General features: G+C 43.1%; 1 protein-coding gene across 2 annotated transcripts; it reads left to right on the forward strand.

Annotated features, from left to right (window-relative positions):
• Positions 1-3,923: 3,923 nt before the first annotated feature.
• On the forward strand, positions 3,924-56,447 carry dag1 (dystroglycan 1). 2 transcript variants are annotated; one of them, XM_070842436.1, is made up of 4 exons: positions 3,924-4,536; positions 30,706-31,465; positions 51,827-52,288; positions 52,445-56,447. In XM_070842436.1, the coding sequence occupies exons 2-4, from the start codon at positions 31,040-31,042 to the stop codon at positions 54,269-54,271; spliced, it is 2,715 nt and encodes a 904-aa protein (XP_070698537.1). In that variant the 5' UTR covers positions 3,924-4,536; positions 30,706-31,039; the 3' UTR covers positions 54,272-56,447. The 2 variants fall into 2 exon arrangements, with proteins under 2 accessions (XP_070698537.1, XP_070698529.1); XM_070842428.1 differs by having other exon boundaries at positions 3,924-4,532.
• Positions 56,448-72,089: the final 15,642 nt, after the last annotated feature.

A 72,089-nucleotide genomic window follows, 5' to 3' on the forward strand; every position in this document is an offset into this window, starting at 1 on the left:
GAATGAATACTGAAACTATGGCACAATGAAAAGATTTTTATTTTGCAACATAATTCATAATTTCAGCTGAGGGCCATTACTATCGTAATATTCATAGTCATTGCCATATTAAACTGATGAAAAAAAAAACCCAAAAAGAACATTAGTTCTCAGAACAGAAAGTGAAATTATTTTAAATGATTGCCATGACATAAACCTAGAGTAGGACTGATTCTGTTTTTGGGGAAGGCTATTAACAAAAGTATAGTGTGACTTTGTAGTTGGAAATTACTTCTGGAATCAGCAGCAGCTCTCTCCCTCTCTCTCTCTCTCTCTCTCTCTCTATATATATATATATATATATATATATATATATACTTTTGGCAAAATGTTCTAGTGTTACACCTTCTTTTTCAGTCTCTCCCTCTCAAACTCACACTGTCTTTGTCAGACTCAATATTACTTCTACCTCTTCTCTCCCGCCCTCCCTCTCTTGCTCTCCTCTCCCCCTCTCTCCTGGCTCTTCTGTCTCTCTCTGTGGCGTCAGTTTACTCTAACTTCTCTTCTCATCGATGCCTCTGTCATGTACTGTCATGAATATTGAAACACCACCCCTCTCGGTAAAGCCCGGCCTGTCTGAAGATGTTAAGAGCAATGAATACCTCCTCCAGCAGCTAGTCCACACTAAGTTGTTTGAGTGGTGCCTGGATGCTGCACTGAGCAGGAATAGCCTGTAGTCCATTATGTTAGCTACAGTTGGAGTTCACAGACCTCAGTGTTGCATCTTACAATGTCTGTGAGTCAGCAGATATGAACAGCTTTCTGTTTTTAGCCATTTTTGGTGCTAAAATGCTGATGATGCCAACGTTTGAATTTCTATCAGAATCTTAATGAATTCTTATTGGTTTTCAGTTTAATTTGAGTTTCAGTCTGGGGTGGATTGGCATGAAAATGAGTACAGACATTCACTACTGACCTTGAGCATCACCATTTTCAGAGAGATCAGCGAAACTGGCATTAATTTCTGAACGTTTTCAAAGCCATAACTGCATCATTCACTCTCGTTTTGCATTCTCTTTCTCTCCTCCTACCTCCCACATCATCTCATCAAACCAGTCACTGCCCAAGTTGCCGGCATAAAGCTCTCTTTCTTACGTCTGTGTTGCTCATCCCATGGGCACCCACCATTGCCTCAACTCCACTTTCCATCGGATGACTCAAGACTCCCCCGGCTGCCAGCTCAGAAGCCCTCCTGCAGAGCGCTCTCCCAGGATCTGCTTCAGCCTTTGACCACGAGAGCTAAGAGCAGCTCAGTGCTAAAATGCTCAGTATAACAATTTTACATCTTATTCATGGGTGTGAGGAGATTAGATAGTTGTATAGAAAATAATATACTCAACACACTATCATGGAGTATCACAGTTCTCAGTTCTTACAACTTGCAAAAGTTGTTTAACAGTGCAATTTCAATTTTCATTCATCAAAATGCACTAATTTTACATATAAGTATGTTACATGTGTGCACCGAAGGCAGTTCATGCTACCAATCCCCTATCTTATCTGTCGTATGACCATAGTGTTTTACAGAAACCTTGTGTCACTGCAAAATCTGGGTTGTTTTTCAAAAAGTGAAGGTGAAGTGGTTAATTGTCTTATATAGGCGTTTTCATTTGTGACATTTAACAATAGTTTTTTCAATTATCTGACTCAGCCCCGAAGCCACGGAACATTTCTACACAATAGGGACAATGACTGCTGTCAGTTATAATAACACCCTCAAAGATGGCCTAGTTCTGGGACAAAATACCAACAATTTTCAAGATATCTCTCACCCCACTTTCCTCTCAATCATATCTCTCCCCTATCACTTTACTTCAGTTCAGTGGTTGCTTTAATGACACGACAGATATTCTGTACATTGTCAAATTTAACTACATATCTTCCTCCCCAGCTTGCTTCACAAAAACACATCCACTCTGCAAGTACATCTCTACTTGGCTCTGTTGCTATTTTACCTCCTCACTGTCATATATGATCATTGAGTAGTCACAGAAACGCAGTCGGTTTGCTGTGGTTTTCATCCTTACACTCCCATTTGTTTGATCTAAGAAGGATTTACTCCCAATTAAATGTAAGTGTAAATGTATGTATTAAATCCTATCTGTCTCTGATCCACTGACCTACTTGTTGACACATAAATCGTAAAACAGCCGACAAACGTAAGGGTTTTTCAGGTTTCAGCCAGAAAGAGACAAATCCTTTCTATGTGCAGTGCTTTCGGTTCGATTCCCAGCTCCTGTTAGCTGCATGTTGAGGTGTCCTTGAGCCAAACGTGGAGCTCCAAACTGTAAGTGATGAGCAGGTCGGCACCTTGCATGGCTGCTCTGCTGTTAGGGGTGTATTAAACTGTGTTTGTGTGCATGAGTGAGTGTGTGGCATTGTAAAAGTGCTTTGCAGTGCTCTTGGGATAAAGGTGCAATATAAATGCGGTACTTTTACAGTTTACCATCACCCTACTTCACACCCAATTACATATTGTATGGTCACACGTCTCCATCTACCCCAGAACAATTGCATGCTAAATGACTTGCTTGTAGGGAAGCTGCAAAGTAAATGTTGATGGAGGGAAAGAGTGTCTTTTAGTTACTGTTCATGACCATGTCAAACTCTACTTCTTTAATACTGCCCTCAGCAGGACGGGGGCTTGGCAAATGGAGCAAAATCAATGTGGATAACACCATTTGCTGTGAGGACAAACCACTTGTTAAAAAAAAATATGCTTGGTCATAATCCTTGGCAAACTTACCACATCAAAATACTGTGTTTCAAGTGCTTGCGGCCACCAGCATGAGGTTACAGTTCAGCCTTGAGAGGTGAACACGAACCTCTCTCCAACAGAAAGACCAAAATTCATTACAAAAGCTTTTACCACAGAAAAAGAATGATTTTATGTATTCATTGAACACTTAGTTGAGCTTTTATATCCAATCAAGTCGTATTTCATGCAGTGCTAAAAATGCACATGTGCATATAAAACCACTCCCGGTGCTGCCACTGTGTCCATAAAGACAATATGAGCAAAGACATGCTAATTCAGGCAAATGAATGAGACTTTTACCTTACACACATACTTTTTTTTTTCTTTTGGTAAAACAAAATGGTGAAACTGCAACTCAGTTACATTTTCATCTGTTGAAAAACACCATGTGTACATACTTAAAAATTTTGGTGAGAAATATATTCTTCATGATGAGTGCAGCCTCTCTTCAGAGCCGTATCAGTCTAACAAATCAAATCTAACTTGACCTTGCTTAGTCACTGCGCCAATGGCATTTTTGATTTAGGGTATTTCACTGTTTTCGTGAATGAGAGAACTCATGCCACCTCGCTGCAATTTATAGATGCTGACAAAAATCATGTGATGAACATTCACGCTGTGGATCAACCATGCCATCGCCATCAGGAGTGCATCAGGGAAGGTGTTGAGGACATTTATTTTTCTCATGGTTGGTGCACTTGTGCCTCTTTGGACACAAATATGTTGGGTATGGAACTGAACAAGCTGGGGTGCATAAGGAGAGGGGTGTAACGGGTGTGGTGGTGGTGGTGGTGTGTGTGTGTGTGTGTGGGGGGGGGTGAAGAGCCATGAAAGAAGGAAAAAGACAAAGAGGGAAAGAAAAGAAGGGTGAACATGGGAGACAAGACAGCAGCTGTATTGAATGGATGTACAGAGGTGGCGGGATTGGGGGAAAAAAATAAACGGCAGAGAGAGGTGGGGTGGGGGGCAGTTTGGGGGTGGAGTAATTCAGAGAATGCAAGGCACTGCCCTCTCTCTCTTTCACTCTCTCTCCCTCTCTCCTCTCTTTCCACTCCCCCTCCGGATGGAAATTCATCCTTCAGGCTCGGTAGCGGACATTTGTGTTGAGGACCTGGGGAGAGCGGGACGTGTTCAGCCGTGGAGGTTTGAGGTCCGACCAGCAGCAGCAGCCGCCTCTCCAGCCGGGTTGATGGGTGTAGTGGCCGCACTGGTGGCTCTATACCTCCGCTGGAGCTACCAGCTACTCATGCGGTGATTTATCACAACAGAGAATGATGTGATTTTATTTTTTCCTATCACTCAACCGAACATTTCGTCATTTTATATAACATATTTTCTGCTCCACTTTAGATTTTGTTTTTTTTTCAGATGGTTTAATTTCAAGTCTGGGTACTATTTTTGTACGCTATTTTTTTTTAAAGAAATTGTGAACCAGGCTTCCACCTTCCGCAGCGACTACTAACTTTGGACCACCGAAGACAGCCTGTCGCCAGTCAGGGGTTGGGGGGGGGGACAGAAGAGCGAGAAAAGGAGATTTGACACCGAGCAGCGAGCCTATATTTGTCCGCTTCTCTCTGTGTGAGAAGGAAGGAGGAAAACCAATCTGCCCTTTCGCCACCTCCGCCACCAGTCTCCCTTTTTTCGTCGCACGGAAGAAGAAGAAGGAGAAGAAGAAGAAGGAGAAAGGGGGATTTAGCCGGAAAACCGAGGAGGGATAAAAACCTGGAAATTGACGGTCAGTTTCTTTTTAAATTATGGCTCAATATATCATATTTTATCCTGGTTGTCTCAGTTTGCCGAATGTGTGGCATTCGTTGCAGCGGTTATTTTCCGTGTCTGTTGCCGGAGAGAGAAAGTGCTTGTCGGACTAGGGGCAGACGTTCAAGAAGACACACGTCGGAGAGTATAAACCCAGAATTAAATGACTGAAGAACAACGAAGTGCTCAACTATTCCCTACATATGGCTACTGCTGAAATATGTACACACTCAGACTGATAACACATCCGGGTTCGCTCCGCGGGGTTCGTGTGTTACCCTATGTGATTCGCAGCAGCGGCAGCGGCAGCGGCAGCAGCTCTGTGGTCATGGATATTTTTAGGCAATGTTAGGCTGTGTTATTAGCTGGCTCGCTGGGGCTACTTATCCCAGCTACTTCTTTCACCGACCGCTCTCCACCCTCATCCCTCCCTCCCTCTCTCTCTCTCTCGCCTCCTCCCTCCCTCTCTCCTCTCCTCGTTTACTTGTCTTCCCTGCCCGCCTTCGCCGCCTGGTTTTTTTTTTTTGGGGGGGGGGGGAGACAGCTGAAGCTGCCTGAAGCCCACCAGGCTCATTCCTCTGGCTTCTAAACCGAACAGGTGCATTTTAAAGCCAGGCGAGGACAGGCTGAAGTCCGAGGGAGGGAGGGAGGGAGGAGGCCCCCTCTTTATGATTTGGACTGACTGTATTTCATAGGCTGTTAAACTCGGGTATCTGGGTTTATTTTTGGCGTCCTGTGGAAGGACAGCGTCCCACGGGACTTGAGATCCAGGAGAGGCCCCTGTTATGCGCACCGAAAGTGAGTCTGAGATGCCCAATAGTGAGTTAGTGACCTCATTGTTCTTGACACTGTTTTTCTAGCTCCTCCGGAGTTGCCCGTGCTGTTGCATGCGGGCCTGCTGTGGCGCTCCAATGGGAGTCCCAAGTTGGTTACGCGTGGGCTATCGGATGGGGAAACGTGTGTGTCGGGGTGACGTGGGGCGCAAATGTCATCGTGAGCGTCGCAGAGCCGGACACATATGCTATATTGGGGGGGGGGGGGGAATAAACCAGTTTAAAATAACTAAATAAGTCAGTTCTCTGCTGGGGAGTTACCCCCCAGTAACGCGCGCCCGGTTAGAGATGAAGTTCTGAGCGCGCACCGGAGGATGTTTTAGCCCACCATGTCGTGATTCCTCTCACGTATGCTTTGCCATGGAGACGTTTGACAGCCTGCCGCGGTCTGCGTATGTCTTCTTTGACCGAGGGACAAGACTGAAACAAAAAAAAAAAAAATCAGAGCTAGTGCTGTGTGAAAATGAAAGGATGGAGTCTCCTGAAGAAAACCATAGTTAGAGAGCTGGGTAGGACTGTGTATTGAGTTAGAGTGTAGGTCAGAGGGAATAGATGAATAACCCCTGGTGCCTGGCTGGATTGCAGTGACTAGGAAGCACGTTTGTTGCTATATATCGTGGTTAAGGTCCTTGGCACCATCTACAATGATGTGAATATCCTACAAATCTATTTTGTGAATGTGTCTGCATACCTATGTATTTTATTTGTAACCACAATGTGCTAAATGGGACTTTAAATGCCCATAATATTAGATAGATACATACTGGTCATGCTGCATGGGGATTTTGAAAACTATCATCAACCATAATGGTTTTGCAGAGATCAGTATAGCTTGTGTGTGTGTGTGTGTGTGTTTTCCTACATTGAGGCAGGGGGCAGAGACTAGTGGTCTGGCCAGACTACAAAGGTTTTTTTGGCTGTTGCAACCTGACCTTTGAGGTCCTGGTAGCGATTCAATTCATGTGTGGCTGCTATCCTGAGCGTGATTAGCAGAGCACATGAAGCAAGCAAGCTTTCAAGTGAACAAATCTTTTTTTTTTTTTTATGTCATTTGACTGTTAAAAACACTTGGCTGCTTAGTCCCACGGGGCCTAAATGAATTAAAGGACTCGCCTGTTCAGTGATGGGCAATTTGGAGGGGTTTTGAGTGGTCCCACGGGTGCCATTATTCTCCGCCTGAAGCCTAGAGAGGAGGCCTACAGGTCGAACTATTTCCCACTACCCCCAATGGACGTAAATCAATACCTTCTCAGGACACCACTCTGGACTCTATTCTATTCTAGTCCGTTTAGTCCTTAGTGACGTAAATCGAGCAGACCTGCAGCTGAGCACACTTGCTTGTATGTGTGTTTAAACTGGCGTCGTGTTGATTGGACTGGTGTGTTTTGCAGACAAGCCGTCTTAAATCCTCTACATAGAGAACAGTGTTTGTTTCCCTTGCAGTGGCAGTAACCACCTCCACTGATGATGATGATGATATGCCCGCTCGTGTTTGTTTTTACGCTGTGCTGTTAATTTGTTCACTTAGAAGTGGGTCTCATGTGTGCACCACATGGTGTGTGTCTGTGTGTACGGGGCTGGGTTCTAGTGTTGGTTTGACTCTGTGGTAAGCACAGTGATCACTGCTAAAGTTTCCATAAGCAAGGCACACAACCCTCAGCCCCCTTGCTGTAGATGCTCATAGGCCACCAGTGTTAACCTCTGCAGCATTCGAATGCAAGTGTGTGAATATGAAGCTGGGGCTTGCTGGAAGAGGGCAAATATGCTCATTTGACTTTCCCCGGATGAAAAAAGGATTAAAAAACAGATTAGTGTCCCAGGCAGTTGCAATAAATAACCCCATCTTGTCTTTTTTGATGAGGAGCAGAGAACACACAGCCTGCGGTACACACACACACACACACACACACACACAGATGCCGGTTGGGATCACCTTTATATTTGACTGGATTTATTTGTGTAGCACAGGAGACCTGTAATGATACAAAGAGGTGAGAAATACTCTGCCTGAGCTCTCTGTAGGAGCTCTCTCTCCCATTGCAATGAAAAGTGGTCCAGTTGCTCTTACACTGAGTGTAAGTGAACATTTTTTAAGTAATCAGTGTGCATTTGCGAATGTGTGTGCTGTGCATGTGTAGTTTCCTTGTGCTTCTGTGTGTGTGATCAGCTTAATAGGTATTGAACACAGCTGCATGAGCTGCAGCACACACATTGTAGAAAACAACCTCTGTGGGTCTATTATGTGGCTTTGCAAGGAAACCCTGGAATGCTGTCTTAGATTTTTGTCTTTGCTTTTTTTTTTTTCTCTCATCTGAAGTTTACATAATCTTTAATGTGCTGAGTAACTTCTGACCCGAAATGGCCCAAAGAGGCCCAGTACAGACTTGTTGCAGAATTCCAAAGAACTGCATGTTATTTATAGAGACGATACAGATTTATTCTTGTAACATGTGAAACATCAACTCCAGGAAGTACACGATGCCCAAGTAAATTGAAAATCCACATAATCTTGTAAGTGCTCAAAAAGCCGCATGTGGCCTGAGTATAAATTGTCTTTTAACACCCCATCTAACAAGGCTGTCGTTTTTTTCCACCAAAGAGTCAACTTCTTGGCAATACATGTTTTTTTCAGAGTTTTTTTTATCTGACAAAGAGCTTTGGTTTTATCCCATTTCCGTCTTGGCAAACAAGATTTTTGTCAAAAGGCAGTAACAGATTGGCGACTCCCCCCCCCCCCCACCTCCCTGAGGGCGTTTCTTTCGTCTACGTCTGAGCTACTCCCTATTTCAAAAATCAATATCATACAAAACAGGATTGAGTTCCTCTGTTATGAAATGCTTTGTGTATGCTCTAGATGATAAGTCTAATCTTTGGCTCCCTGTTTTTCAAACTTTAGGTACAAGTGGAAAGAAGGATTCTGTTCTCAGCCTCGAGATCAGGATAGTTTTCTCTCCTATTTTGAGAGCTTTGGGAGGAAGATAAAACAGGTGTGCATGTTGTGGAATAAGCCTACTTTATTACGTTGGGAGATGAGATTTAGATCCTTTAGGCACTTTTTCTCTCTGCTGCTCTCTTCCTCCCTCAGCCCTTCTGGGCTAAAAAAGAGGATGAGGCATCTACAGCAGTTCTCTGCCTACAGTTGGCTACAATTCTGTCACTGTGAGTCATGCTCTTGCCATGGCTGAAACACCACTTGTCGATGTACATACGGAACATTCGTCAGAACTCGAAAATAAAACAGTCATACGGTGTTTAAAGAGCCTCATAGGCTTTGAGAGATGTGGGGCTGGGCTATTCCTGGTCCTGTTCTTAGTCTGAGATAACAACAGAAATAAAATGCCGGGGCTTTTGCTTGATGACGATGGCCGGTAGATTCAGAGGGTCTGCAAGTGCAAATTGGGAGTACATTTGGGACGGAGACGTGAGGTTGTTCTTTCTGCTGTTGTCATGGTTTCAACATGGTTTTAAATATGATTAATAAAATTGTGCACCCAAACGGACAGCTAGCTGCTAGTTTGCTTTTGCTTTGCTTTTTAGAGGCTGAATCCATAATGTAGTTTAGGTGAGTCAATGGCTCTAAAACAGCTCAATGCTTCAGTACCTTCTCTTTGACTGCTTGCCTAACATTTAGGCTGTGCTGCTTTCTTTTGATTGTAATCTACAATAGCTCCTGTCATGAGCTGTAATTCTCTATAATACATTTCCTCTGGGTTACAGTGTTCAGTGCAGATCCTGTCAGTCTGTCACAGCTTCTGTTGTTTTCACCACTCGACAGAGGAGTCTCCAGCTGCTGTTTTCACTTACCTTTTGGGTGCCAAGGCAACATTACAGACAAGACAGGTGTGAAGTGTGCTTGAACTGGGGTGCATTCTTATGGTGACTCATAATGCCACCCACCAACAGCAATAATCTTTCCTATGTGGAGTTTGAAATCCACCTACCAGTACACTTCGATGTACAAAAGTTTAAATTTTTGAATATTTGGTTTGAATTGAAAGACGTGATGTAGATAGTGATTGAATTGACCTAACCTTGACAACAAATATCTATCTGATGTGCTGGTTAGCACAGCAAAGCATAACAAAATTCTTGGCATGTGTATACAGCTTTGAAGCTATTAGGGTGTTGCTGCTAGTGGCAGTTCCCCATATAATTGCAGCTGACATAGCTGTGTACTGCTGCAGAGGGAGACGATGCAGCAAGCTGGCCAGGCCATTATGAGCGATCAGTGTAGCTAACTGCTCAGGCCTGTATGTCACTGATATAGAAGCTGTTTCAGTGCCATTGCTCAGAGGGCGAGGGAATTGTTCTTGCCGTGATACACACACATTGAACACATTTGTTTTTGGAATGGCTATTGTCAGTGACACTTCCGCTTGTAGGTTATAGGATCACTCCAGTGTTTGTAAGGGATTGTTTTAAACCTCCTGTCGACTTTCAGATATTTCGATGATATCTTGATACAACTCCCTCTACATAAGCTTTTCAGTTTCTCCTTTGATGAATGTTCAGAATTCCCTTTCATTTTGAAACTTTCCTTTGTATTTCTAGCCACGTAGCCTCCACTCACTGACCTTCCAGAACTCATGTTTCTGCTTGTTTTTTCTCCTTATTACTTTAAGCTTTCCTCTTATGCCCAGTCACAACACTATGTAAGAAGCAGATATCACAGCTGCTTGTGTATACATATATGTGTGTGTGTGTGTGTGTGTGTGTGGCATACTACTGTTTTGGGAGAGAGAAAACAGGGTGGCAGTGCCATCATTAGTTCTGGGGCATTAACTGCTTAGCAGCGGACAGTTTTATTAGCCCCCTTGTTTTGGCTGGTTAGCCTTCTGGACATGGAGCCAAATGGTGCTCTGAGTTGCCCGGTCAACCATGGAGGGATTCCTCTGCCATGCCAGACCCCTTAATGCTGTCAGAAGACCTAATTGTGAATAGACATCATTACCAATGCAGCCACATGCTGTGGAATGTTTAGAACTCAGTATGACTTTATTATTATTACATTGTACTAGTTTGCAAGACACAATGTCTGCAAATGGCAAACCATTTGAAGGAATTGCCTGAAGGAAGTGCCACACATTATGAAAAGATCTGATACTGTACATTTTGTAAATGCATTTTCTAGTTGCATAATCTTCATATTATTTCTCCACTAATATTTATTCCTGACTGCTATGAAACAATGGTAATCCTTGTGTTTCACATGTCTGGCAGCAGCAGCAGTACATGAAAGGACTTGACACATGCTCAGTGCAGATTTTCCATTAGTTATTTTTAAGCACCAGAGACAGACCCACATGTAGAGGTGTGTCGCTTGGTCATCCATGAAAGAACTCTGCTTCACCACAACAGCCAAAACAGCCAGAGAATGTCACAGCCTACTAGTGCAGTAACCATGGAGACTCTTCTGGCTTCCTGAATTGGGGTGGTGAGGTCTTTTACAATTTTTTTTTTTTTTTTTTTTGAGTACTTGTATTCATTCAGGCAAAGATAAAAGACATTCACACGTTATGTTTGCTTTTACTTTCTTGGCTTGAAGATGCCTTCGTGATAGTGAGACACATGGACATAAAATGCTGAGTGTCTGTTTTGGCTTATGTCGCACGAGGTGCTAACACCAAGAACATAAAAGAAAAATGAAAAATCTTATCCGACACGTGTTATTGCAGCTGTTGAGACTATTTGAATGCCTTTGTATTAAAAATTGATAGCTATAGAGTAACTGAAAGAACTGGAAGAGACTCTTAGACTAGAGTGCACACAAACTAAAAGCAAACCATACATTTTTCACATGTATGTCACTATTTTGAAAGGACACCATTTTGACTGTTCTTTCTATGTGTGTGTGTGTTGTGTTGACTCAAACAACAGCTTGGCCCTTCCACCTTTTGAAGCGTTGGTGGAAGGCAAATACAGTAGACCAAGGAAATGAGACCTGATGTGTTAAATCTAACAGTCAAACATCACCAGACTGACTTCACACCAGCCCACTGTGTGTGTGTGTGTGTGTGTGTGTGCGTGCACGCGTGTGCGCGCACATGCATGCATGCAAAAGGTCGGATTCTCAATAGATGACATTGTTCCTGGGGTAGAGTCAAACAAAGAGTCACACACACGCAAGCAGGATTATAAATATTTACATTGGGTACATGCACGTCACCGCATACATCACATGCACTACATCACAGTTAAACAACAACTGAGTGACAGGATGAAAACATAGTTGCATAGAACTTAAAAGATATTAGTCACAGTGTTGTTTGTTTAACCAGTTTGCTCTCACAGAAGACTAAGAAAACCAATAAATGTTCGGCCGTAGTTGAATGTGTCAAACATTGTTTCTGTATTGTGTTATATGTCAAGTTGAAATTCTGTCCCATAATGGACTTTAATGGACTTAATGGAATTGTTAGGTTGGTAAAATATCAGATTTGTGAAACATCCCAGAGTTAGTTAGTCAGTCCAAAACTAAAGATAAAGATAGAGATAAAAACTTTTATTGATCCCTCAGTGGGGAAAGTTTGCCGTTACTGCAGCTCAAGGGGACAGACAAAGCACACAGTTAAAGAAATAGAAAATTAAATTAAAGCTCCAAGCAGCGTTGGAGGGCCTTCGCACCTCTGTGCACGTCGGGGCGTGCGGCGGCACAGTCCCGTTGCCGGACTCCGACCCTTCCACGCAGCTCAGAATTTTTATGTAGTTTGGACATAGCGTGAAGGAGTCACATGTCACTTCCTGTGTCCCCTATGTTGCGCCAGAGAACAGCCACTAATGATGTCCTATATTCCAGTATATGAAGTGTTGACTACACTGAAATGTCGTGAAAATGTCGTGCAAATCAAATGATCATTGCCATAGGCGTGTTACTTCCTGTTGCCACCAGGTGGTGTAATGACTATGGTAAGTAATTGGTATGTGGATGTCTTCAGGCCGGGACTCTTATTAAGCGTGACATGTTTGAAAGAGATTGGATAATGTACACTGAAGTTATAGCAATTTCCTGTTTCATGGCGAACAGCGTTGCCATGGTGACAGCGTCTGATGAAACTTCAGCTTCATAACTTTGCATCATCCACGTCTTGTGTCTGTGGTTAAACTGCTGAGAGAGAGACGTCCGAGAAAAAAAACATGCACTTGCTCCCGCCACTGGGTGGCGCTATGACTATGGTTCAAAATTGGCATGTACATGTCCTCAGAGCCGGACAGTCATCAAATGCTATAAATTTGGTGAAGATAGGACCTTGTACAGTGGAGTTACAGCACTTTTAATGGTCATGGCAAAGGGAAATTTATTATCGAAATTTGCCGCGTCGTCACGGCAACAGCTTTTCACAGAGACACACAGTTTTCACTACAGACCAACAACAATGTCTTGAGGCTTCCCTGACAAAATTTGAAGTGGATCTGATCAACTGGCTGGTCTTGAGCCATCGTAATGTAAAACATAGCATTTCCTGTTGCCACCAGGTGGCGCTATGACTGTGAATGAATATTGACATGTAGACGTCTTCAGGGCGGGACTCTCATCAGACATGTCAAGTTTGGTGCTAATTGGATCATGTACAGTCAAATTATTAATTTCCTGTTTCATGGCGAGTCATGGCGAAACACTGAACTTTGACAGCTCGCCACGTCCAAGCCGTTCAAATTCTGTAGACACCTTTAATAACTTTTCATCGTTGATGCCTTCTCTACCAGCTGACCAAGTTTGAAGTCGATCGCTTGAACCCCTTCAGACTAGTTCATTCATTTACGTCATTTTTTGCGTGAAAAATCCAATATGGCCGACTTCCTGTTGGGTTCAGGTCATCGCTCCAGGAGACTTTTTTGTTCATCTTGAGGAGATACATGAACCCACCAAATTTCGTAAATGTACATAAAACGCAGTTCCGGGGCTATGAAATATGTAATTTTTCACCACGACTGAGTTTTCGTGCATGTTCAGGCCCCAAAAAATGCAATTCATTGGAGAAAAGGAGGAGGAGGAGAAGAAGAAGGAGAATAATTCCTTGCATTTCAACTATGTTTTCAGCCCCTTGGTGCTCGACCCCCATGGGGTCCTCACACCTCTTGGTGCTTGTGCCCCTGATATTTTCTTACCCCCCTGACATTTTCTTGCATCCTCGCATTTCAATAGGGTCCTCGCACCGCTTGGTGCTCGGGCCCTAATAAACATAATATATACAGAAAAACCTTATATACACAAAGAAACATTATATACACAGAATACAATAATTACAAAGAAACAACGACAGGGTGGGAAGGGATGGAAACATTATATGGATTATTGCACAGTTGTTCATGATTGAGTAATAATAAAGTGCATTTGGTAGTGGTTGTGCTTGTGATTGGTGCAGCAGGCTATAATGCAGCATTATACAGTCTGACTGCAGTCGGAATGAAGGACCTACTGAAACATTAAAAACATAAAACATATGCAGTTTACGATTATATAAAACAGAGAAACCAAAGAAGTGTAATATGTCTGCCTTATGTGACAGGCAGGCTAAAATAAGTACTAAAACTTTGATGCACTCTCATAAAGTGCGATTTCAGCTCACACAGTTGATGCATCAGGAAGTAAACACTCAGTGTATATAAATGTATCATCGGGCATGAATGCTCATCTCCAAGCCTATTTTCAGATTTGTGTTACGGATCAGGATGTCATGAGTCACCCATTCATCTAGTAATTCACTCACCCATTTATCCCTCTATTCATCCACCCACCCATCCATCCACACACTCATCCACCCATCAAACCATTTCTTCACCCCACCCATTCATCCGTCAATCTCTCCTTTATGATGGGCAGTCGTTCAAAGGGACGAGAGCTGTCGTCTGCCAATGTGCTCTGATGATTCACGTCCTGGAGACGCCATAGCTGTGAGATTATGGGTGTGTGTGTTTGTACGAGTATGTCTGAAGTGACGGAGGAGGGGTGGTGTTTGCTTGTGTGCGCTTGTGTGGCTGTGGGTGTGTGTTCGTGTGTGCAAGCTGGGGGGGACAGAGGAGGAACTAGGGAGTGAAGGGATATTGTCTTGGGGTGTCTTGATTGATAGGATTAGAGGCTGCAGAATTACACATAGATGTGGAGGTGGAGGAGATGGGTGAGGGAGAGAAACGGGCTTAATGGAAAATGTGGAGCACAACAGGGAATGACCATAAAGCTGTGGGGGAGGGGGGCAAAGACGATAGAAGGCCGGGCAGAGAAAGCAAGGTGAGTATAGGAGGAATGGAGCAACAGAGGAGTATACTGTTCCTGAATGTCCTTCAAGAGTTCGCTCTGCCCTCTATTACAGCTCTGGACCTCTGAGAGGGGTTGGGGAGTATTGTTTACATAAGTTGCTGCTTCAAAGAGCATTACAATTTAATAAAGTGATAATCTTCAAGGGCAAATGGACTGTGTTGCAGACTAGCATGCACTCGTGTCCCTGCCGTTCACAATGAAGCAGCTCCAGAACTCCAGAGCTCTGTGGAAGCCACTCGTCTCACCGACTGGAATTGAACAGTTTGTTTTCAAAGTTTTAAGCTGTCAAAATGAGAATTATCTAAAGACGGTCATCAGAGTAGCTCTCTTAGAACTTTTCATTATCACCACAGGCGGCAGCCTTTTCTGTTGTTTTAATGCGTTGAAATCAAAAGTGGAATCCAAATTGTCATCTTGACGGCAGCTGGACTCACTAATGACAAGATGTTTCCCTCGTCCTTCTGATATCCTCTGGTTCCAAAAAAGAGACAGAATGTGTTAGGATTTACTGATTTTACATTTTTCAAACTGTTGCTTCCATTGTTAGATGGAAACATATTGGAGTGCTTTCGGTTACTCCTGCTTCTCATGTGACATGTAGCCTTTAAGTATCTTTAAAAAAAAATATATGGTGGCATAATTTATTTCAGAAAACAAAATTAATGACACATGTGTTGACAAAAGTGTCAGCCAGATAATATCACATTTGTATTTTTGGTTTTTATGTGTGAATTAACTTTATGTGTATTCCCTCAAACTGCCTCGACGAAGACAAATAAAGCGCTTTGAATTGAACTGAATGTAACTGATAACAGCAGGTGTTCCTTTATTGAAAGGTGAGCACCTTCACAGCTTTTCAGAAAGAATTCATTTACTGTAGGTTGTTGAAAAATGAGTTTTAAAACTGAAGTGTTTTGTAAATGACGGTTTTTATTGGCTCTATTTGCAAAATCCTCCATTTCTGTCCTCTACAAAATGCACTTAAGCCGCGTTTCCACCAGCACGACTTGGCCCTACTCGACTCGGCACGGCACGGTACGGTACGGTTGTGTTTCCATTACACCAGGTACCACCTCAAACGTGGGCGGGGTCGTCATAGCAAGGCGGGCCGAAACTCCGGTAGCGTAATTTGTATACGGCACAAACAAACACAACTAAGGACGTGGAGTGTTTCTTTTGCGTTCACAGAAATAATAAAAACGCTCCGTCTCTGTTTCCGGGGTTTTAAAAACGGCGGGTTTGATAGTCGCTCTCATGACTCATCAAGTGACGCCGCTCCCTGGCCAATCAGTGGTCTGCAGTCTGGTGACGTCACATTGTCAACTCAATGTGACTCAGCTCGCTTGGAACCCCGGCCGAGGAGGTACTAAAATAGTACCTGGTACTAGGGCCGGTGGAAACGCTACCTAAAGCGTGTCGAGTCGAGTAGGGCCAAGTCGAGCCGGTGGAAACGCAGCATTATTGACTTAATGACTTAAAGTATGAGAGGTATGGAATATAAGATATGGCCTCTACAGCGGCTGAAGGGCCCACAGAGGACTGATGTGGGTAGCATGTGTAGCGGATATTGTCTTAACTACTTTCAAATTTTCATCAAACATGAGGATGCAGTTCAAGATCAAGAGCCTTTATTGTCATTGCGTGTCTACAGTGAAATGAGCAGTGCTACTTCAATTGGTGCAAAAATAGTAACAACAAGAATGAAAGGAATATAACAATATACACAGTATATGTACAAATTCTACATGTCACTAGACAACATTGCACATTAATATTGCACAGGATGAGACAGAAATGATTGCACATGGGAAAACATTATTATTTCCTTTTTGCAGTTTAGTGTGGTGACAGCTCTTGGGAAGAAACTGTCCCTGAATCTGTTTATCCTTGTTCTGAGGGACCTGTAGCGCCTGCCAGAGGGCAAGTAAACTCTGGTTTACCCTCTATTTCTGTTTGTGGAATGAGTTATTGCTTTCAGGATTGAACATTTAGTGGATTTATCCCATTAGTTATTTTTCTACGACCAATTACATCATGTTTTAAGTGAATATACAACTTCAAGTACCAGAAATAGCTGAATAGCAGTCATTAAAACCGCAAAAATACCAGAAATAACTTCAGAGGAAAAAACATAACTTCCAGAAGTGAGTGATGCTTTTACATGACAGAAAAATTAAAGAGCGAGCAGAAACGGCCTCGCTTGAGCAGCCGAAGGCGCTCTGCCATCACCTGCTCTGTGTTTAAGTCCTGAGACATCAGGTGGATTTGCTGTAGAGCCACGGCTCCTCTTGAAGTTCACCTCAAACCAGGTGTTAAGCCTCCGCAGAGCTTGGCCTGTAATCAGCCAAGCTCGCCTGGAATGATATGAATTCTGTTTGAACATTCAGGATGAGGCTCAAACTCTGAGCCACATGGTCACATAGAGTAAATATACCATTTTGTTTTTGAGCTTTCTGTTCTTTGAATAAGAACTGGGTGAGGATGTCAGTTTTAAATATGTTTTTACTCTATTGTCTTTCTTTGTTGCATGGCCAAATATAATTTTTTAGGGAAGTACAGGCATTGATAGAGTACTGCCAATGAACAGCAGATCTAATATTATTTTTTTTATTCATAGCCCCCCCGTACAATGTTCTTATTTCAGACCTACCGTTCTGCTCTGTTGTGTTTAGTGTATTTGTTTACAGAGAGAGAGAGAGAGAGAGAGGATAGTAAACTCTCCTTTTGAAGTACGGTAATTCATCCATAGCATCCTCCCTCTGTTTCATTGTAATTCTGAGAGGCTAGCAGATTCATGAGCATAGCCAATACATCCATTGTTTGTTCTGTGCAATCTCAACGTACAGGAGTTCACTTTATGAGAGAGAGGGAGAGACAGAGGGACAGGGAGAGAGAGGTCAGTGAGAAAGTCATTTGGGTCGGGAGAGCAGTAAATACAGAGCAGGAAAGCTGTGCTGTGCTGTCTTTGAAACAGCATGCAGCCTGCAGTCTATCAAGATACAAGACGAGGTGTGTGTGTGTGTGTGTGTGTGTGTGTGTGTGTGTGTGTGTGTGTGTGTGTGTGTGTGTGTGTGTGTGTGTGTGTGTGTGTGTGTGTGTGTGTGTGTGTGTGTGTGTGTGTGTGTGTGTGTGTGTGTGTGTGTGTGTGTGTGACACACATGTGCATCTGCACTTTGCAGTACATTATCATTCCCCCATCCATGTCTTTATCTGACTTGATTGAACGATTGAATCTAGACGTTCTTTCAGCTGCTTCCACACACAATACAAACTCCTTTTTTTTTTTTTTTCCTTTTCGCTCACTTACACTCCCACTTTTTCCATTTGTTTTAATGTTATCAGTTTCTTCTGTTTGCGTGTGCGTTCGTATAGATAACACAAGTACAATGTGGCCTTGAAATAACCTTCTGATAACCTTGTAAGTCTGCAAAGAATTTTGCATTTTCATTGACCGATTACCATCGAAGAGGGTGAGAGTGCATGACGGCTGAAGCTGTTGAACCAAAGACCAAAGTCTAGTCTTGTTTGTAGAAATATGAACTAAATTACCTACCTGGAAGATGCTTTGTGTATCAAATACAAGGGTTAATCCTTTCCTCCCAATGGTTTCTCTGCTTCTGCACTCTAGGACTCCTTTTGTGGAGTGATTTTGTCTTTTTTTAATGGCAGACCTTTTTTGTTTACTGAAAGACAAATAAGACGTGATATTGCAATCAACATGGATTTGTCCCTCCTCTCACCCTCATTGTTTCACCCACTGTTAACACATGGTTTTGTTTCCATATTATGGTGTTTCAGTCACCAGCAAAGAACTAAGCCAGATGCGCTAACAGTCAAGAACCCCACTGTTCTACAATTTAGAGGGGTTTCAAGTTTGATATCTTGTGGCATTTACCTAAATCCCTTTACAAGCGGTGCATTAAGGAACATACACCGCAGAGGTGAAAAAATAAAATCTAGTGATGAATATTATCTCAGTGAGGAAGCTGAACATAACAACAATGCCCATTGTCTTTGTCTATTTGACTGTGATACATTTAGCAGACGGGGAACATCTTTAGCCTGGCAAAAAAATCCAAGCTATGGTACCTTTAAAACCCTGCCAGCAAGTTAGGGGTCACATTGCTCAGGCCATTAGGGTTTCAGTTGGGCCTGCTATTATCATAGAGATAAAGAATGGAGCCTCGGAGCGAAGACATCTGCAATGACCGTGGAGGGACTAAAAGGTGGAGGGAAAGGGGCGGGGCAGGAGGGGGGAGGGGGGGGGAGGAGATCCAAGATACTGACAGGCTGGCTGAAATGAATTTTCTGCTTCCTGGGTAAAAATGTACAGACTAGCTGATCAAGTTGCAGAGAATGTGAAATACCGATGGAGTGAACGACTTGCCTCCTAGCTGTATTACTGACTGTTCAACTGCTGAGTTTGTGAATGACTCAGTTATACTAAACATGTAACTGCCTGACAGACTGATTGATTGAACAAGTTGCTTACAAGCTGACAGGCTGACCGACTTACTGTGTAAATGATAAGGCTCCCTAGCTGAGTGAATAAAGAAATAAATGCTGTTGTCGATCACTGATCTGTAGTCTGTTGGTATTTGGGTGTCATTGCAGAATAACTGAGTACCTTCTGAGGATATCATTATGGGCAGAATTTGCCTGAGAAACATCATGTTTTTTTTAAGTTCCTAAGTGTCAAAGTAATCAAATGAAAGCTGATTGTACATCCATGGGTTCACTGCAAACAGGAATGGCTAATAGCTCATTTGGCATACTTGAAATGGTGCCAATTTATCAAAATGGAAACAATATAGGCTAAAAAAAAAACTGGGCAAAAACATGTATAGTGCTCCTCATATGCAAACTGGTTGCACATTAGTTGGTCCAAAATTCTGCAAATAGCTAAATGTGGCATGTATGGCTAATGCATGCCGTGACTCTGCTAAAAGCCTGTAAATAGAGGAGAGGAAAAATAACGGTTCCTTTATAACTGACTTATCAGTTGACCTTGCTGACTGGTTGGTTTGCTGCCTGCTTGTGGTTGTGTATTTATAACTCATAGGAAAGACATCGATATGAGAATTGATGACCTGCATCACCGGGGGATAGGAGGAGATGGCTATCACTGTAAACTCAACACACAAAAGCGCACACACAGAGACACAAATTCATAAACCGACACAAAAACACACACAACACACAGATGCATGTAAGCAGAGAAATACATAATGTGAAGGGACGTACAATAAACAATAAATAAAGGATTCACTGAAGAAAACCAACAAGACACATACGTGCACTATAGCTTTTGCTTGTTGCAGTATCTAGGTCACTGCAGGATGTGTGGACTGGAACTATATTATCAGAACTTTACCTGCACATGGCTGACCCAGATCAGTCCTGTTTATCTTAGAGGAGACAAGAGATGTGTTTGCATTATGGATCTAAATGGAGTTTGCCAGGGCCGGCAGGGAGCTAAATCAAACTCTGAACACCTTAAGGCCCCTGGAATACAGCTTAGTTCTGCTGCCTGTCTGGGTCTGTAACCCCTGAATATATTTGCAATCCCATTTTGTTTGTACCTGAAAAAGAGAGCTGAGTCTCACATATCATATGTTCAACTGTCATGGCTTCTTATGTCTGTAATCATTACATCACAATATATATATATTTTTAACTTTTGAGCTGTTTTGAGCCATCTGTTTGCCAAAGACTTGATTGATAGTTCAAGTGAACTATGCATTAATCATCACAGCTTTTAATAAGGGAAAACTAATGTACCAATACAAAGAATCTGAGGTGAAAAAGCAGTTTCACTTTTGAGCAAGTAAAGTGAAAGTTAAAGTGAGAGTTATATCTACTATGAAATCTTAAATTTCACAATTGTAACATGGCTTAAACTGAATATGGCATTTTAGAATCTTGATACTTTTATTAGGGCTTTCACACTGGCAGGGCTCCGTGCCAGTTCCAGTTCCCGAATCCAAATTTTGAACCAGCCAGCGCGTTCAAACCAAAAAAAAATTGGTTCGGAACCTGAAAAGTTGGTTCTTAGCTGGAACCAAAAAATAGTTGGTTCTTCCTTGTGAACCGTGACATCACCAGTGGGCTTGTCAACGAAAGCTTGCAGATAATCCATGCGATCCACCATTTTGCCGGTGTTGTGTTTACTTCCGCCTGAGTAACGCGGAGTAACGTCCTCCCACTTTGGTTCCGCTTAAACTGGTGTGAACGCGGGCTGGTTTGCCAGAAAGCACCAAGGTTCTGAGACTCCAGAACGGAGCTAGAACCGTGTCTGTCTGAAAGCACTGTATGTGCTGTTTCGTCTTAAATGAGACACCTATCCCCATTTGTAAATACCCACTCTGACACCTAATGTTGTAAAATGATTTAAAAAAAACAGCCCACTCATCTCATAAGAATAACTATGTATATGAGGGGAGATTCTGTCTCTAGTGAAGATCAGACAATTTGTTTTAAAACAATGCAGCGTTTTAAAATGAACCCCTTAATGAATTTTTTGGAGCAGAACAAGTTTTACTTGACCATAATTTACTTACTTCACCTCTGTTTATATTTAAGTCTAAAAATAACCACTTACCCCTATCAGAGCTGTCAAACGGATGGAGAGTGGGGCACATTTGTGTGGAATTGGATGGCACCTGGGAGGTAAAGTTCACGGACTGAAGCACACCCTCGGATTAAAGGGCACAGATTAGCAAGTCTGCAGTGCTGTTTTAAGGGGTTAGAAGTTGAAGACGGTTGAAGGCATTTGTATGTGTGTGTGTGTGTTTGGTGGAGCATGTAGAAGGTCTTGTGTTGCCCAGCTGTCATTTTCTGTCACACTAGCAACTGTTCCCAGCTGTCTGTCACACACACACACACACACACACACACACACACACACACACATACATACACATTCAAACACACATGTGACCAGCTGCCCCAGCTGTCATTGTATCTCAAGTCTTAGCTGGTGGTCCCAGTAGGACCAGCCCCCACCCCAACCCCACCACCCCACCCCACCCCACACACACACACATAGACCTTGAACTATGGTGCATGGATATGTGAATGACACATATTTGTGTAAGCACTTGCTAGACTATTGCATAAAACACAGATTGAGGAGTTAGCAAGATAGTCACACATAAAGAGAGAGGTGGATGTGAGAGAGAGTGACAGAAAACACAACCTCAGCAGTCTAATTGGAGTTAAATGTAATTACTCCTGCTACCCACACATTCTTTAACAATAATCATATTTCCTCCACCTCCCTCTGTCTCTCTCCCTCTCTCTCTCTGTTGTCTTTCTTTCCCACCATCTCTCTGCCTTTCTTTCTATGATTGTTAATTCTTTCATGTTTCATTTTTGCAGTGGTTGCAGTGTTATAATAAGCCTACTGAGATGCATAAAGCATCACAGCACTTTCCCCTTATAAGCTGTTGGTCTTCTCTCTCTCTCACTCTCTCTCTCACACACACACACTCTCACTCACTCACTCACTCGCTCTCTCAAAAGCCTATGAGCCTTATAAGCGGGGAGTGAATGAAAGCGCTGATGCGTCGACGTTGCAAAACACAAGTCTAATCAAAGTGGACGTGTGTTTGGCTGCGTTTGCAAAAGAACTGCAATTCCCATGATTCTGTCCTACTGGTTTTTTATTAATTATTTTTTTTTGCTTCACCTCAAATTAAATTCTCATTTCGAGGAACTTAAAGTACACTGAGCCCTGTGGGGGACAAAAAGGCTTTGTATACTCGTTACAGTGCCAGGAGGAACACACTGTTTGACAGTGAAGGAAACTAAAACCTACTCACTAATATGAACAATATTTTCAAACAGCAGGATGTTGTTCCGTTTCTTTCATCTTGGTGAAGTTCCCATTTTGGTTTGATTTATTTTCTAATCTCACAGTTGAAAAAACAAAGAAGAGGATAATTTGAATGTGTAGGTGACATGCTGACTAGCTGGCGGGTGATCTTTGCGGTAAAACAATCATGTTTTCAATGAAATGATTATTTGGTCGATAAGAATCTTGTTTTTGGAGATAATAAATGGCGTCCCAATCGCTGCAGGTTTCCTGTCTAACTTTAGAAAACAAACCTTCGTGGCGTGTTGTTGGAACACCAGGAGGTCCGGAAAAACCACCCCACCTACAGTATGTCAGGTCACAGCTTCCATGTTATGGAACATCTAGAGTTCAAAATGGCATCCACGGCTAAATGATGTTCCTTTTGTCGCTTCTCCCAGACAATTAATGAAGTTTTTACTCCCTATTTACTCCCCATTACAACAAAAGCAATGGTTTTGACCCAGTCATGTAATATGTTTCTCCGTTTTAACTCATTCATATGTAAATACTAGCTGGCCTTTCCACTAAAACCCATGAATGGCACATTCATTTCATGTCAGCCCCTGAATCGCCCCACCATCCCTTTCATGGGCTCAGATTTCCTCTCCATATGCATTTACATCTGTGCCTCAAATCACCCGGCACGAGTGGACATCTGTATGTCCCAAAATGGATGTTACACCCTGATGTGCTGTATTAGTTTCAAGATAGATCATATTTACATCTGTGCCCCCAAATGGCTGGCGCACCCAAGAGTCTGGCGTGAGGTGATGTTTGGTGTTTTTCTTGTCCTTCTGTCGTGTTTTTCCGCTCCACTGGCTTTCCCAAAACCATGTGTGTTCTATGAGGCTGGTTCACATCTGCTTCCAACTGTCTCACACACACATTCGAGCAACTCCTATATCAAAGCTGATGCCATTGAGGAGTGGCTGGAACTTTCCACCAGGAATTGTTATTTCTGTCAGCTGGATTTGTAGTTGTTCTTGTGATTCTCAGAATTGTATGTTTTCATAGTGGGATTTTATTCGCCACCAAAACATGCAGATTTGTTGCTTCCCCTTGGACTCCCACTGATGGAGGTCTGACTCCCACTGCTCTGCTTTTTTGTTAAGCTCTTATCTCTTCTGTGTATCTGAAGCAAAAGATTTTTTTATTTTCTTATTCTATTTATTTATTCATTTATTTATTTATTTGTGGAATTGGAAATTGATAGTGTTAATTTCAAAGCTCCTTGGATCAGTGAGTGGATCTTTTTATCAGCTTACAAAGTTGAAGAGAACTTAACATGTACTGTTTTCATCAGTATTTCTGTCTTTTCCTCTCCTTGTTCCCTTTTCTCTCCCAAGTTTCCTCGCCTCTCTTCTCTGAACATAATTCATAATTCACTGGGTCATTGGGAGTGTTTCAGGCTGAGCTGGTTCAGTATTGGCATGACGCGCAGACCCTCTCCTCACTGCCTTATGTTCACACATATGGCCTATCCACTTTCCTAAGTAGCAACTAACAGTGAACCAGCCACAGAGTGGATGGTGGCCTTTGCATTGTAATTGATTGCATTTTCGGGAGTGTACGGTATTATCTTATAGTGGGATCCTCTTGTTCCAACTGCAGCCAAGCTAAAAAACAAATGTAACCAGGCCTATGCATGGAAATGCACATTATTTTGAATATATTTAAACCAACAATATTTTACCAACAATAGGCTTCACCATTCTTTTAATTACTCTAGCCTAGTGTAGCATACTCCTTCGCTGTGCCTATTCCCATGAATAAAACCATTCTCACAACTGTAACAAGTTAAGTTAATACACACACACACACACACAAGAATATAAAGAAAAGATAAAGAACTTGCTGGTTGACAAAAAATGCACCACTACCAGTGCTCCAGTGGGGGAATGTCACACAGATGCCAGATTTGAAAAGGCTGAGAGATACAGAGAGACATACTTGGCAGTGATAGGCTTAATCAGTATTGTGTGAACTCGCAGTGGCTTGAATGTAGCAGACATTCATTTATGTGCAAAACTACTGCACTCCAGCTGGAGCCTGTTCTAGAGGTAGCATGGGTTTGCAGAGATTGCTCAGTTGCTGCACTCACAGATGTACGGGTTTTCTCCCAATGTTGCTATTTTGAGTATAAGTAGCCAATAATGAGGTCTAAAGTAACACTCATTCTCTTTCTCTGTCTTCCCCACACACGCTATGATCGAACAATGCCAACTCCTTGCATCCTCACACCGGAAGCATAATCTTCAATCTCTTATTTCCTCATTGCAGATCACTCACGATGAGAGAGTCAGCTAAATACCTAAAATATGCCTAATCTCCATGCTAAATATCTAAATCTTATTGTAAAGGTAAACCAGCTTTGTAATCCGACTGTAAAGGTAAACCAGCTTTCTAATCCGGCTGCAATGCAAATACAATCTGCAGTGTGTCATTATGAGGGAGATCTATCCACTGTTCCTGATGTAAAAGGCGCTGCGATTCTCCCATGATTAAGTGACGTTAGAGCTAGTGTTTGGTGAGTCTGCATTATGAGCATGCAGATCTGTAGGAGAGGGAGTACTTTTTTTTTATTATGGTCTGAATGTATGTGTAATGGTTGTGATATTTGCATCCTGCATTGTGTCAGCGTCACCTGTCAGTCTGGGAGCTTCCCCAGGAATGTCATCATTTTAGAAACGCTTTCTCCCCCTCTCCCCTCCTCCCGTCCCCTTCTGTAAGGCCATTCTCATCCTGTCTGTGCCAATAATAGAGGCATCAGCTGTGACTTTGGGGGATTGAAAGGTGACAGGAGGAGAGTGGAAAGGAGAAAGCAAAAGAAGGTGGGGCGAAAGTGAGATTAAAGGAGGGAATAACATAAAAGTGGACTTTAAAGTGCCACTGAAGTGCCAATGTTTCATTCTTGACAGGATCTGTCTGATTAGCTACCATGAGGGAATTTCCCTACTTTAAATGGCTGCTGAGTGGTGTTTCTGTGTCTTCATTGGTTGCTGAAGGGAATTCCAGTGAAGGAGTTTCCCCACAGTTTTAGACAAACTATCACGCTTGTGTATTTGTGTGAGGAAAAAGCAATAAAGCCAGCAGTTGTAGTGCTTCATCATTTTAAGACTTAGATTATTTTCTTTTGTCGTGTCATGTGCACAAATATGCATGAGACATAAATATACATAGATACTTTTTTTTTATAGAAAAGCTTTTCTAGCTTTTGGTAGCTTACATAAAGACATAGACAACTGTTCCAATGTTTTATCATCTGCATATGTTTAGGTCTGCAATTAACTCTTTTTGTTACTGATTAAACTTATTTTGTTGATTAGTTGATTTTTGTTTGCTCTATAAAATGTCTATTGTACATCACAGTTTCAAGGTGATTGTCTTGTGCCTCACAGACATACATGCATACATACATGCAGATTTAAAAAAGACTGAAACAATACATTGATTTTCAAGAAAGGTGCCAATTATTATTTGATTTTGCTCTAATTAACAGTATTTTGATGGGTTTTGTCAAGTTTATACATTAGATAAACATATGTCGTAAACTAATATATTTACGTTTAGGATGACCGTGTTCTTGGTGTATGGTAGCTGCTCAGGGTGTTCAGGTACACTGCACAGCCCTCACTGTGCTTTGTTAAGATTTAAGCAGCTATCCAGGGTGTTGGACTTCTTACTGCTTACCTTCTGTTGAGCAAATGCAAAATCCTTACAGCATGTGTGTTTGATAACTGAATTCTCTCCCACCTTTGGTACAGTTTTTTTTTTCCTCCCATGGGAAGGAATCAAAGCCTTTCTAGAAATGTTACCGTTGGTGCTTCCAAAGTTCCCTCCTCCTGTCACTGTCCTGCACTCCATACCCTCTTTTTCATCATAGCCTTAAAATTTCTCTCAAATCTCATGATGACACCCGGGATGTCTTCTTATACTCATTAACACATTGTAGGGAAGGGTGACATGTGTATGGAAGTTTTTGTAGAGAGGCATCCTGTAGGTGAGAGATCACAGCCTCTGTAGTTAATTTGGACTTCTCTTTGGTCTTCTGTATCTCAACAGATTAGTCAGAAAATATGGAAAATGTTCTCACAGATGATGCTCTTAAATCATTTGGCCAACAGACCAAACCCCCCAAATATTCAATTAAGACAGAGAAAAAGCTCAAATCATTACATTTGAAAGGATCAAAGCAGACATGTTAAACAGTTTGTTTGATAATGACTTGAAATGATTGTTGAAATTATTAATGGACTAATTGTTTAAGCACTATAGCAGATATTCCTCATTAGCCACAGGCTGAATGATTATCACTTTATGTCATTCTGAAAGAGAGGAGCACACCAGACATCTATTTGCAAAGGTACCACAGATTATTTCTCTAATATGAAAAGGCTATAGTATCACTCTTTCCGGATGTCAAGATATTTTGTAAGCTGTTAATGTCAGAGTGTAACGAGCGCACTTAAGCTATCTTTGGATATGAGGCATTCTTAGGATGAGAGGCGCGACATCCACCCTGTGATCAACACAAAATAGGAAATGCATTTGCACTTTGCTAACTATAGATCTTCACAGAACAGTTGTCACATTGTGTTCTGTAACTGATAACAAATGGCCATATCTCCAATCTCCCATTCCCTCTCTCATTCTAGCGTCTCATCCCCAAATCCCCCAGCCCCTCTCTCTTTTACTGTCCCACATCCATTATCTCTCCTCTGCCCTCTCCCCCATTTCCCCGTCCAAGTCCATTCAATACCCCACAGAGGAAGAGAAGCTAAAAGCATGCAAGTGTCTGGCTAACTGTTTATTTATAAAGATGTCCTTGCAACCTGATAGAGGAGATGGGGTGCAGGGTAGTTGGTGTCCTGTCTGGATGTTTATTTTTATCGCTGGACAGCGGCTGGTGGCAGCAAAATGTTTAAGCCATCAGTGAGTCTAGCTGAGGAAAAAAAACAGCATATACTGTATTTCTTATTGTGTGTAATCACTATTGTACGCCAGCAGATCAGTGGTTTGATCCCCTGCTCCTCCAAGTAGTCCAATAAGAGTAATGTGTTGCAGACATTTTCTCTGCTTTGATATTCCAATGATTACCTGTTCGATTTATTTTGATACCCCTCATGTTGGCAAACTGTTTGGATAATGAAACCAACGGTCTGAGATCATCTCCATTAAAAGTGGATTTGATGTGTCATCTCACCAGCAAATACCCCGCTCTCTTTATAGCCTGCTGCCACTACAACTTTGGGTTCCTTTGCATAACATTGCCTCATTTCCTTTAGTGGCACAGCTGCTGTGGTTTTAGAGAGAATAAATTAACCTCCAGGATCTTCCCCCCCCCCGTGTTTATTCTTTTCAAGAGAATCATTAGCTTTCATAAAAAGACAGAAAAACAAGTATTTAGTGTAGCGTTGACTTTTGAAATTATAAATTCAAAAATGTTGCAAACGTGTTTATGCTTAACTTCCCTGTGTTCCCATGTGTTCAGCTGTTTTTGAGATCTCTATTGACACCTACTCATTTGGCTTACAAGTAAACCCATTTAATTATCCCTGGTTTTGTGAAGCAAATACAACATGCCGCCAAAAAAGGTTCATTGTTGAACATGATGCTCAGCTAACCTAGATTTCTTTATAAGTTACTCCTGTTTCAGTTTGAGTAAGGCCAAATACAGTGTGACTCACACTATTGGACCAACATCAATAATCCTTCATCACCATTTGGGTCAATTCAGCTCTTGGGGGAAAAAAACATAAAAAAAAGTCTCATTGGCAAAAAGAAAAAATCCTATTATTCCAAATAAATTCTTTTCTTTGGGTAATAGTTTAGTGCATCTCACCCCAAATATATACACAGCTAAGATTTGAGCAGCTTTTAATTTCCCTAACCATCCTCCCATCCACACAGCCTAACTATGAACATGTGGGAAACTCTTCCAGACAATCATTCCTGAAGCACTATAAATCTCAGCACTCACTGGTTAAGTAATTGCAGGGCAGTGAGTGACTCTGAAAGAAGCCGGCCAACAGGAAGAAAGTCACACAGACATCGTTTAGTGCCTGTTCAGAACGAACGTGGCACCAAGGCGCTCGGTGAAGTAGTTTCAGCAAACACACACAAGTGTCCCCCCCTCCAACTGGCTAAATGACAATTGTTTAGCTGTGGTCAGCTCTGTTAGTGAACTGCACCAGAGCTGGACACACACACACACACACAACTAAGCTGTTTGCTGAAACACTCCATGTTCAGCATGTGTGACAGCATCTCTTAGTGGTAGTTCTGTTTTTGGCCGATCAGGAGACGGCTGGTGATGGTTGTGTTTGTCTGACATCATATATCTTTAATTGTCTCCTCTCTATGTTTTCTTGCATTCATTATAAGCTAATATGTTTTATTTGTCGCAAAAGGTGGATTGGGCATGTAGGTGTCAGCCTAATGACAGCATTCTGACCCACTGTGACTGTAAGATTTCTCTCTCAGCCTCTTTTTACCACTTTGTCTGTGTTGACAGTGCTTCTTTATCCAGCAGCACGGGCTGCTCTGCAGGCTTTCGCATAGCGACACTCCCCCGCCATCTTCAGCCCTGTTGTCACGCAATGAATAGACGGGCAAGAAAAAAATGGCCTTGAAGGTTTTTGGAGGTATTGGAGAGAAGGTGTGGCCTGCCTTAACCCTCTGTGTGTTAGGAAGGAGAGGAAAGGAAGACATGAGGGAGGACAGGAAGAAACAGGGGAAAAAGCTGTGAAAGGTAGACAAAGGCAGACAAAAAGGAGGAGGACAAGCATTGAAAGAATAAACAAATGCATTAAAAAGAGACAAACCAATGACAGAGTGAACAACAATGAAAACGCAATAAGGGGAAAGGGGAAATAGGAGGGATATTCCCCCTCCAATGCAGTTGAAAGTAGCCAACATGAAAGGGATGGGCTTTATCCTTGGCAGCCATCTTGGACTACTTTCCAGAGGGCTAGGTAAAACTGAAACACTCCAAATAGTGTGCGTCATAAATGAAAAATATATTTCAAAGAATAAAATTGTCGACATTCAGCTAAGAAGGTAAAATGTTCTAAACTTGTAGAGTGAGGAAAGAAGAACTTAACGCTATTACACTCTGCTGCTTCTTGAAGTTAACTCCTTAGATAGAAGCTTTAACAGCAGGGAAACTACACGCTCATGATTAAAAACAAAGTTTTGTCCATAGGTGATGCATGGCAGGGACGAGGTAGCAATAACAAAGAGTCTTTTTGGTCGGTCAAAAGCTACCTTGGAGGCCTTTTGTCATTGTTGCCAGGGAATTCCTATGGTGATTTCACTTTTTCCAGGGGGCATCTGCTACGGGACAAAATGGAGTCACAGTGAGGGAGAAATAATTTGTTTTGTGACACATATACACACACGTACTTGCGCAGGAGGGGATCCTCTCCTCCATGAAAGAGCTGTATGAATAACAAACCCCTGAGTTCAGCCCTTCTGACAATGATCACACACACTAGCTCACACACCAGCACATGCTCCCCCCCCCCCCCCCCCCCCCCACACACACACACACACACACACACACACACACACACACACACACACACACAAACACACACCTACAGACACACACTCAGTTTGACCGTTCACAATAGAGGAGGCATGCATTCATTAGCGCTCCCAAGAAAACTCTGACTGGTTCGGCTTTGTTGGCTAATCCAAGGTCCCACCGTATATCACCTTCACTCTGCCCCTCCATCTATCCATCTTATTCTCTTTCTCCATCACATCTCTTTCACTTCATGTGTCTCTCGCTCTTTTCCCTCTGGCACTTTCATTCTCGAGTCGTTAGTCACTAAGCAATTTAAAAAACAAAAAAAGATGTGTGATTCTTTGAAAGGAGAGAGAGGGTGAAAGAGAGCCCGAATTATAGTAAGAACTGATCAGATTACTCCACAGCATTGATAATATTATCCCCGTCCCACCCCCCTTTCATGATGGATTTCTATCGACAATGAGATTTGTGTGGCACGAATCAGTATAAGGGGCTGAACTTATCAAGGGGATTGACTCTTGATTCAGTGTGAGGTGCTTTAAGTTGTGGCGTTTAGGTGGTGACGAGACTAGCTATCAAATATTTAGAAGCTGGGTGTTTCCCCTACTCTGAAAGCAACTCCCCTAACCATGCCTTCTGTCTTTCTCTCTCTTGTCTGTCTCCTTACAGATCTCAAAGGTGCAAGGCACAATGGGATTCCTATACCTCTGAGGGGTGCACAAAAGACAGAGGTGAAAAGGAAGAAACTAAGAGAGGGGGGAAAAAAGAGGACAAAAGAGGAGGAGGAGGTAGAACAGAGGGAGGGAAGATTCTTGCCCAGCGCTAGGCAAGCAGCAGAGCTTTTTTGGCAAAGGAGTGGGCGGAGAGGGAGAGGGCGATTTGAAAGGAGGGATTTGCTCTATCTGTCGGGGGTGCATGCTCTCCCGAAATCCCCCCTCCCACTTGGACATCCTCCTTTTTATATTTTTTTCTGCATCAGTGACAGGCCAACAAAAAGCAAAGAATGCACAATAAACTAAGTTTAGGATGCCTCGGAGCAAGAAGGGGCCTCGATGTGAGACCCAGGACTAGAGCCTTGCTACTGGGCTTGCTGCTCGCTGTAGTGGGCTGGCTCCCTGCGCAGGTCCGTGCTGAGGTGGAGATCGAAGTGCTGGATGACATGGTGTTGATAGAAGCAGGTCAAGAAAGTGAGAGGGTAGCCAAAAGAAGTGAGCTGGAGGCCTCCATGCATTCCTTGCTCCTTCGGGACTTCCAGGAAGCGACGGAAGGTATTCAGGCGATGGAGCCTGTTGCCGTAGAGACCGGCGAGACTCAGCAGAACATGGCTGCACCCGCTGCCTTCCCAGACTCCTCAGCGGTAGTGGGCCGGATCTTCCAGATGAAAGTGCCAAACAGGATGGAGGATGTTGACCTGGGTAACATTTTCAAGGTGAGTCCCAGCATCACCAGTTTGTTCATGCTTTCTTTTTTTAATTCATCTGACTGTCCAAATATTCCACATAAACCCATGTGTTCTACTGAAATTTGCTTCCTGGTTGTTTGGGGTCCCACAGATCATTTTAATTTGGCTTAACTTATTAAGACAGAAGAAGTGGAGGCGTACTGAAAGATAAACATTCCCTTCAGCACAAACTGCGCGTGTTGTACAGTTGTTTCAGCCTCAATGAGTGTGTTGACTCCAGGTGAACTTCAAGAACAATCCTAAAGGAGTCATTTCCAACACAAATATATGTCACTGAAATTATGCCACCACATGCTATTGCTCAGAACTTGCCTGGAGGTAACACACATTTGAAGCCTTACAGAGCAATATGCCCTTTTTTAATTGTACTGCATTTTCCACAGTGGCCAATTTTCTGTAATATATGTAGTCTCATCTCTGAATTTGGGGCTTTAGTGGCATTGCCCTCCCTCTATTCTTACTCGTTCACTCTGTTTGTTTCTATTCCCTTCTCTTTCTGGCATTTCCTCAACTTAAACCTACCCATTCATCCCCGTTTTATCCCTTTTAATGTCAGTTTCCTTCCTCTCATGTCCAACAAATGTAACTCGTCCTTCTCCATCTTTTTCCCCTCTGTCTCTACCTAACTGTTCCAGACACACATTGTCCGCATATACTTGCTGTACTTTCACACATTCCGTTTTATATCTTTCAGGGCTGTCCTTCATCTTCCTTGCATTACCTCCATCTCTCACCTTCTATCCAACCTGCTGCTCATTCATGCCTTCCATAATTTCTTCTTCTCTTTTTAGTACACCGTTAGTTCTGTGTCCCTCAGTCCATATGATAAAAACCTATCGTCCCCCCCACCCCTCCCCTTGTCTTTCCTCCCTCATCCCCCCCATCACATTTCAGCCTTTCATGTCCTATCACTTTCTTCCTCTTCTATCCCCCGGCCTCATACCTCCTTTGCTTTTAAGTTGTGTCCCTCCCTTCATATCCTTTCCTCCCTTGCTCTTTCCTTCCACCCCTGTCAAATCACATCAGATCATATCAATCAAGCACCCCAGTGATGAGCAGCAAGAAAATATTTCCGTACTTTAAACTGCCCTACTAAAATCCAAGTCATTGACAGACAATGAAACTATATGGAAAGATGTTATTACACCACCACACGACAGACAGGCATACATTTTTGAAAAGGAATGAATAGAAAGGATTCAAATACTTAATATTTTGTCCTTTTTTTTGCATCAGCAGTTATTTGGAGTATTCCAAATGGTGGATTTAATTTTCAGCTGGAGCTGCTCTTTTCATTAGTTTCATTAAGTTTTCTTAATCTTAGTGTTTTCATACAATTTACAGATGACTAAACAACAACATAATAGGGTTAGTAGGCATTGATTATGATAACATTATATATATGCATGCTTCTCCATTCACCTTTAAGTCTCTTGACTCTGTGTATTGAAATACTCTGCACCTCATCACAAGTGGTACATTTCTTACTCCCCACTGCATCTTAAATGTAAAAGGTCAGATGGTCCTCTTTAACAAGCAGAAGGGAGCAGCGTTGTATGTAGTTTATTTATAAGGCACTACTGCAAGAAATGCCCAGTTATCTCCGCTGTCTGGATGCATTAAAACACATACTTACAGTCAGGCCACAGGGCAGTTTAACAATAGTCATACGTCATGTTTACACTGATATTGGAAACAGTGGTTTCAAGTACTATGCTGGATATACATGGAATGAACTACGAAAGCATATGAAATTGCATTCTCTCATTTCCTACAATCCAAAGACATGCAGGTTAGGTTAATTGGTGACTCTAAATTGCCTGTGAATGTGAATGGTTGTCTGTCTGTGTGTGTTGGCCCTGTGATTGACTGGCAACCATTCAGGGTGTACCCCACCCCTCGCCCAAAGTCAGCTGGGATTGGCTCCAGCCCCCTGTGACCCTGACGGATAAGCGGTATAGCCGTGATTTTGAGAGTCTATTCTTTTGATCTTGGCGCTCCTCTGTATTCTCTTTACCGAATTAGTCCTTTTTTCTTACTCCCCGTGTTCTCTCTTTACACCTCACGACCACTCCTTTTCTCCCTTGTCATAGCATCTCATCACTTCTCCTTTTTTCTTTTCCCTTGCCTTTTTTCTCAACTTTCTTTTACACTCCTCATCTCCTCCTCTTGTCACTCCTCTTTTCCTTCTGATCTTACCCTAATCTGTCGTCCTCTCACCCTCCTCTCCATCACCATTTTCACCTCTTCCTCTGTCTGCCACCCACATCCCCACCCCCCCACCCCGCATTTGTCCCACAGGCTAAAGCTGTTTCTTCAAACCTAATTATATATGTCACACTGTAAGCTGGGTGTCTCCTATTACAGGCAATAGGAGCTGACAGCATGGGCAAAGAAGCCAACAAAAGTGAGGAAGGAATAAGGAAAAGAGTGCAGGAGAGATAAAGGACAGGCTAGAGGTGGTTTTGAGAGAGATGTAGAAAAAGAAGCAGAGAGATGAAGGGCGATATGAACAGAGGACAAGATTTTAGAAAAAGCTTCTTTCCTGTAAATAAAAGGTCATAGATCAGATCTATACTATATGATCCATACATAGTCCTCTTGAACTGTTCTTGTGAAAGACTCAACACCTCCCTACATTGTTCTTGGACTGTCAGCCCACTACCTGCAACTTCACAGAGTTTGTCTTCCTTTGTTTGCTTCCCCTAAACCCTCCACTTCCACCACCAAATCTGTCCTCCATTACACATTTCAACACTTTCCCACTGCATCCATCTTCCTTCCCCTTTCTTTTTAGATGTGAGTCCCCCCCTCAGGTATTTCGAAGGTCAGCACTCAAGGTTGTGGAGCGAAAGGCCAAATCAATTTTTGTGCTTGGTGTTGCACTCATACTAATGGCCTTTTCTTATGAAAATCTGCCAGAGTTTGAGAGGTCTTTAGTCTGTGACAGCCTGCCTGCCCATTCACCTTTTGCTGAGCAGCCTTGCCCCCATCAGTGAATACACCACCAATTATTCATTCAAACAGCGTAGAGCTTAGGATTCTCAGCCAGGTGAAGCAGGATGTAAACCTCAGAAGAGAAGGAGGTTTTAAAGAGGTTGCAGGGTGATTTCACAGGACAGGAAATAGCATATAACCTTACAAACATATATTATTTGATTATACATATTAATGTTTAAGGTTAATTTGTTAGAAAGGTTAGTATTTGTTATGTGTGAATTACTGATGCACTGATCTGATACAATGTATAGGCACAGATCATATTAAACTGAACTGTGCTAAGCCTCTTGTATTCTCAGTATTAGCATAACACCCACATTTGAGTGGCCTGTGAACGGTCAAACTGTGTTTTAAAAAAAAAATCATTAAGGTGTTGCTTTTGTATACTGAAACAGTTTAGCCAAATAATTTCATATTCTCTTTGATCAAGAGTTTTCTTTTTCAATTTGTAGTATATTTTCCTCTCTGAGAAGATAAGTGGCCAATAACCTTGTTCGAGTGTTTTTTTTTTTTTTTTTTTAAATGATTGATTTCACATTTTTTAGCCTTGGAATAAATGAAAAGGTTTGGAAGCTGTGTTCCAACTACAAGATACCCTGGAAAGTACTTTGATTTTTTATAAAACAAGTTCTCTCCAGGGGCAGAGCGGCAACACTGCAGTGATAATTCACGGCAACGAGCACAGTTGAAAAGATAGGATCTTTGTGACAGCAACATCTGTATGCAGGTGCTTCTGGGATTGAAAGACCCTGCAGTGGTTGTATCGTCTACTGATATTAATGGCAGTGGCTGCAAGAACGTGGTTTCTGGCCAACAAATGAGCACTCTCCATAGCCTCATTACCACAATTACCAGCATAATTAGCTGACTGGCTGATGGGATGGCTGGCAGGCAACCTTACCCCCTTCACTTCTTCTTTTGCCCTTTCATTCCAGGAAACAACCGACGCTAGCTAAAATTTCCTTTATTCTTTAGCTCAGGGAAAAAGAAAATTTAGTCCAGCAACGTGAGGTTCAGTGTGTGTGTGTGTGTGTGTGTGTGTGTGTGTGTGTGTGTGTGTGTGTGTGTTAATTTGAGAGCAAATAATGTGGATATTTCTCTCTGTGTTTAAAAGCACACGTTGCTGTGTGTCTAAAAGCTATTCCTTTGTGAAATGTGATTTTTGATCATCTATTTGCTTGCATATTAAAAATAGAGATCCTCACAGCTAACTGTTTTGTAATTACAAGCCCCCCCCCCACCCCCACCCCAAACTCTGTGCCTTTGTCTTTCCCTGTGTAAAATCGCCCCAAAGCAAAACCCTGTTTATTTGGCAAAACACTGCTCTCCATCTGCTCCACACAGAGGAGGTGGCATCTATGTATGTGTGTGAGAGAGACGGTGAGAAAGAATCAGTCATTACAACAGAATAAACTTGTGTGACATGCATATGCATATGATTATTTGCGTGTGTGTGTGAGAGAGAGAGAAAGAGTGTTTGAGTGTAAGGCTGTCAGAACACATTGACTAGCTGCTCGAATTCGTCTCCTCCTGATGAATGGAGACAGTAGCTTGCTGTTGTAAAGGGCCATTCCCCTGGGAGGCATTTTGGTGGGAAAACTTTCTCTTCTCTTCCCCACTCCATCCTTTTACTCATTCATTATCGTCTCCTCCTCCTTCCTCTGTATTTTCCTGTCGTTCACTGTCTTCTTGGCATCTTGTTAGATTCACAGTGTTCTCTGTCCCTCCCCTGTTCTCTCTGCCTATGATTGAAGGAACCCCACCCCCCCAGTCCTTTTTATCAGTCATTCTTCCTTTCTCTTCCACATCAGCAAGCTTTCTGTCTCTCTTTTCAGCCACTGCAGATTAGCTTGCAACACAACATTTTCTTTTCTTGATTTCTGCTACACAAGCAACAATTATTTTTTCTTCTTTCTCTTTTCATTTTCTTTTTGATGGGCTTGAAAACCACAGTCTGATATTTTTCTATTTACTTATATAGTTCAAATCTGATGCTCAAGGCTCTGCATTTATATAAAAGTACTGTTGTCACTCTTTGTCATATGCTTCTCTGCTGTTCTGTTTTTTGTTTTTTTTTTTAAAAAAAGAGCATTTTTCAGTGAGGCTCACCCTATAAGCTGTCGTAGCTCCATAGCTATTAGCTGGCAGGGTAGCAGTGGAAAATGAGTATTAAGAGAGCAGGAGGAAGGAGGCAGCCCAAAGATAAAAACACACACACACCAGAACATATGAGTCACCCTAGCTGTAACCTAGAATGCCAAGATTGGTTTACTGGCACCAGAGTGGTGGTGGCCATGTTGCTATGCAATTAAACATGCAGCAGGCGAAGCTTTTTGATTCATATGTTCCAAATTATATGCTCCCATAAATTCATTCATAATTTGGTGTTTTAGCTTAGGGTTGTTTGTTTGACATACTTCTATTGGAAGACATTCTCCTCCTTTTAAGGGTAGAAGGTTATTTCGCTGTTAGTCACATTGATGCCTTCACGTGAGTGAGTGTTGGATATCAGGGGTAATTTCCATTTGACCTTTAGCACACATAATTACTGCAACTGTTTTACTTTCTAACCTCTAAAACATAAGCAGTAATGACAAAAAATAGCTTATTTTATGGTTTCAGTTTTCAAAAAGAAAACTGAAACCTGGTCTGTTGACCAAATTCTCCTGATGTTGTTAAGGTGTATTCTTCTGTTGCCTAGCAACCATAGGTTTTGGACGGGTCAGTATCCTCCAGCATGCTTGGTTGTCACTCAAAAGTGGAGTTACTGCATGGCAAGCTGCTTTCATTGGTTTTCCAGGCATAGTGAGCCAAGCCATATTTGGTGTGTAAAGGTTACAGTGGTAGATTATATTTAAATGCTGGGCATTGTGATTATAGATCAGCCTGTGAAGGCAGCTCTACAGAGAACAATTTGTTAATCATCAGTGGTGTAATAGCACACAGGCAATAATGCTGCCAGAATGGGCAAACTGAATGAATGACTGTAGGTTTAAATGCAGCATCAGACTATTTTTGAACAAACTCATTGTTCTCACAAGAGTATAAGCCTATAAATCTCAATTTAGAGTGAAACACGTTATTCCTCCCATCTCAAACTGCATTGGTTTTGTTTTCAAGTGACCAGCCTCCATCACCTTTTCAGGCAGTAGTACCCCGCATCTCCTCCACTTCATAAAAGCTTCTTCTATATCATGTCTCTTATTATCTATCCTAAGCAATGTGTTTAAGATTTAATGGTTTGTGTCTGCACTGTAGCTTGTTAGCCAGATAAAGATAGCTAATGTTTTATTCACATGGCATCAAAGAAGAAGGGGATAATTGCTGACCTAGGGACAAGTGAGGGCTTGGCAGAGTTGTTCGTCAGGAGGAGAAATGATTCTTTAAGGATGCATTTAGCCTGTCAGGTTACAATGACGACAGATAGACGTATTGTGAGGAGGACTAAATCGTAGTGGAGTTATTTTTATTCTCATTTCAGAAGAAATGATGGAACCTTAACTTTGGATGAAGTGTGCCCAATTGTCTAATTTTTTCTTTCATTGTAGCTGTGTCACAATGGATATAATAGTGTTCTGATTAAGCCTGCACCTCCTTGATCTATTGACAGGATTTTTCTACACTTTTCCTACGCTTCTTGCTTCTGCACAATTTCTTGTATATCTAACTTTATTCCATTGCACATACAGAATGTGTACAATTTCCTTGTGGTTTCCCCTTTCATGATGTTCTGTCAGTTTTGGACTTCAGGAAAATGGGAATTTTTCATCATTCTGCAAAACATTTAATGAAGGAAATGATCATCAGAATAATAATAATAATAATATAATTATTTCCAGCCCTATCCCAGAAAAAGTTCTGCGGAGAAAGAAATAAACCAAAAAGCAAAAATAAAATCACAGGGAAAAAAAACACATTGATGGCATTGATGTGCTGCAGCATCTGCCACCACAGAGGATACGCTGAGAACAGACACATGGCATTTAAGAAATTTGGACCAGTGTTTATTCTTAGAAAATTATATTTTATTTGTGTGGGCAAAGCAGGACCCTGTGGGTCTGTGTATACACGCTGTTAGTAAGGTTCAGAGAGCCCTCCAGAGTTAAAAAGTAAAAGTGTATAGTATAGTATAGTATAGTATAGTATAGTATAGTGTGTATGTGCTGATGATAGTAATTCATTAGTCAGAGCTGAAGCTGAGAGTCACATGCAGAGGCAGAGATAACACACACACACACGCACACACGCTCAGATTGATCATCCCAAGCAGGGGTTACTCGTCTCCTCACTTACCTTCCAGTTGCCCTTGTCGTAACGTAAACACACACACACACACACACACACACACACACACACACACACACACACAGTCATTGTCCTCTTCTTACACATGCGCATCCTCCTTGTCTTTTGCCTTTACACATTTACATGCCGTATTTCTCTTTTGTTCATGCGTCGTCAGCAAGAGCAGCTGATTTAGTGTCTCTGTCCACACACACACACACACGCTACATCTTTCTCTTCTCTTCTCTCTCTATCTCTATCTCTCTCTCTCTCTATCTCTCTCTCTCTCTCTCTCTATCTCAATCTCTCTCCCACACAGCTGGAGGCAAACAATGGCCTGCTCCCATTGGCTCCTGAGCAGTCTGTCAGAGAGCAGTCTGTCAGAGAGAGAGAGAGAGAGAGAGAGAGACAGAGAGAATGGGGGAGAGAGAGAGAATGGGGGAGAGTTTTATGACTTTTGCTGCAGGCTTTGGCAACAAGGTTTACTACTGCGTGCATGCGTGCGTGTGGCATAGAAAGAGATAAATTGCGTACTTTAACACGGGTTTTTAAAGCTAAGACCCCTCTCCATCATTACATTTTAATTACTGTATAATAGGGGTGTATCTGTGGTTCGTGTATATATGAATACATGCACGTGCACATGAATGCTCACTGTTCTCTGTGTGTCAGACATTTCCTTTTGCGTACTTCTGCATGAGTAAAGTTTTCTCTCAGTTTGTAGCAATCGCCAATACTTTAATGAGGTTTTAGTCCCAAAGCCCATAATGTCTTCCTTATGCAAGTGATTCCTGCGGATTACACCATCCTACAATAGAGCTATTAATAGAAAGGGCGTATTTTTCTGAATCAATATTTCATCTCTGGGAATTTGCGTTTCCATTCACTTTTATTAATAAACAGTGAATATCTCATAAGTTAAGTTCCACTGGTATGTTTTTATTTTGGACATAAACTGACATAAAAGTGTGTTTTGGATATGAATTATAGGTTTTCTGGTCAATAATAATTAAATTGTGCTTTTACAATGTAGGTGCATGTTATGTAGTAACTGCAGACATATTCTTATTGAAGACTAAGGTGAAAGGTTGATCCCAGTATGATTGTTAACGCAATCATTTTTATTGCATTCAACAGAGTAACAAGTTCCTGTTACTCTCTTAACCCTTTAAGGTCCGCACCAAGAAAAAAGTGATGTAAAAAAAATTTCTTTACATTTTTCTAACAATCAACTGTTTTTTCAAAATCAGACCCCACAGTTTTTTAGATATAGGCCTCTACCAAACGGTTGAGATGTCTGTTCATAGTAAAAGTATCGTATACCTTAACGCATACAAAAAACATTGAGAACAAGTCAAATAAAGTGCTAATTTTCTTCTAGAAATTAATAGAATTTGCTCATCTCCTTAATGGCAACAGCACAAATGTTTTTTGGTGGTTGTGCAACAGCACAAATGGTTTTTGACCTGTGGTGCAACTGCACTAATGATTTTGGTCAGGGGTGCAACAGCACTTCCTATTTTTTTCTCTTCTTTTGTTGTTGTCCATTGGATGCATTCTACTTCTGATGGTATGCTGTGAAGCATCCCTGCTTTGCATTCAAACACAGGAATACATTACATTTCTGGCATTTCCATCTTGATACTCCCTTTGGATAGAGGTTGCACCGCCCCGGCTTGTCAGAGTGAAGTGGCAAATGTCCACAGTTGTCATATCGCACATCTGGTTGTGGCTGTGAGGGTCTTGGGGTGCTGGATTTTTTGTGAGATGACGTGTGGTGGAGAGGACAATGATGGTCGGCCAACTTTGGATGCTGGCTTGTTGACTTGTGCCAAAGTGTGGGCGACTGCCAGACGGAACCTTTTGAGAGACAGCGGTGTTTCGTTCAGGAGGCCGCAGTCCCTCTTGTAGATGAGCCAGGCATTTGAAATGCACAGGTCAAGAATGTAGCCAAACGGGAAGGTACCATCGCCTTGATTTGACTGGGGTCTTATACATGTGTACCAGTATGTCAGAGAGATCAATGCCTCCCATATGCTCATTGTAGGCAGGGATGAGTGATGGGCATGGGATGGCGATCTTTGTGCTGGCCTCTTTGCTCCACCGTTTGACAGAGGAAAGAGGTGTGATCCCACAGGCATTGCTCAGCAGGTTCACACATTTGTTGTCAAACCATTTCACTGCAATCACCCCTTCAGCAGACCAGTAGTCAAAAGCTCCACGTCCTTCCTTCATCAGCTCTTTGTCCGTCTTCAAGGTTGCTCCACCCATGCGGTTTGGTCGGACAGTGCCAATGCACCTGACGCCCAGGTTTTCATGCAGGTTCTGGATCAAGTCGAAACTGGTGAAGTAGTTGTCACAGAAGACGACTGAGAGTTGTGGCAGTGTTATAGTTTTGCATAACGTTGTCACCAGTTTGGCCCCTAGAGGCAGTGCCTCCTCCTGCTCAGTTAGGGCAACATTGAAGAACGTGGATGCCCCCTGATAGAGCAGCAGGTCATGAATGATGCCAGATGAACTGGCCCTGCAGAACAATTTAAAGCCCCACTTGTCTGGCTTGTTGGCAATATACTGGCGGAGAGAGCCAGCCCTTGTGCCTTTATATGCCACCATGACCTCATCCACACTGTGCTGGTAAGTGGATGGGATCAGAAGACACTGCTCACGAAGCATCTCAAAAAGGGGGCGAATTTTGTAGAATCGGTCTGGACTGCCATTGCACTGCTGATTATCATTAAAGTGAATGAACCGGCGTAACAGCTTGAATCTCCCCCTTGGCATCATATCAGCTATCACACTGAACCGTGACTCATGGTGCCAGTAGTCATCCATGGCTGGGAAGCTGAAAACACCCATGAAGAGTAGCATTGACAGGAACTTTTCAATCTCTTCAGGGCTGGTCCTGATTGGATCCCCCAACTCCTGGGCAGAGTAGAGATTGGTGTGCTGAGAGCAGTGACATGCGGTAAGGTTTGTGGCTGGTGAGGCACTTACTCTTTCAGAGTCAGATTTACAAATATATGCACCCAATATATTTGCCAACTACCGATTATGTTTCATATCTCATATCAGCATTCTTTCCATACACATAGCAGGTACATATTGGGCCAAGGAAGAATGTAAAATGTATAGCGGTTCAGTATGCCTCCCAAAAAACACCAAGGTGGATGTGCTCTCTCTCTCTCGCTCACACACAGGATTCGCACACTGGTCTTACCTTTACTTGTAAATGAAGTCCATACGCCTCTCCTTCTTATTTATTACTTCACGTTTTGATTGAAAGTCCAATTTTGAGAAATTTTTGAGCTGAGATATTACATCCTCCATTTTTGCAGTCAGTCAGAGCAAAACATAAAATAACGGACTCCTATTGAACTTTACTTGACTATGTAGAAGAAGAGCAACCACCGAACAAGAATAAACGTGAGCTCACGTGCGCCCTCTTCATTGCGGCAGAGCTACTGCCTGCCTCACCTTATGTCTTTTCAGTGCGGCTTTATGTCAGATCCTAACACTAAATAAGTGATAGACACATGTGAAATACATTACCTATTATATGGAAAGTGAGGACATATAATAAAAATGTCTACAATGTATAAAAACATTTTAATAAAGCATTACATTGGTAGCATACACTGAGTAAGCAAAAGGCACACGCTCAACCCAGTTTGCAAGGGATTGCGCAATCTGACGTGAGGCACAGCTCAGTGCTGCCTCACCTCGCTGCCTACGCTGTAATTGAACAGGAAATACGCAAAATACAGCAATTTTGATTATAAAAATGATTGAAATTATTCGAATCATACAGAAATTGCATTTATAGCACAGATCAGTAGACAAATATTTATTTTATCATTAGTATACATCTCATGAGGGCAGGTGAGGATGATGACAGGTGAGGCACTGCCTCACCTGCCTCCCCTGACCGCACGTCCCTGGCTGAGAGATATGTTCAATCATCTCATCAGTGAAGAGCGTTTTAAAATACTGAAAGGGTGTCTTTACAGCATCGGGGGGGTTAAAACTTGAGCCTGGAACCTGGAATGCCTCAATATCTTCATGCCGCCACAGTCTTCTTGTGCTTTTCTTTGCACCTGGGGGTGACTGAGGGTCAGGTTTGTCCCCTATCTGTGCCAAAGAAACTGTTTTGAGGGAGTTTTTCCCCTTTCTCCTCTTCTTTTTGGATGGTGGTTTAGAGGATGAGCTCGTTGAGGCAACGTCCTCCTCATCCATAGAATCAAAAGAAGTGTCCCCGCTCTCTTCTGCTGGTGTGGGCACATAATCTGGATCATCTACAGGGTCATCATCACTCAGATCTGCATCTGAATCCTGAGGATTTTCTGGCACAAGGACCAGAAAAGTGCGTGGTCGTGCATGTTTTGGCGTCCATCTATCACATGTAAAACAGAACAATTTGTATTACAAACCATGTGCTATTGCAGTGCTAGTCATATGGTAATACACAAACATGTCTATTTGTTACTATGAAATTAATAGTAAAGCCAGTATTAGTATTAATTCTACTCATTTATTCTTGATATTTACCATATACACAGTACACATAAAATGTCTCAGACATGGTGAAAAATCATATTATAATTATATAAATCATACTCATAAAATTATTCAAACATGCATATGATGGAATATCATTAAATGAATCATTTTAACAATAATGAAGGATCAGAAGTTTTTTTTATTTCATCGTAAATAGCTAATTTTACTGACATTAGCTAGCGTCGCTACCTTTACCATAAAATGACAATTCAACCGTTTGGTAGAGCACGTTTTTAAAAAATTATTTGACCCTTATAAGACTTATTTTTGTTGCATTAAGTTACATAATTCTGTTCAATAACACCTCTGAAACGATATGTCAAAAAAATATTCTTACCATTGAAAATTCTGCCAAAATGTGTCTTCATGTGATGAGTCAATTTTCGCTGTCTCACTTCCTGTTTGAAGGAATGCTGAAAAGGCATACTGCTCAAAGACGCAGTGACATCTAGAGGATTTTTTTAGCATAGCGCAACTAAACCAAGTGGCAGCGACGGCCCATTCAGGTTGAGTTAAGCTCAATGCATTCAATGAGATATAGTGACTCAAAGTGAGGTCTACCAAACGGTTGCAAAGAACCTTAAAGGAGGGTGGAGTCACATTAAGAACAAAACAAAATATTTCCTTTTAATTCAATTCAATTCAATTTATTTTGTATAGCCCAATATCACAACAGAGGATATTGGGATGGACAGGCTATAACCTTGGACAAACGCACATCCATTGGCTGATGGAGAACCACATCAGCAGGACCAGGACCAGGATCCACAGGAACCCGAGAACCGCATCAGCAGAACCAGGACCAGGATTCACAGGAACCAGAGAACCACACCAGCGGGACCAGGACCAGGATCCACAGGATCCACAGGACCCTAAGAGATGAGAAAGCACAGAAACGCTCCGGGGAAGATACCAAGTTAGAGGCAGACATTTGGCTGACATGAGACATAATGATGGAGAGGAAGAGGAGGATAGAGAATAGAGGAGCTCAGTGCACCATTGGAGTCCCCTGGCAGTCTAAGCCCATAGCAGCATAAGTAGGGGCTGGTCTAAGGCCTGAGCTAGCCCTTAAATATATGCTTTGTCAAAAAGGAAGGTTTTTAGTCTACTCTTAAATGTAGAGAGGGTGTCTGCCCCCCGAACTCAAACTCTGGAAGGAGGTTCCACAGGAGAGGAGCCTGATAGCTGAAAGCTCTGCCACCTGCACTACTTTTGGAGACTTTGGGAACCACCAGTAGGCCTGCATTCTGGGAGCGCAGTGCTCTAGTGGGGTAGTAGGGTACTATGAGCTCTTTAAGATATGATGGAGCCTGACCCTTAAGAGCCTTGTAAGTAAGGAGAAGGATTTTAAACTCTATTCTAGATTTTACTGGAAGCCTATGAAGAGAAGCCAGTACAGGAGAAATGTGGTCTCTTCTTTTAGTTCTCGTCAGAACACGAGCAGCAGCATTCTGGACCAGCTGGAGAGTCTTTAACGACTTATTGGGGCAGCCTGATAATAATGAGTTACAATAGTCCAACCTAGAAGTGACAAATGCGTGTACTAATTTTTCTGCATCGTCTGTGGATATGATGGGCCTGATTTTAGCAATATTACGTGGATGGAAAAAGGCAGTTCTAGAAATCTGTTTGTGGGAGGACAAATCCTGATCAAATAAGACTCCCAGATTCCTCACAGTGGAGCTGGAGGCCAGATTAATGCCGTCCAGAGCAGTTATGGTAGTAGAAAAGCTGTCTCTGAGGTGTCTGGGGCCAAGCAAAATAACTTCAGTTTTATCTGAATTTAGCAGCAGAAAGTTGCTGCTCATCCAGGACTTTATGTCCTTAAGGCAGATTTGAAATTTAGCCAACTGATTGGGTTCATCTGGCTTTATTGATCAATATAATTGTGTATCATCTGCATAACAGTGGAAATTAATGGAGTGCTTCCTGATAATTTTACCCAGAGGAAGCATATAAAAGATAAAGAGTATTGGTCCAAGCACTGAACCTTGTGGAACTCCATGTCAAACCTTAGTGTGGACAGAAGATTCATTGTTAATATGTACAAACTGAAATCGATCTAGTAAATAGGACTTAAACCAGCTTAATGCAGTTCCTTTTATACCAATGAACTGTTCCAGTCTCTGTAACAGGATGTGATGGTCAATGGTGTCGAAAGCAGCACTCAGGTCTAACAAGACCAGGACAGAGAGAAGTCCTCTGTCTGATGCCATAAGGAGGTCGTTTGTAACCTTCACCAGTGCTGTCTCTGTGCTATGGTTCGCTCTAAAACCTGACTGAAAATCCTCAAATAGACTATTAGAATTTAGAAAATAACAGAGCTGATTAGCTACGACTTTCTCCAGGATCTTGGAGAGAAAGGGAAGGTTGGATATAGGTCTATAGTTAGCTAACACACCTGAATCAAGAGTAGGCTTTTTCAGGAGAGGTTTAATTACTGCTACTTTAAGGGACTGTGGAACATAGCCTGTTAGTAAAGACTGATTTGTCATATCCAGTAAGGACGTGTTAATTAGGGGTAGGACCTCTTTAAGTAGTCCAGTAGGAATGGGGTCTAGGAGACATGTTGACGATCTAGATGAGGAGATTATTGAGATCAATTCAGCAAGATCAATTGGAGAAAAACAGTCCAAGTACACATCAGGTGTAACAGCTGTTTCCATGATTCCTAAGTTTGAAGTAGAATCAGACCCTGTTGAATCAGACCCTGTTGAGGGCAGAAGGTGCTTTACTTTCCAATAGAGCGTTATCTAACTGTGAAGATTGATTTATCAATCTCATAGAGGTAAATGGAATTCTCTTTGTGCTCAAAGCAGTGATAACCTCAAAAACATTATGTCTCTCCAGATACAATCCACCAGATATTCTGGATAATCCGCAGTTTTCAACTGCTTTCTGCCTGAGAAACGGTATCTAAAAAACTCCAGACAGTCTATTATTCAATTAGATAAAGGTAATTGTATTACCTTTAGGGTGTAGTTTTAAAGGATTATCCTAGTCTTGTGATGATGGGGGGGGGGGCTTTGGATGTTAGCCATCCAAAGCCCCCCCACCCTCTCGTTCTATAGTTCTTCCATCCGTCCATCCTCTTCGCCTCATATTTTCCACTGGAAACACTTGACTATGCCAGCAATTTCCTCTACGCCCTCTCTCTTTCTGTCTCTCTAGGTTTTGCGTTTTCGCCTCCCTTCTCTCTTTGTATGAACCTCCCTCTCACTCGCCCTGTGCTGAGTTACTATCCGTCTCGCTCCACTTCTCGCCTCCCCTTTTCACATTCCTTCCCTCTGCCCTTGCCCTTACTTCCATGCATCTTCCTTTCTTCATCCTTACCTCAATACCCCATCTCCGTCATGCTCTCTCTGTTTTCCTTCCTCCCATTCCCTCACCACACAGAGTTTCATTTCACCTCAAGTCATCATATCACAATGGCATGCCAGGGCTGCACCTCCTCTTCCTCCTCCTCACCTTCTCCAAAATATGAGGCTTATCTGTTGAGCTGTCAACCGGGTTCTTGGTAACAATGGCCTCCTTTCTCCATGTTTTCCTCTTGCCGAAACAATGAGCTGCTTTCTTTCCCTGTATGCCAAGAGACTCGACACCTCTTCATAATATCTCTATGTTTAGGAGATCTCTCTTTCTCTTTCTCATTCTTCTTGTTCGACCTCTCGCTTTCTTTCTCTCCATCTCTACTTCTGCCTGTCAGTATCTTGACTCTCTTTCCCTCTCTATTTCCCCCCCACCCCTTGAGCTTTCTGTTCTCAAAAGAGCTTTGTATGATTGCATGGAATAATAAAGGTGTGTGTTTGATGAGGTGCATCTTGCCTTTGATAAAGGCAGCATTATACATATGTGCAGTATTACCAGGTCATGAGTGCATGAGACATAAAGAGAGCAAGGGGGAAAGGCAGGACAAACAAACAATTGTCAGACAAGAGTGGGTACATTTGCAATGCATGGTTTGTATGGTTTTGCCGATAAACCTAAACCATATAAAGAAGGAAATGAGAGTAGTGTTTTAGTGTGGGCAATTATATTTTTTTATTATGTGGTCATTTGGCATCCAGAAGTAAAAGTTCAATCCATTTTCTGTTCAGTGTTAAATGAATGTCAGTTCTAAGAACTAGATCAGCATGAAACTCTCCTGGTTGAATCATCATTTTTTTAAAAAAAAAAAAGGTTAGCAGCTGAATATTCAGGAAATATCTAGTTCTTTGATTATAAAAATTAAAAGTTACAAGCCTGTAGACATACAAAGTTAAGCAGAGTCAACTCTTGACTTTTAAGGAGCATTCTAGTAAGAAATGTCCAATCAGTAAGCTTAAAATCAATTTGCCCATGCTGCTAATGGCGGGAAGAACCTTAAGATAACTGATACATACACACTTCATATCTCTATGTGACTTCTTAGTTAAGTAAAGGCCATATAAAGGTTACACTTTGTGCAAGTCTGATAATATTTTCAGAAATCAGTTCTTTGGAGTTAGTTTTGAATGAATTCGGCTACTACATCACAGCATTTTGAATTCACTACAGTGACTCTCTGAGTCACATCTGTGCCCTTATTTTGGACTGAGCAGTAGCAATACTAAATAATACATAAAATAATGATGTAAAAATATTTCATAATAAGTAAAAAGAATGTGACAGACATTCACTATACCAAACTGACTGAGAACTGGTTTCTCACTTATTCTTTTGAGCAGAAAACGTATGTATTTCTATTCTTACCGTTGTCATAAAATAAAACTCTAAAAATGGATTTTACAGTAGTGAAAAATACTTCCTCCCAACTCTGAATTATATAGATTTTGGCTTGACGTTAGACTGACAAGTTATAATATTAACCGTCAGCACTGAGGGTACTACAATCTGTCTTTCCCTTTTTGTCGGGGCCGATGTGCCATCTTAGTTCAAACTGCCACTACTCAACAACCATGGACTGTAACTCTAAAAAAAAAAAAAAAGAAGACCGAGGGAGTGATGCCAGTGATGCAGAGTGAAATGAGGATGATGCTACTGATATGTGATAATGTCTTCTAGTGTTTCATGCTTGTCACTCATATAGACTTCAAATACATTCTCGCCAGATTTTGTTGCACCACAGTGGCCATCACTGTAGCTTATAGTCTCATGATAGTCACGGTGGCTTTATGGCTGACTGTATATGTGTCTGTGAGGAAAAAATGAGAAAAATGATCAAACAGCCCCTAACATTGATAAGATTATCATTTAGTTCATTTTAATTAACAGCCTTTCAAGTTGTGGGGGGTTGGAGGAGGAAAACTAATGTGGTTTGCTCCTGCACTTGCAGCGGGAATGACCTCTTTACACATTTCAGTATTTTTTTTTTTTCTTTCTTCAAATTGTCCAAAAGGCTCTTATGTCTTTGTGGTTTGAGTTGCTAATGCCATGATCATTAACATTCATTGTGCATGGTGCTTAAAGTAATTGTGTATCTCCTCGAAAGCCATATTGCTCAAAACTGCTCAGGGTTGGAATCTTTTTCGGAGGTTAATAAGATGTCCCTGTCAAAAAGTCCTTGAACAAGTCATATAACTGGTGCTTTGAAAGGTAATCATACAGCTCAGCAAATGTCCTGTCCCTGAATTAACTTTGATTATTGCTTCTACATGATATGTCTTTGCCCTAAGTTGCCCTTGGCACCACCTTCATAGCTTCCCAGAAAATTGTTAAGTCTCCTTCATTCTTGCTCCCTGACCCTCTGTGCTTCTCCAAATAATGTTTCCAAAATGCAGGGTTTCCCTGGCTGTTTTAGAAGGGCTTAGGCGGTAACCTTGTCACTGGTGTGTGTTGTATGGGAAGGAGAGTGAGGCTACAGGAGACTGCGAGAGCACACGATAACCTTTAGGGCCAAACATCAAGCTCTCTTTCACTGAAGCCTCGTGCCAGGAAAAGTTATGAAATATTTTTTCTTGGCATTTTCAAGGAGTTGATGTATTTTTCATGTTCTTTTAGGCAAACAGAAAACTAAAAGCTCTCTGCTGAGTTCATGTAGTTTTAGAGTTTAAAAGGCACTATTGCGTATTTGTTTTAAAACTTAATCAGTCAGGATCATGGGCTGAGAGAACATTGCTTTTGGTGTGTAGCTTGGGCACCATGTATAATTTTCAATGATAAGGATACGGTAACCCATCACAACTGCTGCCCGGGTGAGTACTTACTGATAGAGAGAAGATCGTTCCCTGTCGGTACTTTTGCCTACATTGTCAAGGCTCAAAACACCAGTTTGTGTGTGCCTCTTCCATTTGTTTTCAAAAATCTCCCCATATAAGCATAAATCCATGAACATGCAGTACAGCTAATTTTGTTTGTTGTAAGCTTGTGATATTTCCACCTTGTCTGACCAAAGTTCCTGCAAAATGAAATATAGTTCCACCATTTTCTTTTCTCTTCCCATATTTAATTGGAAAGTGACCATCCTTGTGCTTTCAGCATGCACTTATTTATGAGGCAATTATGACAGTCATGATGAGATTATTGTCTGGCAACTGGCTTGTCCTTCATCATCTCTTTGAGATTACATTTGGAATGCCGTGTCAAGAGACAATTGGTTTGTTTAGAGGTTTAAGTTTAGAGGCTGTGGAACTGTGTTATGACAAATTAAATCAAAGATTGCTAGAGGACCATTTACATGAGGACACCTTTACAGCCACATGTATGCCATTTACACTTTTAGTTACTATTTGGGAATTTCTGTTGTCAGCAGAGGACATTCTTTTCCACTGAAGAGAAAGTAGAAATGACTCAGAGTTGTGTAAACTGTCACTTGTCTTGCATGTTTTTCTGTAATCTACAATTATCTTGGTTTGATGGAAATGTAAATAATATTTATGTTTCCTGTAGGAACCATTTTAAGGTGGATTTCAAAATCTTGGCCATTAAATTTTTTCTACATCACCACCTCAGAAATGAGCTACTGAGCTAATCTACCAGTGAAAATGACTGTCACATTTTGATAATGACATTTTGAAATAATGACATCAGAAAAACAAGGAAAGCAGGGGTAGATGGGTAAGTGTCACAAGTAGAAAGGGGGAAAGGATCAAGAAACACATGACATGACGTGAACATAAAATCGTTGGTGGAATAGATTATTTAGCTATGTTCTTTCACTGTTTCCTCTGCTTCTGGAAAAAGGAAAAGAGAGTATGTGTGACAAAAGGGGAGAGGAATGTGAAGATGTGGATAATTGTCCAGGGGGGAGAGTTTTTAAAGGAATTGTCCATGAGGGGATCATTGTTAAAAGCACAGCTCCTGACACTGTGTGTGTGTGTGTGTGTGTGTGTGTGTGTGTGTGTGTGTGTGTGTGTGTGTGTGTGTGTGTGTGTGTGTGTGTGTGTGTGTGTGTGTGTGTGTGTGTGTGTGTGTGTGTGTGTGTGTGTGTGTGTGTGTGTGTGTGTGAGGGAAAATGCACATACAGCTTTCCATGTCTACCCATGTGTGTTTATTAATTGCCTTTTATGCATGAGTCCCATTTTTCGTGTGTCTGGGTGTGCACGTCTGTGTGTGTTAATATGAGCATGCATTTTCCCCCAGCGCTGCCTGTGTGCTGGTTAGAGCATTAATGATGTGTCTAGGGAGCACTGCCTCTACATAATTTATCAACCAGGATTTATTAGCTGCAGCATTAACTTGTAGGGGCTGGGGAGTACAGGATGCATTTGTTCCTTTTTTTGAATTTGTGTGTGGATCTATAGTCAATCCCCTCATACATTTCTCTCCATCATCCTCCTGCCATGGGGACGTCCCCAGCTGCATAATTGTCCAAGTTATTTTGATTTTAGTCGTGTTTGGGTTACAATTCAGAGCACTGCTTTTGAGTGAGTCTCTGTGTGCTTGTGTTAAGGAGTAGCGCTTAGTTGACGCCAGTTGCATAGCCAGAGCATCAAATCTTATTCATGCCATGTTGAGCAGGCACCCAACACTTTATTTCTGCCTCACTCTGTCGCAGATTTGAAAACAAAACACAATTTTTATCATTAACAGATTAGTTAAATTGAGACAAATAACATATTGGAAGACCCAAAACACTATATGAGAAATACAAATCACAAAGGTGACACATAGAAAAAGATGACATCAGAAATGAAGACAACCACAACAGCAAACTTTCGTTGGTGCATGCCATGGCATAACACCTGCCCTTGAATCCGTTAAATTGTTGTGTACAGAATAAAAACATTCATATTTTGTTGAAGTTTAAGTTTGAAAAGTATTTTTTCTGTTCCTCACCTTCACTTGACTTGCTTTCTTCATTCATCTTTTTATTTTATTTTTTAAACCATTGTGTTGTAGATCAGACACAATATGTGTTTACAAAAAAATCAATTATACTGTTTATCCCAGATACCCCCCTTATTTGTGACTGTCTTTTGCCTTTAATTCAATGGTGATCAATTATCTGTTCTCATATATATATATATTAGAATGTCTGTCTTACTTTCTGTGTTGTTTATCTTTCAGATCACAGAAATGGGAAAGGAATCCCTCCCTGCCTGGCTGCATTGGAATTCTAACAGCAGAATCCTGCAGGGTCTACCTTTGGAGGAGGACAAAGGCGTCCATTATATCAGTGTATCAATCTCCAACCACACAAAATTATCCTCTTCTTCAGAAGTGTTTTCAATTGAGGTACACCCTGAAGATCATTTGGACGCAGATTCAGCCCAGCTGGCTTCCAACCAAGCCTCCACTGAAAATGACATCCAGTCATTCATGTGTAGCAACGAGGAACCTGTCACAGTGCTGACAGTGATCCTGGATGCGGATTTGACCAAGATGAGCTCGAAACAGAGGTTGGAACTCCTGGATAACATGAGAAGCTTCTCTGGGGTGGGCCTCCAGCACATGAAGATACTCCCTGTGGTCAACAACAGGCTGTTCGACATGTCTGCATTCATGGCGGGGCCTGGAAATGCCAAAAAGGTAACTGAATGAGGAAATGATTAATGAGAATGTATGCTAATGAGAACATGAGTATATGGTTTTGTGAATAAGCAAATGTTTCTTAGTCAGTGAATAATTTAGCATATGAGACTAGTAGTTGGATAATTAAATGAACAATTCTCAATGTCTCCCCAGGTGGTGGAGAATGGCGCTCTGTTGTCCTGGAAGCTCGGCTGCTCACTGGACCAAAGCACAGTTCCAAATATCAACAGTGTCCAGGGTCCTGCAAAAGAAGGCACAATGTCAGCCAAGCTGGGGTACCCTGTGGTGGGCTGGCATATTGCCAACAAGAAACCCCATGTCCCTAAGCGGGTGAGGCGCCAATTAAACAACACTCCGACGCCTGTTCTGGCAGTGCTTCCTCCAACAACTGTAGTGGAGCCTCCAGTGAGGATTATCCCAACCCTTTCCTCTCCTTCTATTGCTGCACCAACCGAAAGCTCAGCTCCCCCAGTTAGAGGCCCTGTTCCCCTACCAGGCAAGCCTACAATCAGAGTCCGTGACCCTATTGCCCACACCCCAAGCCTGGGACCCCCTCAACCAACAAGGGTAATGGAGACTACCAGCACCATTCCGATCCAGCCAACCATGACCAGACCTACTTATGTGGAGGCAACAGCCATACCACCCACACCTACTAGAAGACCTACCAAGAAACCTAAGAGACCCAAAACCACACCAGTACCCAGAGAGCCAAAAACCTCCACATCCAAGCCATCCAGGCGCACCACGCCATCACCTGGCCTCATCCCAGATCCATCCAATCAGAAGCCTGACTTGCGTAACCCAATTGACCAGGTCAATGCATTGGTGGGCACCTACTTTGAGGTTAAGATCCCATCTGATACATTCTTTGATAATGAGGATGGAACAACAGACAAGCTGCGTCTAACTTTGAGACAGAACCACAATGAAGTGGTTGGAGATGGCTCCTGGATTCAGTTCAACACTACTAGCCAACTTCTCTATGGCTTGCCTGATGTCCAACATGTGGGAAAACATGAGTACTTCATGCAGGCAACTGACAAAGGTGGCCTTAATGCAATTGATGCTTTTGAGGTCCGTGTAAACCGTTGGCCCGCCAATGACAAGACCCCTGTGATCTTTACAGTCCGATTCGATGGTGAGCCACGTTCAATAACGAATGACATCCACAAAAAGATCCTTCTGGTCAAGAAACTGGCATATGCACTGGGGGATCGCAACAGCAGTACAGTCAGTCTTAGAAATATCAGCAAAGGGTCCATAGTGGTGGAGTGGACAAACACCAGCCTCCCGCAGCACCCTTGTCCTAAGGAACAGCTCACAACCATGAGCAGGATGCTTGCCAGTGCTGACGGAAAACCCTCGCAGACCTTCCGATACTCAATGGAGCCTGAATTCAGACCACTGGATGTCATGGTCAAGGGAAGGGCAAGCTGCAGAACATATTCCTTTGTCCCACCAGGAGAGATTGATATACCAGAACCTCAAGCAGTCACTCCAGCTTTGGGAACAGGTCGGCAGAGCACAGATGACGTCTATCTCCACACAGTCATTCCTGCTGTGGTGGTGGCAGCAATCTTGTTGATAGCAGGCATCATTGCAATGATCTGCTACAGGAAGAAACGAAAGGGCAAGCTGACCATTGAGGACCAGGCCACCTTCATCAAAAAAGGTGTGCCAATTATCTTTGCAGATGAACTTGATGACTCTAAGCCGCCTCCGTCTTCTAGTATGCCCTTAATTCTACAGGAGGAGAAACCGCCACTTCCACCTCCCGAGTACCCCAACATGGCCACGCCAGAGACCACTCCACTCAACCAGGAGCTGCTGGGGGAGTACACAGCTCTGCGGGATGAGGACCCCAATGCGCCTCCCTACCAGCCACCACCTCCCTTCACCACTCCCATGGAGGGCAAAGGCTCCCGTCCCAAGAACATGACTCCCTACAGATCTCCACCTCCCTATGTGCCACCCTAAGACTTGTGTAACCTCCCCTCATAGGGTGGAGGGAGAGGATGTCTGAGGAACTGTGACGATTTCCATTCTGGTGTTTGTCTGTCTGGACATTTACAGGGAGAGATGACAAGAGGTGCTAAAGTACAAAACAGCTACAGGGGTCTTTGGTTTGGGAAGGGGAGTAATGAGTCAGGTGGGGTTTTACATTAGATAGATGGGAAGATTGGTTAAAAACAGCTGGGAGGGACTACTGTTTTAGAGGTAGCCCAGCTACGACAGTGGCCTAAGACAAACAATCCTAGTCACATTTTGGATTGACCAGTTGGTCAGAATTGACAATTGGGAGATGTGTTCTCCCTTCCCAGCATTTCATTTTTTTCTGTTGATTTAAAATACTGGGTTTCATTTTTTTCATCATTAGCCCAAGATTTTTTTTTTTTCCTGGATTGAATTGTTTGCCTAACAACTCTTCTTTTGTCTTGCTTTCAAATAATACAAGAAGACAGTGACCTACCATCAGACCACTGCAGGCAACAACTCATGTTTTGTAATAAGGAGAATGAGATTCTCTGAACATGAAAAATGCTATCACAAGGATCTCAAATCACCCCTGCAGACAACACAAGAGAATGGGAGGCAGAGGTGTCTGTGTGTGCGTGGGAATGAGTGGGTGTGTTTATTCAGATTCAATACAGTTTGCCTTTTAACACTAGTTGTCTGTTGCTATCCTTATTCACAATGTCTAGTAACGATGAAAATAACAAGGTAGCCTAAAAAGATTTAGAGATGAATAATAAATATTTTGTTTGTTTTCTTGGTTTTAAAATCTACTGTATATCTGGAAGATGTTCTGATAGATTGTGTTATATTTTTTGGCGGTTGGAAGAAAGCAGAAAGACCTGCAGGAGCTCTTTATTCATGCTTTGAACAAATGTCAAATACAGTACATTAGATGAAAATCCTACCTTCCTCTCAGTTGCACATCTAACGGGCTCAGTAAGGTGCAAGCAACAAGAAAACTTGGTGACAGCGTTGTTTGAGGTTAACAAATAAACAGTAAAGTGAAATGCCATTTCTGCCCTTTTCTACATACATACAGTATCTCCAGATATATGCGTAAACAGGAAAAGGATCTTTTCACTTTATTTTGGACCAGGGATAATTATTTTTTTATGTAATGAAGCAGTTATTCTCCCCACTAAGAGGAGAAACTTTGTGTGCCATGGAGACTCTCCCAGTTGGGATTGTACAGATATTCACATTTTAGACGTCACAGAGGAGATGACTGTGGCTGAGACTGAGGCAGAGATTCAGAGGGAAGAATCTTGAATTTTCAGTAATTCGCTCACTGAAAAATGGTCAATGAAAATCTCCTAATTTTTTTACAGAGTTTTTGATACAGCCTCAAATTGTTTGATTATTAAAGAAAACATGATTAATAATTAGTCTTCTGTGATTTGTAAAATCTTAGCCTAGAAGTTCAATTATGATTCAGTTATGTTAACTTTCTTTCTCGTCATGGGTCACACATTTCAAGTGTTTTATTTTATTGTGTGTGTTTGCATATCAAAATGTATCTCCCACTATACAAAGATGGAATGACCGATATTTTATGTACTCACAAATTTTATTTTTATGTCTTTATGTTTGAGAATGAGTTTCAACTGAAAGTGACCCTTTGCAATAATAATGTATGGCTCAGTCCACTCAGTGACTGGTTGATGCAGGCTTTAGTGAGTGACACGCATTATCAGAATATTGTTGGTTTTTGCAGAATGCCAAGGCTTTTTTGCTTTTCGAGTGTGCATTGTCATAATAAAACCAACTGGTACGATAAAAAAAAAAATCAACGTTCTTTATTCATGTTTCTTGCTGGTTCTAATGGGAGTTTTCCGCCTATGGAAAATGTCTTGTCCGGTCATACGTCCCCTTACTGATGTTTATGGAGGAGGTTTTTGATCACTGTCACTTTTCTACTGCTCCCACTTAGCCTTGAATTGATAAATCAATCGTCTGAAGTCCACAAGAGGTCTTACCTCCCTAGACGGCTTGCTGCCTGGCAACCATCAATGGTCTTTGGATTCATTGGAATGGTTGCACTGCTGTCCTTTCTGTACTAAATTATTCTGCTGTTGAATGACTAGTTGGACAATTCAGTTTGAAAGCTCTGCCCATTAAAAAGGCTACGCTGTGAAAACACTCTCTCAGCTCCATCTGTCTTTCCACACATTGCATACAGATAATTTGCATTGAATAGTGAGAATATTGATTAGATGTAAACAATTTGCCAGCCCTGTTGCACCTCTGTGATAATTCAGTTAAATTGGATGTAGGGAAGGCAATGATGAATGTATTCCCAAAGATAGTGCAACTTACTAAAATACATAAATGGATTATAGTGATGACAAAGATTAATGGTGGATTGATTTTGGTTTGACTGAGACAACTTGTGACATAGCGGAGTGTGTACTATGACAAGGTGTTCATCTTTCACACTAAAATCAGTGTTCTACTCATTTCAGAGTTAAAGGGTGTGCTAAAAAAATAGCTGTCTTTCAGTCTTTAGGAAAGCTGATTTTAAAATGAACAAATTAAAAAGAATTTGTATAAGATTTCATATTTTATATTCACAGTATTTAGTGAATCTAGCAATCTAGCACTTACCACAGACAGAAATCTCATCATTGTGCTGAAAATCTGATTGGGGATACTGGAAGATTATAACTGTGCTGAGCTTGCATTTTACAGGACCTAATCAATCATCCTCAAAGTATCAGACAAGGCCAATCTATCACCGCGAAGTTGCTAAAATGATTTGTGGTGCCATTTTGTCTGCATTCTGCAGGAACATCACATCAAAAAGAGTCAACTTTCTTTTTACCCAGATTTTGAAGTAAAATGAATACTACAGTTAATACTATAGTTAAGGCCACATCATGATTCCTGTTCTATGCACACAAGACGTCATGGCAGCTGTTGGGTAAAACTTACAAAGGCCAATTTAGAATTCAAGGTTTATGTAGGCCACGTGCTTAAGACACCAGGGTTTGTACTTTATAAAGCCTCTCAGAATAGCAGGATACTTGATAAATACAAGGACAGGAGTAATTCTCAGAATAGAAGCCCTAGAGTAGGATCAATTGTCAGACTGCATGACTGAACACTTAACAGGGCCTCCATGTTCCCTAGATACCCAGTCCTCGATGTTCCTATTCTTAGATATGAGATGAACACCAGCCAAAAGTGACATCAAGAAAAAATGTCTAAATTGACATTAAAGACGGGTTATGAAATAACATGCACAATACTCACTTTTGACCCAACATTATATTGAAGTGGTAATTTTAGTAGTTAAAAACTTCTCTTGTAGTGCCACACAATCACAATCCTGGGTGACATGATTCTGTCGTAGGGAAGAAGAAAACCAAAGATAAATGACATGCAGGCTCATTGAAGTGAAGTGGTGCTGTTCACTCACGGGTTCTGTTGCCCTTCTTGAAAGCAGCTCACTTGATTGAATTACCTTTGTGTTCGCTTGTTAGATGTGGCCTATGGATGCTGCATAACAAAAACACAGAAAAAAGAAAAATAGTCTTAGTTTAATTATGACCTTTGGGCATACATTGTATATGACTTGGTAATGCACTTCCAGTCTAATCTTCAGTTAGTCTCATAGTAAAAGTCTGATCTTCCATAGCTTCAATCCAGGCAAAACCTTCATTTGCATACACAGAAAACAATAAAAGAAAAGAAACTTAACTATTCTTCCTTCAACCTAGATTTCGTTATTGTTTTTTAATACCAGTTTAAATTCACAATAATGATAATTCTGAATGTCATAGACAGTTAAATAGTCATTTTATACTGTTCTTCACATTTGTTACATCCATTAAAAAGCATATGTATCATATGACACTGTCGATTTAAGAAGAAACCCAGGGCAACACAGGGCAAATTCCCTGCAGTGAGAACCAGGTAAAAATGTATTTGACAAAATGAGAAGTAATTTCAGCTGACTGAATCTCTTTTTTTGGCAATTGAACAATCTCGTGAAAGGTACAATATTGTACTTTTGACAATGTTGCAATGCATTATTTGAGGAAATGGTACAGCTCCAGGCACAAAGGCTGTCCTGGTATGGTTCTTTTTGCAGAAAAGGTTGATTAAAACTCTTGGTGTCCACAATGTCCACATGGTTGGTGGAGTGAACTCTGGAAAAAGGGACCACATGAAGTCTGGATGGTTAGGCAGAAACTGCTGAGCAGTCAAGGGTCAGGGAATTAAATTGAAAATAGATTAACTATCCATCCAAGTCATTCAGGAAACAATTCAGCTGGTCTCCTGCAGCCTGGCTATTATCTATATAATCATGAGATCTTTCACCACTGTCCACAATATCATACTCCTTCATTACAATGAACATGGCCAGTGTAATTTATTCTACTTAGCGGAGTAAACATGAAATTGTGCTGTGGCATCTACCACATACAGAGAGACTCTCCACACTGAAAAAAAAGGAGATGGTGGATTGTTCAATTTATCTACGCAGTTAGTGTATACTTCTCACCACTATTGTACTGTAGGTGTCAGGAAATTATTTCTATAAGACAAGAACTATATCTCCCAACACACAAGATAAACTCTCAGAGACAGAGATCTCAGTTCAAAGTTTTACTTGCAACAAGCAAGGAGTACAGGCAAAGATCTACATCTGCACTGAGCAATCTCAGTGTCTTTCAAGCATATATGCAACATGCAAAGTTCCTCCTCTCAGCAGTCTCCGCCGCACCCTGCTCCCTCTCCTCCTTGCAGGGGCGGTTGGTGAGAAACGCAGGTGCGCTGACTTCTCACTGTTCAAGGCCTTCTCGAACTCTTCTTTATCTCAAGAATGCAAGCACAGTCTGATACATCCTACACCAACACACATCTCTTTGGTCTGTATAAAGGTCACAGCAACTATCACACAGTCCTGCATCAGGCTAAAACTTCATGATAATAAAGCATAAATGTATTAACATAAGCATGCCTGCACATTTTCTATTTCCTAACAGTAGGACACGCTTTGAATAACAATCTGAGCCTGTCAGTGGCAAAAGCATTTTTATGGGCTCGATTACTCCAAAGGATTACGTTGACGCCATTGGCATCCCATTGGCAGCCCATTGGCAGCCCATTCACGGCTATTGGCTAAAGCGTTTTACTAGACCAATTCCAAAACTTTTTGTACCTATCAGTTATTTCAAACCCAAAATATGTTCAAATAGGGTTTAAAATACCAAAGTTATCCTTTAACCCTTATATGTCCACGATCACGCCGGCGTGATTAGATCACGTGACGTTTTCAAAGCGCAGAAACAAAAAACCTAGGTCATCTGGTTCACTCGAAAGTGTAGATTTGAAACTTATTAGATCGATTTCAGTTTGTACATCTTAACAATGAATCCTCTGTCCACACTAAGGTTAGACATGGAGTTCCACAAGGTTCAGTGCTTGGACCAATACTCTTTATCTTATATATGCTTCCTCTGGGTAATATTATCAGGAAGCACTCCATTAATTTCCATTGTTATGCAGATGATACACAATTATATTTATCAATAAAGCCAGATGAACCCAATCAGTTGAGTAAACTTCAAATCTGCCTTAAGGATATAAAGTCCTGGATGAGCAGCAACTTTCTGCTGCTAAATTCAGATAAAACTGAAGTTATTCTGCTTGGCCCCAGACACCTCAGAGACACCTTTTCTAACAACATATATACTCTGGATGGCATTACTCTGGCCTCCAGCTCCACTGTGAGGAATCTGGGAGTCTGGATTTGTGCTTTAACTCCCACATTGAACAGATTTCTAGAACTGCCTTTCTCCATCTACGTAATATTGCTAAAATAAAATAAAAGGCCTATCATATCCATAGATGATGCAGAAAAATTAGTCCATGCATTTGTCACTTCTAGGTTGGACTATTGTAACTCATTATTATCAGGCTGCCCCAATAAGTCATTAAAGACTGTCCAGCTGGTCCAGAACGCTGCTGCACGTGTACTGACGAGAACTAAAAGAAGAGACCACATTTCTCCTGTACTGGCTTCTCTTCATTGGCTTCCAGTAAAATCTAGAATAGTTTAAAATCCTTCTCCTCACCTACAATGCTCTTAAGGGTCAGGCTCCATCATACCTTAAAGAACTCCTACCCCACTAGAGCACTGCGCTCCCAGAATGCAGGCCTACTGGTGGTTCCAAAAGTAGTGCAGGAGGCAGAGCTTTCAGCTATCAGGCTCCTCTCCTGTGGAACCTCCTTCCAGTTTGGGTTCGGGGGGCAGACACCCTCTCTACATTTAAGAGTAGACTAAAAACCTTCCTTTTTGACAAGGCATATAGTTAAGGGCTGATTCAGGCCTTAGACCAGCCCCTAGTTATGCTGCTATAGGCTTAGACTGCCAGGGGGACTCCTATGGTGCACTGGGCTCCTCTCTATTCTCTATGCTACTCTTCCTCTCCATCATTATGTCTCATGTCAGCCAAATGTCTGCCACTAACTTGCTGTCTTCCCCGGAGCCTTTCTGTGCTTTCTCATCTCTCAGGTTCCTGTGGATCCTGGTCCTGCTGATGTGGTTCTCTGCTTCATGAATCACTGCTGCAGATTGTCGGCCACTCGTCATGTTTTTCAGTAATATCATACTGCTAATCTTTTAGTCACACTCCTATTGTTAGTGCTGTTAGTGCGTTTCAATAATACTATACTGCTAATCTTTTAGTCACACTCCTATTGTTAGTGCTATAGTCACTGCTAGTACGTTGGCTGCTGTTTGTGTTGTCTCTCTCTCTCTTTCTCTCTCTCCCCCTCTCTCTCTGTCCAACCTCCACCAAACGCAGATCCTGACACAAGCCGCCCACATTGAGCCTGGGTCTGTTCGAGGTTTCTTCCCGTCAAAGGGGAGTTTTTCCTGCCACTGTTGCTCAATATAATATCTGATGCTTGCTCATGTGGGAATTCTTGAATCCTTAATTTTGAATTCCTAGAATTGTTGGGTCTTTCTCTAATTAGAGTTTGGTCTGGGACTGGGGAGAGAGTTTCAAATCTGCTCTTTCGAGTAAAGTTGACAGCAGCGCTCCAGGTGACCTAGGTTTTTTGTCTCGACGCTTTAAAATGTCACACGATCTGATCACATCGGTGTGATCGCGGACCTCTAAGGGTTAAGCCATGCTAAGTCCAAGCACCATTGACAACACAATTTTTTTTTCACTTTGTTAATCTTGAGGGCAGTTAACTCTACTAGTCTGAATCATGTTGACATGAATGAAAGAAGTTAAGACCTCAGAGGGTATATCACGGACCTCCAGAGGTTTCTACAAAAGTAAGGTAATTAAAACTCTAACTTGCTATCTTACCCGGAGCCTTTCTGTGCTTTCTCATTTCTCAGGTTCCTGTGGATCCTGGTCCTGGCTCTGCTGATGTGGTCCTCTGGTTCCTGTGGGTCCTGCTCCTGGTCCCGCTGATGTGGTTCTCTGGTTCCTGTGGATCCTGGTCCTGGTTCTGCTGATGTGGTTCTCGGGTTCCTGTGGATCCTGGTCCTGGTCCTGCTGATGTGGTTTTCCATCAGCCAATGGATGTGCTTTGTCCAAGGCTATAGCCTGTCCGTCCTTGGGAGCTGGATCTCTCCTTCACTGTGGTGCTCCCAGAGGTTTCTCTTTTCCCACTATGTTTTTGAGTTTTTCCTTCCCGTAGAACAGGGGTTGGCAACTAAGTTTGGCCTAGGGCCAAATTTTTTATGACCAACTCAATGGCTGGCCAAAATGACATCATTTTCTCATCTATACTATTTTATCTTGTACAACAACGTAATTTAATAAAGTGCGCCTAAGGAGCGCCGGACAGGGGGGGGCAATTTTGGCCTGCGGGCCGCTAGTTGCCGACCACTGCCGTAAAAGGAGGGTCATAAAGGGCAGGTGATGCCTCGGACTGATCCATCGGACTGATCCATTGGCCTCATCAACTGCTGGACTCTTTATTAGATTGTTTGTTCGCTTACACTTCTTGTTTATTTCAGTGAACTTTGTAAAGCACTGTGAGACAACTCTGTTGTGATATTGGGCTATACAAAATAAATTGAATTGAATTGAATTGAAAACTTATCAAATCAGTCAAGGATGGTCTAAAGTGGGACTTCTTCATAGAAGAAGCTTGGAATGCATACCTTTAATGTTAATGTAAAAGTTAGAATTCAAAAGCCACGATAACAGCCCTAACTAACTAGCCTCTAAAACAATATCTGTCACCATTACTGTTTCATGAAATATGTGCAGATGTGCTGTTGGAGATTATGAAATAGTCTACTTTTCTGTTCAGAGGATGGATTAGTTTAATTTTGACAAGTTAGGAAAGCTTACAATGGCCCAAAACTCACCCCCATCATAATGAAGTGCTTCGAGAAACTGGTACAGAGTCACATCACCTCATTCCTGCCACCCCACAGGGCTGTGTGCTAAGCCCCCTACTCTACACCCTCTACACCCACGACTGCACCCCCACCCACCCGAACAACACCATCATTAAGTTCGCAGATGATACCATGGTGGTGGGTCTCATCTCTGGAGGAGACGAGACAGCTTACAGGGTGGAGGTGGAGCAACTGTCAGTCTGGTGCATCACCAACAACCTCATCCTAAACCTCCAAGTCGAAGGAACTGATTGTCGACTTCAGGAGGTGTAAACCGGACATTCAGCCCATCACCATAAACAGGGACAGGGTGGAGATGATGCCAGACTTCAGGTTCCTGGGCACCTACATCGGTGAAAACCTGACCTGGACTGCAAACTCTACAGCGATCCTGAAGAAGGCACAACAGAGACTCTACTTCCTGAGGATTCTCAGGAAGAACAACCTAAGATCTGAGCTCTTGGTGTCCTTCTACCGCTGCTCGATGGAGTCGGTGCTGAGCCACGGCATCTTGCTGTGGTTCTCCAGCTGCACTGCGGCAGAGAGGAAGCAGCTCCAGAGGGTCATTAACATCGCCCAGAGACTGACTGGCTGCCCTCTTCCATCTCTGGAGGACATCTACAGCACCCGCTGCCACAGGAGAGCCCGCAGCATCATCAGGGACTCTCACACCCCGGACACTACCTCTTCCAACTCCTTCCCTCAGGCAGACGTTTCAGGGCAATAAAGTCTAGCACCAACAGACTAAAGAACAGTTTCTACCCCAGAGCTGTCATTGCCCTAAATAACAACAACACAAAACACCAAAAATACAACCAACCAAAGAAATTTGAAAACAGGAACGTTCTTTCACCTATTTTTTTTTTGTATATATTTTTTATATATTCTTTGTACATATCTTTTTTATTCTTCAAAAAATCCAATGTTAATACCCCCCCAGTACAGTTTTTGCACTAAAGTTTATTCCGTCGTTCTTTTGCACTATTCTGTATTTTGCACCTTCCGTTGTTTGCACTGTCCATGAGAGCTGCTGTTTTTTATTTCAATTTCGTTGTGCTTCTTTGCACAATGACAATAAAAGAATTCTGATTCTGATTCTTCTGATTCTGATTCTGACTGTCAGAGACAGACAGCAGAGACAGATCTAAACCAAGCACAAGCTCAGACACCAAGAACTGAACATTGAAAAAGGAAGACAGAATGTATGGTCATTGTTTGACAGGTGAGGTTGAGACAGAAATGCACTTCCTCCTAAAACATAAAACATTCAATAATAAAGGGCATTTACTTTAACAAATTCAATGACCTGAACACGCACGGGGGATAAGATCAGCTCTACGTGTGTGTAGAAAAGAGCAGAGGAGGAGAATCGCTTGTTGAATGGCTTCTTGTGTCAACAGCTGCTGCTGGTCTTCCCAGAATTGACATATCACAGTGCTCTGTGGTGCTTCCACCTCCGGTATGCTTCCACCTCCGGTATGTTCCCAGAAAGGCTAATAAATGATGACAATAGAAGCAAAAAAAAAAAGAAGTTGGAAAGGGTAGAACATAGATTAACTGGTAGGAAGATAGAAGGAAAGCACAGTAACACAATATCTAATGGCTAAATAGTTAAGTTGGAAGATAGATAACACTTGTGCTCGCTTGGCTCATTCACAAAGAGAAGAGGCACTTCAAGTCAGCTTTGGGGTTTATATGTAGTAACACCACGTGGGCATGTGGGAAAAAGTCTTAGAAGGGCTTGGGAAAATAGCGTTTGGTGCTAAAACATACTTCCAACAAAATTAGCATTTTTATATTTGAATTTATATAGAACAGAAGCTACAGAATGAAAAAAACATATTTTTGTGATTGTTGTTCCTTTTAGAAATATGGTGTCAAAGTTTTACAGTGTTCTTTGACTAAAAACAATTATTTTTGTGCAAGAAATGTTTTCTTCCAGTGGCCGTATTTGCTTACAGCAATGCACAGTGGTAGAATGTTTATCAAGATATGTGTCAAGCTACAATCATGTGTCAAGTTTTTGTTTTTTGGTTTCTCTGTGATATCAGCTTATGCCAACTCCGTTTTGGGTAAAGTGTGTGCTCTGCAAACTTTTATGGCTCACTATACCAACATTTTGTACAAAATTCTGATTCTGTTTGCCTTTTTTTGTCAATGCAAATCAGTTCTTTTACATTTATGATTTTGTAGTTGATACACACTTAAAACAGTAGCTTAAAACAGAATTTAGCCCCAGAATTTGAACAAGTACAACTTCCAGATCCCTCCTCCTCCTTTTCCATGGCACTTCAGTTTTGCCTCCAAAGGCTGGGAGCCCGGAACCCTAGGGGCTGCAGAGCTGCTGGCTGCTGAATCCCCATCTTCTCGCTGTTCTCCTGGAGTGTCAATTCCCCTGAATATTTTGTTTCTATGAAATTTCAAAACACACCCATGACCCTTTTTTTTTCTCCCTTGTGGCACCCAACACTTTCCCATTACTCAGTGAACTAGGTTGATAGTTGGGGCAGCTTTTGAGTCAGTTCCTCATGTGAAGTCTGACATGCTCCTTCGTATGCTAAGGGAACACTGTGATTATTTAGTGACTCTAAGTCATCATCTCCAATTCCTCATCAAGCATCTTTTCTCTTGGATTGTGCCCTCAATTATTTGTTTATTTGTATGTATGTTTACTGATGTTGGGCAAGCTTAATTTGTGACGTTGACCTCTGACACCTGACAAGTGGGTGTGCTTAATAAAAGTCCTCCTTGCACTCAGCTGCGGTGTGTAGCAGGTGCGGGAGTCGAGTAAGTAACATAGCGTCTCTTTCCTTTGTTCGAGGTTCGGTGCTGAGTCTGGGTTCACACTGCGTAGCCGCTGGCGAATATGCTCTGCCAACAGGTTATGGGCCCAGAGTAACCCAGAGTAACCCAGTGATAAATTTGGATGAGCACCATGAGTGGACGAGCCGCAGACACGAGTAGCCGCTATGGCAGCCGCTGGTCACGGCTCCTGTTTGACGGAGATGAAAAGAATTATGAACTATGGGAGACGAAATTCTTGGGCCACCTTCGTTTGGAAGGCTTAAAAGACATTATTTTAAATGAGCCCACCACTGAGGAAGCGGAAGAGCTGCTGGAGGATGCGAGAAAGAACGCGGAGGCCTATGCGGAGCTAATCCAGTTCCTGGATGACAAAACTTTGTCGCTGGTGATGCGAGACGCAGCCGATGATGGGAGAGAAGCCCTAAAAATTCTGAGGAACTACTACCAAGGTAAAGGAAAGCCGCGCATCATAAGCCTCTACACAGAACTGACTTCACTTCAAAAGTCAGAAGGTGAGAGTGTGACTGAGTACGTGATCCGGGCAGAGACTGCCATCACGGCCTTGCCGATGAGACATTAAGTGATGGTGTTAGAAAGGCTCTGGAGTTTAACGCACCGTTATACTTTCTGTAATGTGCGTCTTAAGTTGTATGTTCCTTTAAGACCGGGGCATTCTGGGAGATGTAGTTTGGGAGCGGCGTAAGCTCCCGTTATGCGAGTTAAGTTTCGTTTTCATGTAGTCCGGTCCGTGTTGATGTTGGCGTGTGAGTTGAAGCGCCAGTGTGCGTTAATTGATAAAAGTAAGTGTCATATCAGTAGTTCATTAACAGACAGGCTCAAGTTGTGTTTGTTGTCAGTCATGACATTATACCTGTAACGTTGTTATCTGTAAGATATGTGTGTCTATGGGCGCCGCCATTATGTTGCGCGATGTAGCCCGATGCTATGTTAGCATGTTGATGGGGCACGTGCATGTGCATTGCACTCATTGTTTGTTTATTCATTTACAGAACCACACAAATGAAGAACAATATATTTGCATATGTAAAGAAGAGCAATACATTTACACACACACATCAACCTGCCTGTCGTTGTGGCCTGTAATCGCCTGTGCCTGACCTCAATATAAATCATCAATCCAATCCATCCTCTCCGTGTACTGCATCCTGACCGATGCCCCGGGGGCGAATAAAGCATATATAAATCACCATACAGTCCTTTACCCTAAGCTCACCAACATTGTGGTCCTTCGAGCCGGATGCTCTATTTACCCCAGGACAACATGGAGTTTGAAGACCATCGCGGAGCAAGGCCTAAGCGTCAGACACGCCCACCAACCTACTTAGATGACTATGAGGTTAACCTTGGCAGGCACAGGCATGAGGAAGAGTGGTCAGCAGAGGAGGGTGCAGCCAAGATGACCGCCCTCAACTCCTCTCACGTTCCACATATGGACCACCGAAGGAGGGATGCTGCTCGAGATGAGGCGGACCTGTACTACCGAGAGCGGCAGATGTACAGTCCGAAACCCCAGCTAGCCCACCTACAGTATCCAGAGCAGGACCCCAGAGAGAGGATGCGAGGACCACCTTCGCTGCCTCACGTAACCCAGGAAGGCTCTCTAAGAGAGGACCTCAGGGCAATAAAGCGAGAGAGCACCATGCTACGACAGCCACAGCACGACATGCATGCCGAAGTGGAGGGACTTCGTGGTGTTCAGGCTGAACTGAAAAGGCTAGCAGACACAATAACCAGCCTTCAATATGCTCCACCGAATTCCAGCAACCACATCGACGAAGCGCCCGTCTCCAGGGAGGATGGAGAGGACTGGCCAGAACCCCCACCAAGCGTGGACATCGGGGACTATGAGGAGCAGACAGATCAACGGACAATAGATAGATTGGATCAGCTGATGCAGGAGCTACAGCTCATAAAGAACCAAACCAGAGCAGCTAGTCGCAGCAAACCATCGCAAATGAGGCAGAGCAGTCACCGCCCGCTAGGTCATGAATCTCTGTCGCCGAGCAGGGAGCCAGATGACTACAGCCGAGAGCGGTATCCATCCTACGGAGGACGCTACGCACCTCAGCCAGCTCCAACCCCTTTCACGCCTACTGCACAGCCTCTAACACAGATGGCGATGCCCTACGTCTCGGCTTCACCATGGCAGCCTCCGCACCAGTACCAGCCTGTGGCCCAGCATCCACCCCTTAGGCCAACATGCTACTATACAGCTTATGGTCCTCAGCTTCCTCCAAATCCCCATCAGAATGAATACTCACAACCTCTACCTCCACGAGTGCCATCCTATACAGCAGCATATCAGCCGCCTCCACCGGCAAAACCCCCAGGCTACGCACAGCAAGTTGCATCGATGCAGGGACAGAACCAGTGGACCCGTGACCCACCAACTGCATCTGAACAGACTTACAGGGGGCCACGCCCAACATTACCCAACTTCAGCCACAGGGACCCCTGCGAGTGGGCAAGATTGAAGATAGCCCTGGAGAACCTCTTGCCGGTTGAGGGGACTGAGCTGTTCAAGTACCAGATCCTGGTAGACCACCTAAAGCTCGAGGAAGCAAGGCTGATAGCAGATTCCTACCTCAACTCCCCCATGCCCTACCGTGACACCATGTCAGCCCTCAACGAGAAATTCGGTCAACCACACCAAATAGCCCTCAAGAAAATAGCCAGTGTCCTAGACTCACCCGATATTCGCCGTGGTGACACTGCAGCCTTCGAGCGGTTCGCCCTCCACGTGCAGTCACTGGTTGGGCTCCTGAAGACCTTAGGCACTGAAGGGGATGCAGAACTTCGCTGTGGATCCCACGTAGTAAGACTGCTAAGCAAACTACCTCCAGAACAAAGATCAGACTTCCGTCGATGTACCCTCAGAGAGCCAGGGACCGTCCCCAGCCTGATAGATCTCGCTCAGTGGCTACAGTATGAATCCTGGTGCCAGGACTTCGACGGGCAAACGTCATCCCGAGGGCCGAAAGAGAAGCCAGCTTTCCGGTCAGAGAGTCATCAGGGACGAAGGTCCGTTTCTGTCCTCCACGGTGCTAAAGAGAACACCACTACCGGAGGCTTCAAGGGGTTGAAGGGGAGAGCCAAGCCCTACTGCCCCTACTGTGAGAATGAGGAACACTTCCTCAGCCAGTGTACAAAGGTTACAAAGCTGTCGAGAGAGCAACTCACCGAGTGGATAAAGGCAAACAAGAGGTGCTGGCGCTGCGCAAGGCCCCACCAAGCCGCTCAGTGTGACTTAAAGAAACCCTGCAGTCTGTGCCAAGGTAAACATCTACTGGTTCTGCACGAAGTTAACGACAGATCAGCTAGACCAACAACAAAGGAGGAGAGTTGCTTGGTGAGCTCGACCAACGAGATCCTTTACGTCAACAGGCCACCAGAGGCCACTAGGGTTCTGCTCAAGGTCGTCAGGGTGCTCCTTCGTTACGGCAATCGCACCATAACAACCTACGCCATCCTGGACGACGGGTCAGAGAGGACAATGCTCTTGGCAGCAGGCGCAAAGGAGCTTGGTCTCCAAGGCACACCTGAAGACCTGCATTTAAGGACAATACGGCAGGATGTTCAGACTCTTCGTGGATCTACCGTATCCTTTTATATCTCACCTGCTGATCAACCGAAGACTAGCTTCCTAGTCTCAAGGGCCTACACTTCAACGCGTCTTGGTCTGGCCGATCAGTCCTATCCAGTGGACCGTCTACAGAAGAGGTACTCCCACCTAGTCGGCTTACCCATCAAATCCTTTCAGAACGTCAGACCTCTGGTGCTCATTGGCTCAGATCATCCACACCTGATCACCGCCATAGAGCCAGCCAGACTGGGTCCTCCAGATGGGCCTGCCGCTGTTCGGACCAGATTGGGCTGGACCCTTCAGGGCCCTGCGAGGTTCTTACGGCACCCCCTACGACCTCAGCAGTGCCTGGTGACTTCAGTCTCTCCACAAGCTTCAGAACTTTTTAAGCATGTCGAAAAGCTGTGGCAGCTTGACACTCTCCCATACAGGAGTGAGAAGATGGTAACTAGGTCGAAGCAAGACCAGGCAGCGGTAGGACTGCTGGAAGAAAGGACCATCCGAGTGGAGGTATCAGGAGTCCTGCGCTATGCCACGCCTCTCCTACGCAAAGGAGACATGCCTCGTCTTCAGGCCCCCAAAGAAGCTACCATGCCTAGTCTGCGGAGCACAGAACGGCGGCTAGCTAAAGATCCAGAGCGGGCCGAAGCCTACAGCACAGAGATCCAGAAGTTAGTGGATGCAGACTCCGTCACTAAGTTAAGCACTGAAGACGTCAATCAAGGGGGCGAAGAGTGGTACATCCCTCACCACATGGTGAGCCATAACAACAAAAACAGGATTGTATTCAATTGCTCCTACCAGTACAGAGGTCAGAACCTGAACGAATCACTGCTGCCTGGACCCACTCTGGGAGCTTCACTCCTGGGAGTGCTCCTACGCTTCCGGGAACACCCTGTTGCCCTAAGCGCAGACATAAAGGCGATGTTCCATCAAGTCCGGCTCCTCCCCGAAGACCGTTCCCTCCTACGGTTCGTGTGGCGCGACTTGACCAGGGATGACCCTCCAGCAGTGTTCGAGTGGCAGGTTCTACCATTCGGCACCACCTGCAGTCCCTGCTGCGCCACGTATGCCCTGCAGCGCCATGTTGCAGACCATAGTCAGCAAGGGGACAACGTGATGTTCTCTGTCAAGAGGTGCTTCTACGTAGATAACCTCCTGCAGAGTCTGCCGACGCCGGAGGATGCCAGACAGCTGGTAGACAAACTAAGAGGACTCCTAGCATCCGGTGGTTTCGAACTTCGTCAGTGGGCCAGCAACGTTCCCGGAGTTGTGGAACACCTACCAAAGGAGGCCAGATCTGACAGTCTTGAGCTCTGGCTCGCTCAAGACAAAGCTGACTCCCCTGAATCCACCCTAGGACTCAGCTGGCACTGTCAAACCGACACAATAGGCTACAAGCATCGACCTATAGAGTACGGGGTCCCCACAATGCGGAGCATCTATAGGGTCCTAGCCAGCCAGTACGACCCCTTGGGGTTCATCGTACCCTACACCACTCGAGCCAAAATGCTGGTCCGACGCCTCTGGGAGAAACAGAGAGACTGGGATGATCCTCTACTCCCCCAAGACCTTCTACAAGCCTGGAACGACTGGATGGAAGAACTACAGTTTCTGCCTCAAGTCACACTGCCACGAGCGTATGTGCCGGTTGCAGTGGACCAGGCCAGTGTCACCCGTGAAGTCCACGTGTTCACTGATGCGTCTGAACAAGCCTATGGTTCTGTGGCGTACTTGAGAACAGAAGACAGTCAAGGCCAAGTCCACTTGTCCTTCCTCCTTGCCAGGTCCAGAGTTGCGCCAAAGCGGCTCCTCTCCATACCCCGACTTGAGCTGTGTGGAGCGGTCACCGGAGCTCAACTGGCCAAGCTCCTGGAGAAAGAGCTTACGCTGAAGGTTGACCAGATCATCATGTGGACAGACTCCACAACAGTGCTTACATGGCTACAGTCGGAGTCCTGCCGGTTCAAGATCTTCGTCGGGACCAGAGTGGCAGAGATACAGGAACTGACTAGCCCACAGGCCTGGCGCTACGTGGATTCAGCTAGGAACCCTGCCGATGACATCACCAGGGGCAAGACCCTGTCAGACCTCGTGAAGCCTAACAGGTGGAGTCAAGGGCCTCCGTTCCTTCTTCAGCCTCCAGAGGGATGGCCTGTCAAGCCCAACAGCGAGCCCGCTGAGGACACCTCTGAGTTTCGGAAGTCTACATTCTGTGGTGTCACCTCTACCACCCTCAGCACGATAGGCACAGAGGTGAAGCAGTATGTTACCTGGAAGGAGCTGTTAGAAGCTACAGTACAGGAGCTGCATGGGGCGGCAGAGCAGACCGGCACCTGTACAGCAGAAGATTACCGCGAGGCAGAGATTCTCATACTCCAACGAATCCAGCACGAAAGCTTTCCAGATGAGCTACGGCTTCTGAAAGCCGGCAAACCTGTCTCATCCAGCAGCAGATTGCTCACCCTGTCACCTGAGATGGATGAAGAGAACGGGCTCATCCGAGTAGGGGGCAGACTCCGTCGTGCTGTAGACCTTGAGGAGACCGCAGTACATCCTATTGTCTTAGATCCTGGTCACCCATCTACCAAGCTACTAATCCAAGATTTTGACAGTCGCCTGCACCATCCAGGACCAGAAAGGGTGTTTGCTGAGATTCGGCGTTCGTACTGGATCTTACGGGGACGCGAAGCAGTACGTCGTTACCAACACACGTGCGTTGATTGTCGTAGATGGAAGGCCAGACCCTCTGTACCTAAAATGGCAGACCTGCCACCTGCCCGCTTGCGTCTCTTTAAGCCGGCTTTCTTCTCTACAGGGATGGACTGTTTCGGGCCATTTCAAGTTAAAGTGGGAAGGCGTACGGAGAAGAGGTGGGGGATCATATTTAAGTGCCTTACCAGTAGAGGGGTCCACTTAGATCTCCTGAACACCATCGATGCTGATTCCTTCTTGATGGCTCTAAGGCGATTTATCGCCCGCAGAGGGAC

The sequence above is a fragment of the Pempheris klunzingeri genome, chromosome 2 (genome assembly GCF_042242105.1).
Source record: "Pempheris klunzingeri isolate RE-2024b chromosome 2, fPemKlu1.hap1, whole genome shotgun sequence".
Classification (NCBI taxonomy): Eukaryota; Metazoa; Chordata; class Actinopteri; order Acropomatiformes; family Pempheridae; genus Pempheris; species Pempheris klunzingeri.

What these genes read in the sequence shown, in the direction of transcription:
- dag1 (XM_070842436.1), top strand. Translation starts at nt 31,040, where the DNA reads ATGCACAATAAACTAAGTTTAGGATGCCTCGGAGCAAGAAGGGGCCTC. An exon ending in ACCTGGGTAACATTTTCAAG is followed by an intron (nt 31,466 to 51,826) that starts GTGAGTCCCAGC and finishes TTTATCTTTCAG; the next exon opens with ATCACAGAAATGGGAAAGGA. An exon ending in GGCCTGGAAATGCCAAAAAG is followed by an intron (nt 52,289 to 52,444) that starts GTAACTGAATGA and finishes ATGTCTCCCCAG; the next exon opens with GTGGTGGAGAATGGCGCTCT.